Below are 72,089 nucleotides of genomic sequence, written 5' to 3'. Positions count from 1 at the left end.
AAAAGAAAAGTTAAAATATAAAAGGCAATATATCGACTTTATATGGAGTTTTATTGAAAATTTATACAAAACACGTACGCATGCATACATACAAGTACGTAAAATATTCACCTCAAACACCTACGGTGAAGCAGCTAACAGACGCGTTGAAGAGGTAGCCACAATTTTATTAGCGCGAAAATCAAAAATAAAAAATATAGAGGTTATTAAAATTACTTTATTTATTCTATTTATTTACTTTATTTTTGCGCTGAATCTAATTGTGCACAAGAAGTTACTGGCCTCCAGGACGCGCGCACTCGTTTATGTGAAAATGTCAAAGCGCAGTCGCAGTTGGAAACAAATGAACTCGAAAGCAGTTAAAATAATTTAATTTATTGAATAGCACATTCGCAGTTTATGGGTGTGTATGTGTTTATGTACATGCACCACATAACATCGAATACAAGAACCCTGCAGGGAAAATCAGAACTACTGAATGAAAACTTGACTAAAGGGGCGAGTAGTGGGCATAGCTCTACGTAGTGTGAGAAATTCAAGTTTTATTAATTTTTATGTATTAACTCAAGTATTAGGAAGCGCTCTTAGCTGGTGTTTAAATCGAATATTAATTCTTGTGCGAATAGAGCTAAGGAGATTTTAGAGGTTCATCAAATGTTGGTCCATCTAAGGAAAGCAATGAAGCTTGCATTACCAAAACGCTCCCAATTTCTTTAGTTACACTAATTTTAGAAACGCACTATAATAAACTGAAAATACTGCATACTTCTACGAAAAGAAATATGTCTCCACAAAATAGCGCCTGAAGTTTTTAAATTTGTTTTCGCTTCAAAGCCAGAGAGAGATGTTTGGCGTTTCATTTGTGATTAAGTTATTGAATAGGAAGACTAATAGCCGATTTTTAATCTATGAAAATGATTTCTATACTATTTCGAAACGCTTGTGCCATTTTAAGCCTAATCCGGTGCAAGACCAACTACAAACAAGAGTGAGGCCTTCTAATATTTGTCTGGATTTTAATATTCTTCTTCTTTTTAATTGGCGCGATAATCGCTTACGCGATTTTGGCCGAGCTTAACAAAGCGCGCCAGTCATTTCTTTCTCGTGCTAACCGGCGCAAGTTGGAGACACCAAGTGAAGCCAAGTCCTTCTCCACCTGATCTTTCGAACGAAACAAACAATCAAAAGTTTATGCTCGTTGTCAAGGTGGCATTTCATACTAAAAAATACTTTTGTTTGTTCCATTCAGTTATGAGTTAAGGGTGTTAATGGAAGTCAACAGAGAGACAATTGGGTACATTTTACAATTTTTCTTTGATAAGGGCGAAAATGCAGCCAGGCCGCTGAAATTGCGAACGTGCAATTTTCGTTTCGTCGATTCTGGTTGTTAAAGAAAATCTCGATAATCTCGAAAATGTCGATAAAATGACAGAACTAATGGAAGTTGACCGGCATGTTAACATTCGAAGCATCGTCCAGGAACTAAAAAATTACCATAAAACAGTTTCAGTCCATTTTGGTAAAAAATGTCTGCGAAAATACTTCGATATCCTAGACTCGCCCTTTTAGTCGCAAAAGAACTTATATTAACTATTTCTTTTAATAGTAGCTAATAAAAACTTTACTTTTCACGGATATTTGGTAGGACAATAATAGCCGTTCACCAGTCACCAGCCATCAATCAGTGGAATCATACGCAGTTCTTCAGTCTCATCTCACAGTCAGTTCAGCGGGTGACTGGGTGGCTCTGAGCCTTGTGTTTCTTTAATGAATTTTTGATTGCGTAAAATAAGTAAATGGCCACTGACGTTAAGAAACATGGCGAGTGGCTATAGAGTGACCTGAGAGTGACAAAAATTTAAATTTGCGGTAAAGCGAAAGTACGAGTAAAAGTTTCCCACGAATGGAGAGGTTTGGAATACCCTTGACTATCTGCGCTCTACTCCTGAAACGATAGGATTCGCGTCAACTCAGCGAGCGCTGGGCAGGCACACAAACTAGTTAGGTCACGAAACCTTTCTGGAAACGTCTGGATGAGGGATTCGAGAATAGAGGGATTCGAGGTATCTTCTGAAGTTAACAAAATCTCAGCTCTCCGATTTCGTGGGTGTCCTCAGAGGAAACTATACGCGAAATGTGCATGCCATGCTACTTGAAATTACTTCGAGTTCTTTTTGCGTCAACTGTATGAAGAATGAGGTGGAATCATCTCAGCACCTTCTCCTTAGCTGTCCTGCTATCGCGAAATTAAGATTTAGGCATCTTGGTGACACAGCCGTAACTTAGTCATCGTTCATAATCCAAAAATACTTGAACCCCCTCCTTTCACCACCCTCTCATCTCTCTCCTTTCGTACTATCGGTTTCCTTCACCTTATTTCCCTTACAATGGTATCACAAAGGATGAATTTGATTTTTTCATTGAATATGGAGCACGGTACTCCGCCCCCGAAATGCTACACCCTGTGATTTCTTAAATCAGCTATAAATAATTTCGGGAAGCATCTGATGGTACCTAGATTTTATGGCTCGTACAGAAAAATTATGTATTTTTTCTATCGAGAGAAGGATGTGCAGCGTATTTAGATTAGATCACTCGAACTTTTTACTTCTTTAGAATTGATGAAAATTTTATGTAAGGAGAACAACAGATATTTTGTGCAACCTCATCGTGTAAAAATCACTATTTGCTTAAATGGAAAGAGTAAGAAACTAGTCGGGAACTAGTCGCGAACTAGTCGATGATAAACTAGTTCCAATTAAGTTCCCAATTCACCACAAACAGATCAGTTCATTACCATTCGATTTCCCCACAGGTCCACGTCCTGCTACACTAGTATGAGTTCAACGTCGACGCCATTTACGTGTTGTGGTGCAGGTGACAGCTCACTGCCGCGAAATTGTGTAAGCTTCCTGTTGGGGTGTGCGGGTATGTATTTTCACGAATATTTATTTGTATTCACTATATTCATATGTATGTGTCTACGAGCGCGCTTTTTGTTTGTGGCATTTGTACGTGCAACTACTCAATAATTTCCAGTCACGTTCACGTACTTATTGTTCCAACAATTTGTCTTCACTCACCTTATTCCGCCTTGTTGCACCCAGTCACAATCCCCACAAAATGAGTTGAACAAAAATGTCAGTGAAAGAAAGTAAATGAAAGGCGAACAAATTTTGGCTGGCAAATGTGAAAACAAAAGCATTTAAGTAATTCTTTGAAAGGAAAGAGAATCGCGCACACAAAGCAACAACTGCTTTTGAAGTGAAGAAGTTTAAGCCAGCCATGTGGGGGTGCAGGCTATGCCAGCACGAACAGCAATCAGGTAGAAATTATTCGAACGCGTCGTGAGGCGCCGCTGCAATTTAGACAAGAAGATATTCGCCTTCCACTCCTCCAAATGTCACCAAATCAGCAGTTTTCAACGATTTTGTCTTTGTCCTGTTTTGTCACCACTTTGATGGTAAGAAATCCATTTAAGGGAATATAGGGTGCGCTGAACACATAAATGTACCTATATTTTTGGAAATGAGATGAAACGAATAAATAAATCCGACATTGTTTTTTATTTATATATATATATATATTTTTTTTTTTTGGGTTTAAAAAATCATTTGACGCTATTAGAAAAGTAGATCGGAGAATGTTTGGCTTAAAAAAGGCTCTTTCTACATTTCACGCACTCTGTATTGAAACCTTAAACTCGCATATACTCGTATGAGTACATGTAAACCGTCTCAAGATTATCTTAAAACAGCTGATTTTTGACGACATGTGGCAAAGAAACTCTAGTGGGAACAAATAAGAACAAAGTCAGAACTGCAATGAATTTATAAACAACGATTTTTGTTTAATTTTCAAATTTATTATTGAGCGATTTCAAGCCGTTTTGTTCAAAAATGTTAGTCATTGCGACCAATTCTTCTAAAAATTGGTTTATTCGTAGGCTTGAATATAGTGACAATTAAAACGAAATAAAAACAAATTTTACTTAAATAATTTTTCAAATTTATTCAATGTGAAAAACTTTTGTATCAAGATTTTTAAATTCAAATATCTTTAATTGTTTTTAATATTTTTATACATTTTTGGTTTCTTATAATTTTTGTGGTAAAATATATTTTTACGAAATACATTTTTTTTTGCTCAAAATTGTTTCAGTTCTTTTTCACTTTTTCATTTTTTGTGTATTTAGGATAAAATATATTTTAAAAAATATCCGCCAAAAAATTAGAGTTTCTGTTGAAAATTTTTGCGGAAAATTTTTCCTTGCGTCCCTTTTGAAGATCTCGTTATCAAATTTGCATAGTTTAAGCTATTCATAAAAAAATTCATAAATGACAAAAAAATTTCGAAAAATATTTTAGTAAAAAAATTGTATTTTTTCCGCAAAAACTGTTAAGAGAACCGAATATGTTTCACTGTAAAAAATTACGAAAATTCTCAACATTGAATAAATTTTAAAATAATAAAAAAAAAATTCAAATTTTTTTTCAGTTTACTTCATATTATAGTCAAGCCTAAAAATAGACAGATTTTAGAAAAATTTACGACGCATTCCAATTTATTCCAATGTATTTTACTTAAAAAACAAAAAATAATAATTAAAATGCTAAAAAAATATTTTTTTTTAATTTTTTCAATTTACTTCTTATTATAGTCAAAACAACATATAGACAAAGTTTCAGAAATATGTGCCATTTTTTTAAAAAGTGGATTTTACTTACAAAATAAACGAAGAAATGTATAAAAATATCAAAATGAGCCGGAGGCATTTCCTTTTAAAAACCCCGTACCAAAATTTTTAGTATTAAATAAATCATCAAAATTATTAAATTTCACAAATTTTTTTTAGTTTTCTAATTAAAGACAAGGCCCGGAAAAAAATTATTTTCAGAATAAATTAAATTTTTTTAATTATTCAGTTTATTTCTAATTATAACCAAGCTTACAAATAGACGAATTTTGAATTTTATTAAAGTGGATTTGACTTAAAAAATAAAAAAATTATAAAAAACTCTGCACCAAAATTATAAAATTTTTTCAAACATTTTTTTTTAGTTTACTTTTTCTTAAAGTCAAGGTTGCAAAAAAATTAGTTTTGAAAATGATTTAAAACTTTCTTAATTCTTTCTGTTTACTTCTTACTTTATCGTAATTGTTTTTAAAAGTGTATTTTAGTTTACAAAAAAAAATTAGAAAAAAGGCATACAAATATTAAAAGGAACCGAAGACATTTCATTTTAAAAAGCTCCGTATCAAATTTTTTAGTATGAAATAAGTCTGAAAATTATTTAATTTTCAAATTTTTTTTTAGTTTACTTTTTATTAAAGTCAAGGCCCGGAAAAATTTAGGGTTAAGAATAATTTAAATTTTTTTTTTAAGTTTTTTCGGTTTACTTCTAATTGTAATAACCTACAAATAGACAAATTTTGAATTTTATCGTAAAGGGGATTTTATATAAAAAAGAAAAAGATTTATAAAAAAGAAAAAAATTATATAAAAAATATATATGACATAAATCTCCAAATTATTAAATTTTTAAAAAATTTTTTTAAGTTTACTTTTTCTTAAAGTTAAGGCCCGAAAGAAAAATAGTTTTCAGAATAATACAATTTTTTTTTTAATTTTTACGGTTTACTTCTTACCTCATCCTAATTTTTTTAAAAAGAGTATTTTTGTTAAAAAATTAGAAAAAAGGCATACATATATTAAAAGGAACCGAAGACATTTCATTTTAAAAAGCTCCGTATCAAATTTTTTAGTATGAAATAAATCTCAAAATTATTAAACTTTTTCAAAAATTTTTTTTAGTTTTCTTCTTATTAAAGTCAAGGCCCGGAAAAATTTAGTTTTAAGAAAAATTAAAAAAAATTTTTTTAATTTTTCAGTTCACTAAAATACCTAGCGCACAAATAAAAGAATTTTGAATTTTATCGTAACTTTTTTTAAAAGGGAGATTTTACTTAAAAAATAAATAAAAAATTATAAAAAACTCCGTACCAAAACTTTTAGTATGAAATAAATTTTAAAATTATTAATTTTTTTCAAAATTTTTTTTCGTTTTCTTCTCATTAAAGACAGGGCCCCAAAAAAAATTAGTTTCCAGAATAATTAAAATTTTTTTTAATTTTTTCGGTTTACTTCATAATTTATCGTTATTCTTTTAAAAAGTGTATTTTAGTTAAAAAATTAGAAAGAAGGCTTACAAATATTAAAAGGAAGATATTGCATTTGAAAAAGCTCCGTACCAAAACTTTTAGTATGGAATAAATCTCAAAATTACTACATGTATTTTTTTCAAATTTTGTTCAGTTTACTTCTTCTAACAATTAAATCTGTTTTCAGAAAAATTTACGACAATGTCCAACATTTTTTTAAAAAGTATATTTTACCTAATAAAAAAAAATATTCTAAAAATCTTAAAAAGTATCGATTATATTTCACTGTAGAAAACTCCATATCAAACTTTTCAATATTGCATAAATCTGAAAATAATAATAATAAAAAGGAAATAAATTCTCAGAAAACTTTGCAAGAATATAAAATATTCTTTTACAAACTATATTCTACTTAATAAATTTAGAAACAAATGTGTAAAAATGTTAAAAAGAATCGAAGATATTTCACTGTAAAAACTCCATGTACTGCTTATTCTACTCAAAACCTACAAGTAAACCAATCTTTAGAAAAAATTATGGCAATGTCAAGAATACTTGTATCACTTGATATGGAAGCGCTCGATCAAGTACTTGAAATTAAATTGAAACAACTACTGAAATAATAATTCTTTCCAAAAGCTGAAAACTTTTTTTTATTTGAGTTCGTGCAATTTCAAATGCCCATTCAATGCCTGACTAGTAGGAGAAAACAGCGAAGCAATTTGAACACTGAAACATTGTAACATTGAAAAATTATTTTTTATGTGATTATTAACTTCACATAGCCCGTAATATCGATTTTCACAACTTCAGTTTCTTCGCTTTATCTCATTATTTTTTCATACATTTTTGTTTTTTGTTTTTTTCATTTTAAGCAAAATCCAATTTTTATCGACGATAAATTTTCTTTGCAATTTGGATTTTTGTTTTTTGTTTTTTTGCGCTAAACTTTTCGATCGTCCTTTATTTGCGCTACACCTTCACAAACTTCACGTGCCATGAAAGCCAACAACAGTTCAAAGTGAATTCTATTCCGCGTCGGAGTAATTTCCGTTTCCTGCTTGTAAGAAGATACGGCGCCGATGGCAAAGAAGGAGTGGAGTCGGGGCCAGCAAACTTTTGACTTTCGAAATGAAAAAGTTCGAAAAAGGCTAAAAGTATACCAAAGGGAAAATATGTATTTAAACAAAAGAGACAAAAGGGAAAAATTGATAAAAGGGACAAAAGAGACCAACTTAGGTATTTCTTTGATGCCAAAAAGGGCTTCGGTAGCTAAGCTAAAACGCGCTTGCCCTTACGCACGCCTGCCATTGATAAACTAAAGCACCAGGGCTAAGGCGGTGTGAAGAAATTCAGTATTTCTTGCAGTAGCGACTTTGCGAAAATCGAAGCAATAACTTGTTTTTTTTTTTTTTTGAAGAACTGTTTTTTTATAGAAACATAGTTCGTTATAATTTGGTTGGCCTCTGTAACCCTTTGCTGGTTCATTGAAGTCGTTTTGTAGCCACATTTCTCACATCGTTCGAAGCTGCATAAATAATTTGCGTACTTTAAAAAGTACCAATACAAAAGTGGTCTTCGCTAACAAATTTCTTTGCCTTTATATGTATGTATGTGTGCACTATCTATATATATGTAAATGTGTGTGTGTGTATCTGTTAATGTGTGTATTTTTATATCGCTAACTGAACTGTGTTGAACTTCTGCATGTATGCCACAACAGCAGCAATAGAAACCGGTCAATACAGCGCCAAAAAAAAAAGCAACAAAGAAGCAGGAAAAAACGAAGTTGTTATTGCCGCCAACAACTATTGGCTCTTGACTATTTTTTCTCGATTGGCTCTTCGTGCGCAGTTTGAAGTTGGTCATTACCTGCGGCGGCTGCTGCTGCTAGTTTCTCTCCCCTTTCTCGTACCCCTCCTGCCTAGCTGCATCACTTATGTATGCAAAAGAACAACAACAGCAACAACTCCAATTACACATTGAAGCTGAATTATGTAGCTGGAGGAGCTAAAGCGCCAAACCGCCAAAGCGCCAGAGCAGCAATGAAAAACGGAAGCAAACGCGGGAGTGCGCGCGATTGCGGGAACGAGCAGGGAAAAGCAACATTAAGCCACAATCAAATATGAATATAAACTAGCAATACCAACAAACTGTAATTGGCGGTGGCGTTGGCAGCAGCAGCCGGTGATAGCCACCGCTGCAACAACAACGGCAACAGCAAAAGCAGTGGCAACACAGATTAGTAAGTTGGCTAGCTGGCTGGCTGGTTGGTATTAACCATAACAATAACAATAACAAAGCCAAACAACGATAACCGGCAACTCGATAGCTAAACTCGCACGAAGACGTGGTACACTCACTCGCATAGATATCCACTAAACTTCACTTCACTTCACTTCACCGGTCCAAGCCGGCCGCCTCGTGGACGCGTCGTCGTCGATGTGAATGACCTCAAACTAACCGACGATGACAAAGACGACGAAGACGACGACACCATAATTTCCATATACATTTTACATCTTTTTCGCCTTTGCCGGACAACAGCAACAACAGCGCACTTCAACGTGCTGACTACTTTGCATTTGCTTAGCTTTGCTTTGTTGCCTGTTTTACATTTTTTCTTTCGTTGACTTTTGGCGGCTGCTAACTCGTCAGCAGTGGCTAAAACTAGGTGTTGTTTGTTGTTATTATTATTGTTCTTGTTGTTACTGTTATTTCTTCTATTATTGGCTACTACTTGGGGCTGTGTGCACTGAGGCGTGTAAATATAATAGTTGCTGCCATCGTAGAAAAGGAAGAAGAAGAAGCAAGTCATGTGGCATATTCCCCACCATTTTCCATCTTTGCCGGCCAAGAAGTATTGAATTTAGTTTGTGTGTTTTTCTACACAGCAATACATTTATTTTCGTCAGCAGTTGTTGCCATTATTTCTATTGAAATCGAGAGACATTTCATAGCGGCTATTATTGGAAATTTAAGTTGATGAAGAATTAAAAATTTTCATGTGCCTTTTTTTTGCGAGTTTTTTTTGTTATTTTTGTTTTTGCGATTTTACTCGGTTCATACAACTGTATTTAAACCTAATTCCAGTTTTTATGACTTTTGAAAAAAAAAATTAATGACCAATAAAACATAAGCTCTTCATTCGATTTAATTTTTATGACTACTTTTATGACTTTTCAGCCAAATACCAGCTGAAAAAAGTGAAAACTTAACCCTGCAGAAATTGGCAGATTGAATGACTCTTTAAAGTTTAGAAAGTTTAGTGTATTTTAAATACATAAACTTACAAATTTTTGAAGTGACCATAACCAGCTTAGGTTTGGTTAGATTTAAAAAATTTCTCTGAAAAAAAATCGCAGATCAGAAACGTTGTAAGGTAATTTTAAGCTGCTCGACTCTACAGGCAAGGCACTCAAGCGAGTTCAAAATACTTGTACAAGTAGGCTAAAAATAGAAGTAAAAATACGAGCAGCCATTGCAAAGCGAGATTTAAGTATTGATTAGCCAATTTGGGTTTAGAAAATCCGTGCTTGATACATTTTCTTGAATACCTCAGCTCGTATCGAATGCAGTCAGCGACAAAGTTCAAGTTAAAAGTTGTGCTAGGCACCAGAAATGTTTCAAGCAAGAAGATTTCGAACGTCCTCAACAAAATCGAAGTTTTCGTTTATCTGAGAACTTGTGTTTCTATTTGTTTTTTTTTTTTTGTTTCTGAAAGCAGACTTCTTTGGTGCAATACGATTTTAAGGCGTAGGAAACTAGTATTTACACTTGGCATTATTTAAAGTCTCGTACGGCACAGATTTTTTAGAATCTCAATCTGCAGACCCAAGGCGAACAAGTAAAAGTAAATAATTTTGCCGATGATTAGCACAAGCTTTGTAACAGGGAAACATTTTTTGTAACGCGTGGTTTTCTGCGTAGAAGCAAAACACATTTGGAAGAATATTTAATAATTTTGAGATCTATGGAATGTTGAAACTTTTGGTAAAGAGTTTGTTAAAGTGAATGAGTCAGTTTAGGTCAACATATCGCACCCTAAATACAAAAGGGTCACAACTCAAAATGTACCTTTTGCTCAAATATGAGCGAGACGTTATCAATAAAACGGTCCGCGGATGACATATGGCAAAAATAAATTTTTTGTTTTTTGGTAGGACTAAGCTTACATGGCAAATTTCAGCGTGATATGTCACATAGTTTGTTTTCTGTGCTACTGTAAACAAGTCAAGCTCGAGTGTGTTCTTCGAATTTATCGATGGAAATTCAAGTTGAACAAAGAATTTGTTTGAAATTTTGTTATTCCAACAAAATTTCGGCTTCAGACGCCTTAAAAATGTTGCAGACAACCTATGGGGACTCTGCTCTATCGCGTGCACGTGTTTTCCAGTGGTACAAATCGTTCAAAGAGGGCCGTACATCAACCCAAAAAACCACGCCAAAGTCGCTCAAAAATTAAGGTTATGCTGACTGTTTTTTTTTTTCGATTACGAAGGTGTGGTGCACTCGGAGTTCCTTCCGCAAGGCCGATCGGTTAACGCTGAATATTATTTAGATGTTTTAAAGCGTTTGCGCGAGAACATTCGTCTTAAAAGGAAGGAATTGTGGGACAACAAGTCATGGTTCTTGCATCACGATAATGCACCAGCTCACACATTACGTCTTGTTCGCGATTATTTGAACAAAAATAATGTTAATATCCTTCCGCAAGCACCGTATTCGCCTGATATGGCTCCATGTGACTTTTTCGTGTTTCCCAAGCTCAAGTTGCCGCTCCGTGGAAAACATTTTGAGACAATTGAAGTCATTAAAGAGAAAACGAAGAACACACTCGAGCTTGACTTGTTTACAGTAGCACAGAAAACAAACTATGTGACATATCACACTGAAATTTGCCATGTAAGCTTATAACAGTCCTACCAAAAAACAAAAAATTTATTTTTGCCATATGTCATCCGCGGACCGTTTTATTGATAACGTCTCGTTCATATTTGAGCAGAAGGTATAGTAGGTTCAAGGCATGCTAAACAGGTAACAGCAGTAGGGTAGCAATTTCAAATTTTATAATAATAATATTTAACAAAATCATCACTTACCTCTATCGATTTGCTTGCCAGATCAACAGCCAACTTTAATTTCATTGAAAATATTTTTCTGTTAAATTCTAAAAAATATAGAAAGAAAGAGTTTATGTAAATATTTCTTATGTTTTACTTTTCATGAAATGCCAAAATTAATATAAAGTCGTACGATAAAAAGTGTAATGTGAATTTGTACAAAAAAACTACCCTAAGTATTGTAAAAATAATTGCAAACTTGCGTTTTATGTTTACTAAAACAATCCTATACCCCAAAATTTGTTATAAAAGAAGTGATTGCAATAACAAAGCAACCTGTATATTGAGCACCAAATGAGAAAGCAATAAATTGAAAAGAATACATCTTTACTTTCATGGGTGTTGATAAAAAAATGTCTGTTCTTATATGCACATATATATGTATTTACATATATACATACATACATTCACTTGCTTACGTTTGCGTTGATTTATTGTGCTTTTGGTAGGTGGTATTTTCTTTTTTCTCTTTAACTTAAAAGGAGTTTTATATGCAAACCGATTGGCGTGAAAGGTGCAAACTGCTCTACGTGACTCTAAAAATAGCACTTCAATGCAGCAAAAGCAATGTGTGTGTGTTTGTGTATTTTAATCAAGAAATATGTTATGGTTATAATGAAAAGAAAGAACACACGAAAATTATAACTTCCTTGAATTTATTGCATATTTTTATTGCTTTTATTGAATTTTTTATTTCACTTGAATTATATATCTTTTGTTTATTTTTTGTTTGTTTTTAGTTAAATTTTGTGGTATTGCATTTATTATTATTTTTTTTTTGTTATTAAATTTTTTAATTCTCTTTTTTAATTTATTGTTGGTTTTTTTTTGTTATTAAATTTTTCTTTTTATTTTTCGTTAATTTTCTTTTTTTTTTCTTTTACTTTATTACGTCATATTTTGATTTTTTAATATTTTTCCCCTTTATTTTATTTTAGTTTTTTTATTTTTTTACATTAAATAATTTTTTTTAGTTTTCTTTTCTTTGTTTTACTTAATTTTTTTTTTAATTTTTTTATCTTTATTTTCTTTATTTCAATAATTTTTTTTTTTTTGTTTTACATTCATTTATTTATTTTTTTTTTTTTGCTTACGTTATTATTTTATTTTAATTTTATTAATTAATTTTTAAGGAGCACCAGGAAATTTCGTGGCTCCTTAAACACTCAGGCTAAAAGGCCCATTGTATTTAGAACTCTGGAAAGAGGGTAGTTAGTCAGGGGGAAGGAGAAAAGTATCAGAGAAAGAGATAGGAAAGAATAGATACAGAGATAGATATAGTTAGTCCAGTGGGAATTTTAGAGATTCTTTGGCAAATCTGTAGATATCCTGCAGTTTTAGAGAACGAATATTACTCAGTCTTACGACATCGGAACCCAAAACTCGTAGCCTCACTCTAGCAAAAGCAGGACACTCACAGAGAAAGGGCTCAGTGCTATCCGCCTCCTCCAAGCACGACAGGCACATTGTCTCTCCTCAAGGTCCACGAACACGCCCATTATGTGTTCGTCAGCTTCCAGCCCGACTTCATTCTTGCTAACAAGATCGTGTAAGGCTGATTCTCTTTATTTTATATTATTTGATTTCATTTTATTTTATTCCATTTTAATTTATTTTAATTATTTCACTTTATCTTAATTTGTTTCAATTCAACTTATTTAATTTTTTTTATAAAATGTAGCTTTATTTTATTTAATATATTTTAATTTCCTCATTTACTTTACTTTATTTTTTCTTATATTTTATTTTTTTATTTTTATTGGATTTTATTTGAACTTATTATATTTAACTTTATACTATGTATAGCTTATTTTAATTATATTTTTCAATTTGTTCACTTATTTTTGTTTCATTTTATCCATTTTTATTTAATTTTACCACAGCCTTTATTTTTTTATTAATAAAATTGAATTTATTTTACTTTAATTTTGAAAATTTTATTTCATTTAGTTTTTTTCCTTATTTTAATTTATTTTACTACAATAAATTTTTTTAATAGTTCGTCATTTTATTTTTAAAGTCAAATTTATTAATTTTTTTATTAATTTTATTCAACTAATTTTCTTTCTTTATTTTAATTTATTTTATTTTACTTTATTTTATTTTAATTTATCTTAATTTTATTTTATTAATTTTTGTTTACATATTTTATTTAATATTTTTCTTTATTTTAATTTATTACTTTATTTCATTTTGTTTCATTTTAACTTATTTCAATTTTTTTTACTAAAATGTCGCTTTTTTATTGTAGATTTTTTACCTTTTATTTTAACTTTACTTTATTTAATTTTCCCTTTTTGCATTTTAATTCATCTTATTTTATTTACCTTTATTTATTTATACCTTTTTTTTAAATTTATTCACTTATTTTAATTATATTTTCTTTTAATCTAATTTTTTTCGTTATCTTAATTTATTGTACTACCTTTTTTTAATACTTTATAATTTGGGTAAAATTTATTGAATTTTTTATTACATATTTTATTTAATTTTCTTTCCTTTTTATTTTTTTTTTATATTTTATTTTAGTTTGTACGGGTAAATTTTTTTTAATATTTCTTTATTTTAAATTATTTACCTTTTCATTATTTATTTATTACTTTTTCTTTATTTTAATTAATCAATTAATTTATTTACTTTTTCATTGTTTTAATTATTATTTTTTATTTAGTTTGTTGCACTACATTTTTTAATATGTTATATTTAAGTCAAATTTATTTAATACTACATTTATTTATTTTATTATATTTTTGTTTTAACTGTCGTTCTTTTTTTAATTTTTTTATTTAAAATTATTTTATTTTATTTTAGTTTATGCGGATACTTTGTTTTGATTTCTGTTTTTACATTATTTATTTTTTTAATTCATTTTATTTTATCTAATTTTTCCTTATTTTAATTAATTTTGCTTTATTTTATTCCATCTTAAAATGTTTTATTCTAACTTATTTCAATTTTTTTTTGTTATAAAATGTAGCCGTATTTTATTTTGTTTAATTTTTTTTTTTTAATTTCACTTTATTTAATTTTTATTTTTTTATTCCGTTTCAGCTTATTTTTTATTCCGTTTCAGCTTATTTTATTTTATTTTATTTTATTTTATTTTATTTTTTCACTTTATTTTATTTTCACTCTATTTTATTTTATTGGCTTGCATTAGTTTTATTTTACCATTTCATTTTTCTTCATTTTATTTCACTTAATTTTACTGTTTTTTTTTTGTTTTTGTAAAATTTTTAATTTAATTTAATTTCCTGATTTATTATTATTATTTTTGTACGTTAGTTTATTTCATTATATTTCATTAAAGGCACGCAATTCAGCCATTCAAATAACAACAATTTACAAAAATGCTTCTGACTATTTCTCCTCGTGCGCTTCTAGCATTTCATAATTGCATTAGTTACCCTATTATTAGTACCACTTTGCTTTTAGTAATTTTGCTTTTGGTTTTCGCTTTTGTGCTGCATATCAGGTTAGCTACCACTGCCAGCGAACGCCGAGTATATTCTTGCTACCCACTCATGTGGTGCAGCACTTACGTACCATATACTCGTCCGCCCACTTCACCGTTAGCTATTAGCTGATTTTGTTGCCACGCACATTACTGCCACCCAGGGCAACCCATAAGCATATAAGCCGGTAAAGAGGTAACACCTCAAATGCATACTCGTAAACAGATTTCTTAAGCTGATAAAGCCATACTTGGATTCAGAGGTTATTAGGTTTAAAAAAACTATTCCATTCGACATACCAATGCTAGACACCTAATGGCGGATATTTATTTTTTTAACCCATTTAATGGTTGAGAGCCTAAGAATATGTTCTTATATGAGAAGGCTTGTAATTTTTGGTAGTTTGTATAATATAATTTGGTTGCGCAGTTATCCATATAGAAGGTCTGACTAGGCCTTTTTGCAGCTTCTCAATAATTTCCCATCAGATCTTACTAAGAAAGCCTAACAACAAGAGCAACAAGCGAGGATGCAAACAGCGTTAACAATCAGCTGCAATTGCAACAAAAACGCTTAAAGGGAAAAGCACATAAGGGGGGCACATTTGTATGTCAGATTTCCGAAAAAATGGAGCGCTCAGGAAGCATCCCTTTGATGCTCTCATTTGGAGTACTTTCTTGCTGTTCAATTGCAGTTTCACTGCCTTATAACACAATTGACGTTGTTTTTTTTTTTCATAAAGATTATACGTGACACTCTGTGCCCATTTGTTGCACTAATTTCATTTGCTGCACAACTGTGTGGGACCAAACTGTTACGACACATACTCGTATACGTTTTTGTATTTTCTCTTTGTTATTGTTATTATTTTCCCTCAAAGTATTTCCCCCTTTTCTTGTTTATACTTTTTCCTATTATTTTTCCTGTTTATCGTGTTGCACTTTTTCGTCATTATGTTGCAGCAATTTTATGGCGCTCTGTGCAAATTCATATCGCCTTTTTAGTTAATACTTTTTGTGCATTTATTGTTGCTCCAGATTTGTTGGGTTCAAAATGGTTAGGGAATTTTTTTCCAATCCACAGTGTTGCACTCATACATAGTACGTTCAAATTGTAAGCCACGATCCCCCAGGCTATGGGTATGTCAAACGAGAGCAACAATGAGAGCCGACTGCGCTGACTTTGGAGTTAGTCATTTGCTCACTAGCAGCGCACTGTACTCTATATGTTCGTAGTCAAGGCAGAGCCAGCAACTAAGCAGCCATTTGGTTATTGGTTCCTACAAACCAAACTGTTAGTAACAACCAACAACAATGCTTCCAACATTTGGCCGAATTAAAAGCACACCACTTCTCCTCTCCCACAATTTCGCTACTATTCCACTATATGTGCGCTTCGACGACTGTGCTGTCGACTTAGCATCGATGTCAACTGCATAGTAAAATAGTGATGTCGTTGGCGAGCTTATGCGAGTATGTGCACATATGTATGAATGTGTGTGCTTACACCTTTGTTGTGTAAAAATGTATGTGTGTGTAGGAATTTTTTTATTTCATTGTTCAGCTGGTAGGGAAGTTTGTACATGCGCAAGTATAAAATGCAAAAATAACCCAGTAAGATATGCTGGAAAATCTCAATAAGCTTGCATATTTATATGTACCGGTGTGTATTTGCACTACGCCTGTAGGAAATTAAACTTTTGAACATGAAATTAATTACGAATATTTACTTTAAAACAAAGTAGTCCGACAATCTTTCTATTATATATTTGTGTAACATGAGTTATGTGTTTTTATTTCCAGAAACAAAATAGTTGAAACAAATACTTTTGGTCAGGTTAGGTTTGGTACACGGCGGATAGTATGCCAATTGTGGTGCCAACAAGTGCAAAAGGGTGGAAGAAAAAGAACTGGTCTTTTGAGAGATATTTGAATGATGATGATTCGGAGCTGCGGATGTGTAAATGCTAAATAGCTATGATATATGATATATCCTCAGGTGTGGGTTAAAAGTGAGCAACCAAATGCACGAATCTTAGTGTCCTCTTGAACTTACTTTGTTTGCTTTTCAAGACTCAACGGCCATGACGAACATATGGGTGTCATAGGCTTGCATTCGTATGAACTTATTGGAATGCATATCGGAACAATATTTGTAATTTCTTCAAATGATAAGCTTTCTTTAGTAGCAAATACACCGATAGCGATAATAGCAAAGCAGAAGAGCTTACAAGGGAAGAAACGACACGAAATTTTCCCCCAGATAATGCGCAGACACACCAAAATTTAGCGAAGTCCTCAACCATCTGTGTGATCCTTCTGACAGAAAAATGTGAAACACAGATGGCGCTCTAAACAGTTAGAAGGCCTTGTTCCTAAGCAACAACAGGTGGGCATTCCAATTATTTAGGACTGGTAGCGGCAGTCTAATCACCTACCCTGACAGAGAGCAAATAAAGATTAACGAAACCAACGCAACACTGAGTCTTGTCGAGACCCTACGCTACCGCATAGGCCACCACATTCTTTGTCAAATAACCAGGCAAATTTGGCCAAAACGGAATCACGGCCGCACAAAATAGCTACTGAATCTCAAGCAAGGGGATATGAGAAATACGATGGGGATACTAGCAGGGCATTGTCTAATTGGAAGGCATGCAAATAGACTGGTGGTACTACATAATGACTTTTGGGGAAAGTGTCAAGATATTAAACAAGAGAATGCATTGCATAGACAGAAAAAGACTTTCCACGGAATTGAAAAAGCATTGAAGAGATCTCTCAAATAAAGTTGCCGAAATTAACAAAATTAAATTAATTAAACCTACAGGTGGGTTGGTCCCGAGAAGACTCAGAGAAGTGTAAAGTACGAGCTGCAGTGGTATCACAATGGGACTATTCAGGCCAAAACCACTCAACACAACCTAACCTAATCTAGCCTTTTGACTGTACTAGAGAATCTTTATCGAAATACATATAAAGGGTGGTTAAGTTTAAAGAGCCGGTGTTGATTTTTAATAATATAAAATACAATTTTTTTAGAAAATGATTGTCATTTCTCTTTATTATGATAATATTGGTATGGCTCAATTACGTATGAAACAAAACATCGCCCAAATAGCCACCGCGGCCTCGCCACCTCCAAAGACCACCAAATACAAATAAATAGTTCCTTATCTAAAGTGTGGTTAAGTTTCAAGGGCCGGTGTTGATTTTGAACAAAATACAATTTTTTTAAGAAATTATTGTCATTTCTTTTTATTATAATAATATTGGTATGGCTCAATTACGTTTAGAACAAAATATCGCGGCCTTGGCGGCACACCTCGCTCCGATGGTCCAAATTTTCGATTACGCTGAGGCATAATAGAGGTTCTATGCCGTTAATGTGCCGAATTATCTCATCCTTTAGCTCTTAAATTGTTGCTGGCTTAGCGACGTACACCTTTTCTTTCAAATAACCCCAAAGAAAGAAGTCCAAGGGTGTCAAATCACATGATCTTGGCGGCCAATTGACATCGCCGCGACGTGAGATTATTCGGCCATCAAATTTTTCGCGCAAAAAAGCCATTGTTTCGTTAGCTGTGTGACAAGTGGCACCGTCCTGTTGAAACCACATATCGTCCACATTTATATATTCCAATCCGGGCCATAAAAAGTTCGATATCATCTCACGATAGCGAACACTATTCACAGTAACTGCCTGACCGGCCTTATTTTGGAAAAAATACGGCCCAACGATGCCGCCGGCCCATAAACTGTGCCAAACAGTCACTCTTTGTAGGTGCATTGGTTTTTCGGCAATCTCTTTTGGATTATCATTCACAAAATTGCGGCAATTCTGCTTATTGACGAATCCACTGAGGTGAAAATGTGCCTCATCACTGAAGATGATTTTCTTCGATATAATAAATAATAAGCCTGAATAACTTTAACGCGTTGCTCGATTGCGTATCTTTCCATGGTTCAAATTGAATTAGTCTGAAATTGAAAAAAGTCAAATGAAATGCATGAAAAAAATTGACATTTAGGTGTGGTTCACATTCAACATCGGCTCTTGAAATTGAACCACCTTTTATCTACGATACAAGATTGAAAATTGCAGATATATTTTTTTTCAACTCTCTTTGCTTCAGTTCAAGCTCAACTTCGCAAACTTATATAAAGAAAATAAAAATGAGTTGCGCATTTGCAAAGAATTCGGTAAATAGTTTTGTAAATTTCGAATTTCGAAATACAGTAGACGCTCACAAATTAGAACTCTTAGTAATTAGAATTTCCAGAAATTAGAATCAACTTTTTGAATACATTACACGCTCTGAAATTAGAATTTCAGAGCGTATTTTGTTTTTTTGTTGCAAAATAGATATAAAAAGGGGAATCCCCAATTTATTCATGTTACGCTCGGTAGTCGTTGGATTTTCGTCGCTATCTGTACAGTTTTTGGTAGTTTTTGTTTGAAATTCGATTCGCGTGCACGTGTTTCGGCATTGTTTGCTTAAAAGTAAAAGTCGTTCGTTGAAATGCCAAATAAACGTAAGAAAAATACTTTGTCTTTGGAAACCAAAGTGCAGATCTTGGAAAAGCTTGACCAAGGTATTCAAGGGAAGCGGTTAGCCCTAGAATTTCATGTGGAGCAATCTGCAATCACCTATATCAAATCTATGAAATCATCAATTTTAAGCGCTGTTTCTAATACCTATCATAAGGCTAACAAAAAATCATTGCATATCGCTGAATATCCAAAAATAAAAGCAAGTCTTTATGAGTGGTTTTTAAATCAACGCGAAAAAAAGTGTACATTAACTGGGCCAATACTAAAGGAGAAAGCCAAACAAATATTCAAAGTGGAATATCCCGATAAAGATGAAAGTACATTTAGCGCAAGTGATGGATGGTTTAGCAAATTTAAAAAACGACACGGAATACGTTTTTTAAAAATTGGTGGCGAGATTCTCTCTAGCGATGTTGCTTTAGTCACCCCGTTTATTCACAGATTTCGTGCAAAAGTCGATGAGATGGGGCTAATGGAGTCACAAATATATAATGTAGATGAAACCGGATTATTTTACCGTTGTTTACCTGACAAAACATACGTCTCTCTTTTCGAGAAAACCGCCCCCGGGTATAAAATCCAGAAGGAACGAATTTCAGTGTTACTTGGTGTAAATGCTGATGGATCACATAAATTAATGCCATTAGTAATTGGAAAAGCAAAAAAACCAAGAAGTTTCCAAGGATTCAATAATCCACTCCATTACAACTTTTCAAAAAATGCTTGGATGACATCTCGGATTTTTCATGATTGGTTTCACAAGATATTTATTCATGAGGTAAGAAAAAACTTTGTTTTTAGGTTCAGTAATTCCAAAATATTTTCAATTTACAGGTGATTCGTTTCTCTCAGGAAAATAATTTGCCTCCGAAGGCAATTTTGCTAATTGACAACTGCTCTGCTCATGTACCAATTGAGAAACTTCAAAGCGACGATGGAAATATAATTGCATTTTTCTTTACACCAAATGTAACAGCAACTTTACAACCAATGGATCAGAATCCTATTAAGTTAACCAAGCTAAACTACAGAAGTATGCTTCTTTCTCAATTAATTGCTGAAGGAGGTGACCTCAAGGTTCGCTTGAAATCCTTTTCAATTCGAAATGCAATCATGCTATTAAAGCAAGCTTGGTATGATGTTCCAGAAAGAGTAATAAAAAAGTCCTGGTCAAAGTTGAACAACTGGGACTCTGATCAGTATGAAAGTGATGACGATGATGTGCCACTAGCACAGCTACTGCAAAAAGATCAAGACTGCAATGGAGCTCTTCAGGCAGCTCAAGCACTTTTAACAGAAATAGAGCCAACTAATAACATTAGCATACCAGAAATTGAAATATGGAACAATGATGTGCTTGATGACGGCCCTGCACATGATCTCAATAGCGATGATGAGTCTTCAGGTAGCAGCGAATTTGATGACCGGGAGGTCTTACCAGTTGTCTCTACTTCTACAGCCATTGAAAGCGTCAATAATTTAATAAAATGGTGTACTTATAGTGAATCGTTTTCCGCAAAGCACACAAGCAATCTGCTAGCTCTTCGCAATGAGATTGTTATTGCAGAAACAAATAAAAGGAAGAAGCAAACAACAATAACAGACTACATGCCTGCAAATTAGTTACGAAGTTTTTGATTAATTTTTGGCTGTTTTAATGTATATGTATCGATCTCTTATGTATTTTTGATTAAAAAAAAATATATTTACTGTAATTGGAGTTTTTGTTTTTTGGACCTTTTTTTGACTTAGCGCATAAATACATATATGTATATTGGATTGTTACCTTATGTTTTCTCGTTTTTATGAATAAAATTTAGTAAGACAAAATTTCATTGTAGTTTTTCAATGCAAATTGACTTAAATTTTAAGGTTTTATTGAAATAAAAAAACGTCCAGGAATTAGAATTTTTCAGAAATTAGAATCACCCTAAAAACAAAGTGGTTCTAATTTGTGAGCGTCTACTGTACCATAATTTATATTTAACTGCTAGCAATATGGCAATGCTGCTAGCTTTATGAACAAAAATTATGAAACTGCGAAAATCCCCTACATCCTCTTTTGCATCACGCTTTACACCTTCTTTTGACGCCTAACACTTTCCTGCATGGCCATTCATGTGTACATATGTATGTATGTATGTATGCGCAGTTATGTGCTCTATTATTTATGTTGCCATTTAGTAATACTTTTGACTTTTCCGTTGTAAATCGTTAAAGTTCATAGTAAATCTTTTTGCTGTGTTGTCATTCTTACTTTACAGTCATTTGTTGTGTTTGTGTTACGTTGCGCTTTGTTGCTTTTCTTATTTTTATTTTTTTATTTTTTTTTTTCTTCCTACTTCTACTATTTGCTTTGCCTTTTTTACCTTTTTATTGCTTTTATATTGTATATTTCAGCTGTTGTTACTAATGTTGCTTTGCATACCCTTCGGTTGTTTTTTTAGTGATTTTTTTGTTATTTTTTCGTAGTTATTCTCTTCTTACTTTAGTTATTCTCTTTCTAGCTGCCAACGGCGGTGGTTTCTTTTGTTTTATGCTTGCTTTTGCCTTTTTTTTTCATTTTGGAGCCTTTTTACTTTTTTTCGCATTTACTTCATCTTTGCTCCAGTTTAGACACTTTTATGTAATATAGTTCAACCGGGCTTTACTTGTCTCAGCGTAGTTCAGCGCTTCAACTTACTTGGCTCCGTAGGTTTCAACTTGGCCTCAGCTCTTTATTTCGCGTTTTCTTGTCATCGTCCGCATCAACATCAGCGTTGCGCCCTTTTTTTAACTTTTCTATTTTTCCCCCAATTTTCTCCATTATCGTCCTGTCATTGCTGCTCGCGCTGCTGCTGCTGCTGCTGCGCTTCTACTACCAGCTCGTGGCTGTTGTTGTGTTTATTATTTATCAACAAACTATGTGTGTGGTGCTCTTTTTCTTGCTAAGTACTCGTATTTCCACCGCTCTCGTATTTTGCGCAATGAGCAGACAAAAGTTTCCTAAACAAGCGGAAGTACTTAAGAAACTATAACTAGGTTTACTTATTTGCTCGTTGTGTTCCTTTTACTTTTCATTTAATGCCTTATTTTTTTTTTCATTTTCATATTTCCATTGTGCTTTACAAAAGCGGAGAACTCACTACATTTGGCTCTTTTGTTGGCTCGTTGGGTTCACTAACGAGCTATTGAATCTTTGAATTTACTTTTTTCCCCTCCCCAACATGTGCATTTAGATATAGTCAAAGCGTTATGTAATACTCGTACTTACTTTTAGGATATTCGTGTCAAAATGCCATAAGTTTGAAAATACCTTTTTCAAACGCCCGCAAACTTAAGCCTCACATGTCGCTTTCTTTCCGCTCACCTTTGTAATTCTATCTGGAAACTATTGTTGTTTTCGTATTATCTGCGTTAATGACATATTCCTTTGTTCATAAAAAGACGTCATTTATTAAATTTATTTATTTGAGTTAAGCGAACAATGGGCTTACTTAGTGCTTCAGGGCATTTATAGGCTGATTGTGGTCATTAGTAAAATAAGTGATATGAATTTTACTGTAATTTTCTTGGCCTCCGCTGTCCGCTTTGTTTACAAAATGTAATTATCATTGCCCGTAAAATAATAGCTTAATATCTTCAATCAGAGCAACTGCCTTAGCCGAAAAAATGTATTAAACAGGGTGGTCTATCTAGCGCTTGGCGGTTGCGTTATTAATGTTTTTTTTTTGTTGTTTTTTTTGACGTGATAACGTCTTATAATTCGATGTAGTTATCTTGCTCAGGCGTCGTTACCTTGCTTGAACTGCAAGCGAGAGCGCGGAACGAACGACAAAGAGGCATAATCGGCCCCCGCGTTCGGTAACGTTCGACATAGGGCTCTCTCCTACTTGAGTGAGCATATATTCATTTACCTCCTTCTCTATATCCATACAAAATATCTATCAAACAAATAAAAATAAAATTTTCTTTTGAAAAATTCAACCATTCCATCAGTATTTCTTTATGACGTTGTCACGTTAAACTATCGTCAGTAAACCGACTTTACAGACAACCTCTTTTTTTTTAACAACTAAAATAAGACGCATGTTGAGTGAAAAATTTAGTTTATGATTCAAACTTACAAAATGGGTTACTTTGCTGGTAGAAAAATACAAAAATAGAGGATCTAAAATCGAAAACGAAAAATCCGCCGAAACGAAGTTTTCAATTGGCCGTCGAAAAGCTGCGTGAGATTAGGTTGGACTACAGTGGTCCACTACAAAATAGACACCCAAAACTAGTATGAACTGATGAAACCCTTCAGAAGACCACTGATTTCTACAGCACTGAGATCATCCATCGGCCGTCGCAGACGAATGGGTTGGTGCGTGACTATCATACGGCAGTGCGTAGATTCGAATCTACATGCATGAAACCGCAAAAGACCAGACATTTTTTTTCCTAAAGTGGTTGCACCTCGGCAGGCATTGGCAAACCTCCGAGTGTATTTCTGCTATAGAAAAGCTCTTCATAAAAAACCATTTGCCCTTCAGAGTCGGCTTGAAAATATAGGTCCATTACTGTAGATTCCATTTATGGAACAACATCAAGACGTACGCCACAAATAGGAGAAGGAGCTCGGCCAAACACTTAACAGAAGTGCTCGCGCCATTTATTTATTTATTTTTAAGATCATTCAACTCATTGAAGAATTGTCTACTTAGAATGACGAATCTTCGTCTGGATAGAGCAGGACAGCAGTGAGACAGCAGCTGCGAAATCATCACTTCCTCTTCTTCATCGTGATAACTTCTGTAAAATTTATGAGAGTGCACACCCAGCCTCCGGCCGTGTCAGTGCCTCGTTATAACCGAAATTACTTTGCTAAGAATATATTTTTCTTGAGGCGGCCGAGATTCTGTGCGCTAAGTATTAAAGCTAGAACTCCACATCAAGCATCCCAGGCGCTTTATTTAACCATAAGACTTGTCGGCTGAAGAAAGCGCTTCAAGTCCAAACGCCTCAAACGCTTGTTATGGAGTTCTAGGCATGCAGGTATGCTCGTCGCACCATCAGTCGACCATTACTCAAAATTATTACTCAAAAATAAGTAGCCTGCGTATCTTTAAAGGTAAAACTATATGTATATGGAATGGACTACGTAATCATTAAGTACTGTGGTGCCGAGTTTCGCTGGTTCATACTCACTACAATTCCCTTCGCTGTCGCAATGGCCTGGGACCCATATTACATTCGTGTGAAATGAAACAGCCATCTCCTTAAAAGATGTACAGTATTTCATAGCTACCATGAAAGTGGTCGACTTTTCCGATTTTTTGGCCGCCTGACTGTCAGGCGGAAAATGTGGATATCACCTCCGAGTACCAGCGTCACATCCTTAGTTATTGACATTGCATAGTTCAGCCTGAAAAAGACTCCCCTAGTCAGGGAGCCGAAAGCTAAAACAGATTCCCAGATGTGCAGAATAGACGCGGCCGCTAAGCTCGCCTTGAAGCTAAGAGCCACCTCTGCATACAAGGATTGGCGAGACACCTTTAAGAATAAATGTTACGTCAATCCTACTTGGACGAATCAGACGTTGAACATGAAATCAAAGCTGACATTTTTGATGTAATTGCCGACACTCTCTTAAATATGCAGAAGAATTGGCTTGACAAAATGGACTACTATAAAGCCAGTCAGGGAAGTTTTTTAAAATAAATTCTTTTCTATATTTAATGGCGGCCGCCGAAGCCGAATGGGTTGGTGCGTGACTACCATTCGGAATTCAGAGAGAACGTAGGTTTGAATCTCGGTGAAACACTAAACTTAAGAAAAAAAAATTCTAATAGCGGCCGCCCCTCGGAATCCCATATTCAATTCTTCACAATTTTTAAAACAAAAAAACGAAGTTTTTCGAGTGGGACAGGGGAAGATGACGGCCGAGTGATGACCTCATTGCGTTCCATTAATCGCTTCAAGCTCTCGATCAAATCCATCAGGTCTGTGATGTCTAATCTGCTATATCCACAGGTGTAGCAGTAAAATGAGAGCCAAAATGTCTAAAAGAGCGGCGGGAGCAGAGTAAAGTGCTGAGATGATTCCACTTCTTCTTCCAAATAGCTGCTGCAAAGGGCTCGAAACAATACCATGACTCAACGCGGGAATACCTAATGAACAACGTCCGGTAAGGACACACACAAAATTCGAAAGCTGCGGCTTTGTTAGCCTCAGAAGACTAAGGCGCTCTCGATCTATACCCTAACCAAAGGGATCTCGCGGCTTTGCACGTTTATATACAAACTCTCATTGGGAGCAGAAATCGCCTCGAGGGCCCTTTGTCTAGCTAGCTCATCCAATTTCAAGCGCACCAACAACAATGCGCTTGGCGGTCGGAGTAAATGTTTCGGTTTAATATTTCAAAGATGGTTGTGAGGACATAAATGGCAATAAAAATGAACATTTGTTTTCTCGATTCCAAGGGAATTGTCCATAAGGAGTTCGTGCCAACGGGAAAAACGTTAATGCAATTTTCTATCTTGGCATTTTGAAGCGTTTGTTGCGAAAGAGTAAGCTGGCGCTTATTGCACGATAATGCACCATCTCATCGATCCACTCTTGTGAGTGATGTTTTGACTATAAATCGCATTTTAACCATCAATCACTCACCGTGTTCGCCTAATATGGCTCCCTGTGACTTCTACCTGTTCGGAAAATTGCGTTTGGCTATGAAAGGAAAACGTTTTGCGTCCGTAGAGACCTTCCAAAAGGTTTGCACCGACATTCTGAAGAAGCATTCCGGTCAATGCCTTGAAACAGTCTTTCGAAAAGGTTTTAGGTCGCGCAAAACAAAAGTATATCGAGACCAGAGAGGACTATTTTGAATAAATAAACTAGAAGTTGACTTCCCCAGTTATCTAGAAGTTATCAGAACAAAGCTCCTCTCGTTTCTATTTTAACTCAGACTTATTTATTTGGACTTCAGCTTGTAATTGTATTATATAGCCAGATTAAAACTCTAGACGAATCTCTAATCCAATCCATACAAAGCGATAGTGGCCTTCCATCTTCATGTTAGCCCTTGGCCAAGTGAGCCCGCACGGAGCGTCCGCTATTGAGAGCAAACAATGATCGCCTGATCGAAAAAATATGAAGTGAGTAAATAAATTGATATTCTTGAACTTGTTTGCCAATTTCCGATATTTCCGTTCAGATGACGTAATTTTTCGAACAAAACCACTTAGGTAATCAGCCAGTCAGGTGCAAAAACGTAATTTTTCATAAATTCCACTTAGCAGAACTACAAATACCTGGCGTGGAATGGAAGTAAACAAGTATTAGGAATGGGAAATGAAAACAAGAATACGGGCAAGTGTATAGAAGCACACAACGAACGGTGCAATCAAAAAGCTAACTTAGCAAATTTAAATGGCCTCGATTAAATAATTGTGTTGGTCATAACTGTAGTATGCGCAATGAAATTATTGACATAAAGGTAGGCGAAGGGGGTTGAAAAATATGAGGAGAGATCAACAAGATTTAGTTAGAGATAGAGAGAGAAAGAGAGAGAGAGAAGGAGTGAAAAAATGGGAATGAAAGTGAATAATACACAAACAGGGAGCGCCAGAAAACTAAGTGGAAGAAATAGCAACGAAAGCAAAAAGAAAAAGAAGTATAAGCCGAGATTTGTTTTTAGTTCGTTTCCCTTTTTACCATACATTTATATTTATGAAATGAAGAGTGAAAAATAAAAAATAAAAATAAAATTTAAAAATAAAAAATAAAAAATAATATATAAAAATATAAAGGAAAATAAAAAAAAAATTATGCTTACATTTTTCAATATTTTTATTTACATTATACGCTAATTTTCCAAGAATTACATTCGCATGCGTACATATCCATGTACATAAGTATGTATGTGTAGGCATGGAACGGTAAACTTCAAAGGTGAAAAACTTGTTTTGAGAATTTTAAAACGTTTTAATTACAATTCGAAATAAGGCCCATTGTGAGCTATGCCATAAATTGTTGATATTAAAATTAAGGGTGTTGATTAATGGAAGGAGTTCTCAAATTCTCTAATAAATTATTTAAATTTGCTCTCATGGTTTCAAAGTAAAAAAATTACAATAAATATTTAAAAATATTCAGGGCAATATGGAATTAGTTAACACAAACTGGTAACCATTTTTATAAATTTTTATTAATTTGGTCTAGATCTACAAATTGCTATGCGTAACCCAGCTCACTGCCGATCATTGGTGCCTCTATGCGTACAGTACTATTTGTAGTTTTCTGAAAACCGAATGTGATTATTCCAACCAAATACCACCTTGATCAAAAAGTACTCAGAACAACCGGCAGTTGACGCCCAGAACAACTCTTCGTCAACTGATTTGAGTTCTTGTTTTTTTGTTTTTTGTTAAATGAGTTCTTGTTTGTTTTTTTTTTTTGAGCGTAAAAAATGGATTCAATGATGTGCAAACCTTAGAAATGTTGGGAGACTTCATGTTTCTTTTTGTGTTTTGTTCACTTTTTACGAATTTAATACAGTCGAAATTTCACTCAGATCCACACACAATTGGCACGTACACCTCTGTTGGGTGTTTGGCCGCGCTCTCCTACTCCTATTTGAGTTGTGCGCCTTGATGTTGTTCCACAAATGGAGGGACCTACAGTTTCAAGCCGACTCCGAATGGCAAATGGTTCTTTGTGAGGAGCTTTTTCATGGCAGAATACACATGGAGGTTTGGCATTGCCTGCCGAGGGATAATATATACTAAAGTGTTTTCCAATAACAGGTGCTATTTAAATATATAAAAGGCTATCGAGGGATGATTAACCATTTTTTATGGCCGGAATTGGATTGTATTGATCTGGACAACGTTTATTTTCAACAAGACGGCGCTACGTGCCACACAAGCAACGAAACCATTGATGTTTTACGGGAAAAGTTTCCGGACCGTGTTATCTCTCGAAGAGGTGATCTCAATTGGCCACCGAGATCTTGTGATTTAACACCTTGTGACTTTTTTCTTTGCGGCGCCACGTGAAAGAGAAGGTCTACGGCAACAGCTCAGCGTCGATTTAAGACCTCAAAGATGGAATTTGAGAGGCTATCGAGCACATAGGGCAGCCACTTTGCAATTCGGTTATGGAAAATTTCGGGGTCGTGGTGGTCATTTGCCTGAATTTTTTTCCATTATTAAGGGCATACCTTCCTCTTTATAATGAAATAAACATCCGATCAATTATATTAAAAAATAGCATTTTTCTTTGAATATCAAAATAACACCTATTATCTAACAATCTAACAATAACACCTAAATTATTGGAATATCCTTTATATTTATTTATTTTTTACATATCAAAATCGGACTTGTCTTATGCTTGACCGATTTTGATATATAATCGAATATCAAGTGTTTTCAAATAAGAGGTGTTAGAATAAGAAAAGTTGCACTTTGAGACACTGGTACGACCGCTGAAAAAACATATTTCTCATGATGTTACATAACCTCAAATACAGCGGAAAATACAAATTTTTGCATTTTATGCGTTAATATCTTCAGACTTAGTACCGCATGAGCCTGTGGAGAAGTACTCATATAGTTTGACATTTAGTTCAAAGTTTGTGTTCGCCTGTGTAATCAAAAACTTTAATTGCTTATCCCTACAGTAAACCCTTTTGCTATTAACTAAAAGAAGCAACTGTAAAACGTTTGTTATTCGTAGCTCAAATTTTTTAGGTGCGAGATGATGTCATTTTTAATACAGAAGATATGCATAAAAATATCGTAAATTTAATAGGCAAACTGCGCGCCTGATAGAAAACGAAATTCTCAGAAAAAAGCGAAACCGACTTTAGAAACAAAAACAAAAACAAACACAAAGGTATAAGTTGATGTACAAATAAGTTGAAACAAAATATGCTGAATATTCAAAAGAGTATAAAATGAAGTTAAGTAGTTTAAAACAGCCTGTAATAAATAATTGAATGGGCTTATGCACTTAAATATACATACAAACAGCCCGCGATAAGCGATAGTACATCAATATTTTGAACAGTTTTGACTACTTTTTTTGTGGTTTTTGAATTGAATTAAGGCATAGCTTACAGTCCCACAAAATTATATGGTTTTTCTCAAGCTTTATACAAAAATTAGAAAAATTCCACAAACTTTGCGCCACAATTCCACGTTTCTTATTTTTGAAACTCTAGAAATATTTTTGGCATGCAATTGTATAGCTTATTCTCCGTTATGCATCCGATAAGGACACATACAAAATTCTAAACCTGCGGCTTTATTAGCCTTAGAAGATTAAGGCACCCTGTTTGTTTTATGAAGAAAAGGCATAATACTGTCAATGAGAAATTGTAAAACAGCAAAGAGATTTTTTAGCGACTTCAATATTGCATTTTATTATTCTACTTGTGGAACTGAATGAGCTGTAAAATTGTGTATCAAAAACTTTTGTAGAGATCCCAAAATTATTTATATTTATTTTTGTCTTTGAATGGATACATTCTTACAGACTAAGTTAAGCTAATGTACAATAGTTTAGCAGTTACAAAGACAAAAACGATTTGAGATGGTTGACTAAGATGCTATACGGCCATGTAAATGCACCAGAAGAATTGAAGAACATATTTAAATCTGCACATGCCGTAGGAATCGGAGCATTCACCATGTAGTTGGTTCTCGAAAAGCCAATTTTAAAGGTTTCGTACTGTCGGAGCCTCATATTGGGTATATTACATTGAATTTTACTTACTTTAATACAAGTACAATCAATAAATCCAGAAATGACACGAATACGAAATGAGCACGATAGAATAGATCGTCTGCTATCAAGGGGTTTTAGGTCAATCAGTAAACATCGAGAGCGGTACGATGGTACAGGTTAGATGTATATGGTTTTTATTAGACAATGAGCTATACTTTGAGAAAAACAAAATATTAAAAAAAATTTAGCCAAAATTATAATTTATATACTTATAGGTATATAAAGGGCAAGAACTCTACAAAATATATTTACAAACAAAAATTACTACTACTTGAAGTAACAAAAGAAGCCGATTGATATGCCCTGCAGGAAAATCCTCTACTTTCAAACAAATGTTTTAATAAAGCAGAGGGAGTTCTTTCTAGATTATACAAAGTGCCGTTGAGAAATAAGATGATGGTTGCAACATTCAACAAAAATAAAATACCTATGAAATTGAGCACTTCGAAAAATAACAAAGAGACAAAAATAAAATTGAACATAATTTTTTTTTTAAATATATTAAAGAATTTTTTTTTCTAAAATAAATTTTATTGAAACATTTTTTTAATAATTTGAAATTAAAAATAAAAAATTAGAAAAAAGTTAATTATTAAAGAAAAAATTTTATAAACATATTAACATATTATTTAAAAAAAAAATAATTTCAAAATTTTCAAAATTATGTAATAAAAAAAATTGCAAAATAATAAAAAAAAATTAAATTATCAAAACAAAAATTTTGAATTATTAAAAACAAATTTTTGTACAAAAATATTTTAATTATTAAGAGACCGAACATACAGAGACAGACTAAGAGACAGAACAAAATTATATATGATCTTTTTTTTTTAAATATATTAAAGAATTTTTTTTTATAAATTCATTTTAATGAAACATTTTTTAATACTTGAAATAAAAAAAAAAATTTAGAAAACAATTTTAATTATTAAAGAAAAAAATTTATAAAATTATTTTAACTATTTAAAAATTTATTTAAAAAATATTAAAATTTAAAATTATTTAAAGAAACTATTTTTTTATACAAATGTTTAAATTATAAAAAAATCGTTTTTTTTTAATGGAATGTTATTTCTAAATTATACAGAGTGCCGTTGAGAAATAAGATGCTGGATGCAACATTCAACAAAAATAAAATATCTATGAAATTTAGCACATCGAGAAATAATAAAAAGGCAAAAACAAAATTACAATATATAATTTTTTTTTAATATATTAAAAATTTTTTTTTATGAATTCATTTTAATGAAACTTTTTTTTAATAATTTGAAAAAAAAGCAATTTTTTAGAAAAAAATTTTAATTTAAAGAAAAATTTTATAAAAATATTTTATTTATTTAAAAAAAAATTTTTACAAAATTTCAAAATTATGAAATTTAAAAAAGTTCAAAATTATTAAAGAAATTTAAATTATCAAAACAAAAATTTTGAATTATTAAAAAAATTGTTGTACAAAAATAATTTAATTATTAAGAGACAGAAATTTTATAAAAATCTTTTAATTATGAAAAAAATGAAACATTTTTTTAATAATTTGAAATAAAAAAAATTACAAAAAAATGTAATTATTAAAGAAAAAATGTTATAAAATTATTCTAATTATTTAAAGAAAAAATTAATTAAAAAAATTTCAAAAATATCTAATTTAAAAAAATTTCAAAATTATTAAAAAAAATTTAAATTATCAAAACAAAAATTATAATTATCAAAACAAAATGTTTCAATTATTAAAAAAAAGTTTTTTACAAAAGTATTTACATTATTAAGAGACAGAGATTTTATAAAAATCATTTAATTATAAAAAACTGAAACATTTTTTTAATAATTTGAAATAAAAAAAACATTTGAAAAAGAAAAAATTTTATAAAAATGTTTTAATTATTAAAAAAGAAAAAAATTTAATTATCAAAACAAAAATATTTAATTATAAAAAAAGTATTTCTAGAAAAATATTTTAATTATTAAAGGATAGAAATTTTATAAAAATCTTTTAATTATAAAAATATTTTTTTTTTACTTGTTTATCCTAAGAATAAGTTTTTGAGTTTTTTGAGTTAATCTACAATAGTTTAGCAGTTTGTTAGCCTGTTGGATGAGCGCGTGTTAGTATTCCTACCTCCAACCAAACCAAGGCGATCTTTTCGTTCTGTGTGCAAGAGCGGTCACGAGCGGATACGACGGGGTCTACAATTTTTTGCAAAATTTTTTTCCGCCAATTTTAATTTCGTCATCCACCATCAATACTTGAAGATCTTTATGAAAGTTCGTATCTTTTGTCGTATCGTGGAGCCGCTGATATTGTTTTTATATAAAAATATTTCAATAAAGCTTGCCTCATACCCCAACACCCTCAATATTTCAGACGATCACAATATATTACAGTCACACATTTTCAGTTAAGATAATCAAATTATAGAGTTGTAGCATTTTTGTTGTGGCCTTAGATATATCCCAATTAACGAATGTGAAAGTTTCCCTCAGCTTCTTCCCTAGCAGATTCAGCAAAGATTCACACTTGTTTCTATGCTATAAGTCAGAATAGGTATAATAGAGTTCTGGGCAGAGAGCAGACAACTGCAATTCAGATATATTAAACAGTGCTTGATGATTTGATTCCAAAAACTAATGACACTTTAGCACACACGCGACAGCCGTAGCAAAAAAAAAACCTGGATAGAGTAGAGTGGTAGAGTAACACCCGCATTTTGGCTGGCACTTGATGAAAGAAGAACAGGGAGCATACTGAGGCCTTTAGAGAGGACGTGAGCACAAATAATATGCACAAGCACTTTATATGTAGTTGGCAGGCTTAGCAATAAAAAATTCATTCAAAAAATTATAATAATTGCTCGATCTTTTTTTACGTGGAAGAAAGCACTCAACACCGTCAGCACAAAAAAATTGTCAAAAATCAGCGCAACTTTTGGACTACTTGAAACTTGCACTTTATTATATAGAAATTCAAAGGGCTATTAAAATCGCCCATACCCAAAATTTTTCTAAATATTGTAATTAAACTTTTTTTTAATCTTATGAATCTTTTCTCAATTTACGCAAAATTCTATAATAAATATTTTTCCTGAAAAAAATTATTAAAATGAAACGAGAAACAAAAAAATTGTCAAAACTTCCCAATAAGGCCCCGCGTTATAGTTACTTACCGCACTGTATATCTGCATATAAATGCGCACATACATTTCTAAAATAAAAAAAATAAAAAACGAAAACAAAAATCAATACTACTGCCAGAAGGGCAATAGAGCATTTCGGTGCATAGCAAATAATAAATAAAAGGAGAAAACCTAAAAAAAAAAAATAAAAGTTGAAAAATTCAAAATCCACACCAAGCACTTAAATGCCTGGGCAGCACTTGCCGCAGCCACAATCCTTCAAGTAAATATATAAAAATTTTTTTCTTTTTCCCCACCTTCAAATAATGCACTCGAATAGCACGCAGTAGCTAGCACTTCTGCCCTGCGCTCCACATTCCTGTTCACCTCAACCACATCACCCACTTCACTTCAAGCACTTCTCACTTCATATGAAACACCAGAGCCACCAATTCGCTCGGTTCAGCAGCTTAGCACTAACATTTACTTAGCCGGTTTTCACTGCATTTGCAAATCTCGCAAAATGTGGAATATAACGAAAAATCGCGTCATGCAAAACTATTAAAGCTGTTTCATGTGTGTACAGTTTTTTTTTTATTATAGGTGTAAAAATACCAATTAATTATTATTAGGTTTTTTTTTTAATTTTTGTTGCTGCTCACTCCACTTAATTATTTTGCTTTCCAAGTATTTTTGATGCATTAGTCGAAGGTGCTCGTGGAGTTTGGTATTCACAGGAAACGTGTCGTTGTAACGGAAAACCTGTTTGGCTATTCAACGTGCCACAGCGACAATTGGCAATTAGAAATAATAGCATTTTATTTTTATAGTCAATAACGCGAAATTTGTTTATATTTTTTTTTTTTTTTGTACATTTTCACTGATGTTGTTACTGTTCGAATATTTTAAAGGCGTCGCAATGAAATCAACCGTTGCCAGTCAATAGTTTTGCTATGTACTTCAGGTCTTGTATATTTGAATACCTGCATAACTTATAATTTTCAGTCAATTTTCTGCGAACTAGAACTAGGGTCCAAAATTCTACCTTTTTTTAAATCAATTCGTTAACTTGAGATGTTTTTCAAGCCAGATAGAAAGCTACTGAAGGCATTCGACCTTAGTGCGAGTTATTGAGAGGAAACTACTCTCAGCACCTCAAATTTGAGTCACTGGCATAGATGACTATTAAGTTGGGCTTCAGGTGCGGAATTAAGTAATATTTACAAATATTCTTCGGAGAGATTCATCTAAATCAAAATCAGCTAATGCTGGCATTTTTCTTTCATTCTTTTCCCTTTTATTATTTTTCGTATTTTTTACGAGCTCAAGGCCGACATTGCCTTTATTTATTTGTCAATATTTCGAGCTCGATTAAAAGTCATCTTCAAAAGCTGGTGGCTGCGCCTGATCGATCTAACCTAAAGCTCGCAAATTAAAAAGCACGACAACTAAATATTTGAAGAGCACTTAAGAAGTTTAAATAATGATTTTTTAATACTTTAATGGGTTATTTAAGATCGCGAAGTAGTACGCGTATTCTTTATTTGAGCCACAAGTTGGCTGCTGAACCAAAAAAAAAAGTTATACATTTTCTGAGTAAGTAAGCAACTCTGAGATTGCTATCTCAGAATATTACTTGAAACAAGAATCTCCTAGAACTTCCCTTAGGTTTTATGCAGGAATTTTGTAATTTCCAACCTCAAACTGTGCGCCATCTATGCGTCATCCGTTTATTGAAGATGGTGAAAATAAAATGCTGCTGTTTATGACATTGGGTCTGGCATTCAAGCCTCGCTTGAGCTCATCAAGGAAGGTTCCTGCCTCTGCCTAATTTATCGACCACCAAGTTGCAGTCGGGGCAATACAATCAGAAACACCCAGATTTCTATCCGACTAACAATTTTTGAAGAATGTTTTAAGCTGATCCAATAACAACAGCAACAATATTACCACGAACCGAAATAAAGTCCAGCCAAAGTTAGAAGAAATTTAATTTGGTACAAAATAATAGAGTTCTGATTTACTTAGCGAGTGATTGTAAAAGATGAGCAACTCAATGCCAAGTAATCCAAGTATTTTGGATTTATTAGTTTTATTTTGAAAAAAAGTTAATACATTTGAGATTTATTTAAGGCTGAATATTTTTGTATAGAGCTTCTAAAGTCAAATACCTTTGGATTTTAAACATTTCAACATATTTTGTTTAAAATATAACTTTTCGAAAAAAAAATTGGGAAAAAAATATTTTTGTTAAAAATTTTTGGAGATTTTATTTTTATTTGTGAGTATAAGAAGAAGTAAACAGAAAAACTTTTGCTTTTTTGAAAAAAATTTAATACATTTCAGATTTATTTAAGGCTGAAACTTTTTGTATAGAGCTTCTACAGTCATATACCTTTTCAACAAATTTTGTTTACGGATAAAATATAACCTTTCAAAAAAAATTTCGTTTTTTGTTAAAAATTTTTTGAAAAAAAAAAAAATTTGTTTGTAAAATACTTTTGGGGTTTTTTTTTGCTTTTATGGGTATTAAAAGAACTAAACTGGCAAATTTTTCCTTTTTTGAAAAAAAAATGTAATACGTGATGTCTTTAAAGCTGTAAATTTTATAGAGCTTCGGAAGTTATATACCTTTTGAAAATAGTTTGCTTAAGGATAAAAAAAAACCTTTCAAAAACAAATTCGTTTTTTTGTTAAAAATTTTTTGAAAACAAAATTAATTTTTTTGCTAAAGATTTTTGGAGGCTTTTTTTATTTGTGAGTATAAGAAGTAGTAAACTGACAATTTTTTGAAAAAAATTTAATGCACTTGAGATTGAGGCTGAAAATTTTGGTATAGAGCTTCTTAAGTCATATAACTTTTCAAAACATTTTGTTAAGGATAAAAAATAATTTTTCAAAAAAATTTTATAAAATATATTTTTTCAAAAAAAAAAAAATTTGTAAAAATTTTTGGTAAAAATGTTGTAAAAATTTTGGGGTAAAATTTTCTTTTCATTTGCTAAAAGCACCCCTCACCAAATTTGTTTCTTATCGTTTGAATAATAGCTTCAGTCTGTGCTCAGGAATCCTTGGAAGTTTCATATTGGGATTCCATTAACTTTTCGAGTTAAGCACAGCGATTCAGAGAAAAGAAAATTACGGTCTGTAGGGCTGCTTGGATCGATTTGCATTGCATATGATGGCGCTTGGCTAAATTAGTGTTATGCACTGATTTTTCACTGGTTCCCTGGACCTATTTGAATATAACTTGAAAAGTTAATCGAATCCTAAGATGAAATTTTCAGGGATTATCGAAAATAGTAATTTTTATGGCGGCATAAACATTCCCCATGCATATACCGGGAATGCTGCTGATGTGCAAATCCTTGGCCGGGTCGTCCTCTTAAAGTAGAACCGACTGTCGCGGGAGCGCTGAATATGGTCTCAGCGATTAATGAAAAAATAAAGAGAGATTTGAGGGAAGTTATACGTCACAAATGACAAAAAAATCTCCCCCCAAATTTTAACAAAAATAAATAAATTTTGAACAAACAAATTAAATTTTTTAATAAAGAATTTAGTTTTGAAATAAATTTTGAACAACAAAAATAAATGTTCAACAAAAAAAATTAAATTTTTTTCCAAAACCAATTGTATAAAAAGTATATTTCATCATAACTAACAAAAAAAAAACACAAAAATTCATAAAAACAGTTAAAAACAATCAAAGATATTTAAATAATTTAAAAAAGTCCTTACCCAAATTTCTACAATGAACAAATGTCAAAATTATTCCTTTTTTTTATCAAAATTGCTTCAGTTTATTTCTATCTAAAACAATATAAACTTTGAACAAAAAAATGAAATTTTTTAATACATAAATTGAATTTCAAAATAAATATTGAGCACCAAAAATTAATTGAATAAAATTATATTTTTTTATAAATATTACAAAAAAACACAATAATTTATAAAAAATGTTAAAAATAATCAAAGATATTTGAATTTAAAGAAGTCCTTATCTACACTGAATAAATGTCAAAATTATTCTCTGTTTTCAAAATTGCTTCAGTTTATTTTACCCAAAACAATATAAATTTGAACAAAAAAATTAAAATTTTTAATAAATAAATTGAATTTTAAAATAAATTTTAGTCACCAAAAATTAATTGAATAAAATTATATTTTTTGGTGAATATTGCAAACAAACACAAACATTTATAAAAAATGTTAAAAATAATCAAAGATATTTTAATTTAAAAAAGTCCTTACTAACATTTCTACACTGAATAAATGTCAAAATTTTTTCTTTTTTTTCAAAATTGGTTTGGTTTATTTCTATTACGTTCAAGTCAAAATAAACCAATTTAAGTAAAAGACCTTGGATCGCTTAACAGTGAATCGCTCGAGAGCCAAAATGGCAGTCAGAATATATAAAAAATTAGCAAAAAATTGCAGTAGATGACAGCCTTTGGCAACAGCAAACAAATTTGTGTGGAAAGCACGCGAATGAGCTTCTTACACTTAGAAAGTATGAATAGAGTGAAAAAAACTCTAACCGAACTCCTTTGAAAACGTTTATTAGCGAAATGAGTGAATGTATGTAGTAACTATTCATTCCAACGCAATTCTACAATGTTTTTGTAAAATACAGTGCAAGAGCAGACAATTTTAAGAAACGAAAATATATTTTATGCTGTTTTAGGCTGTGCCACTAACGAGTACTAATTTTATATTAAAATTTTGTTTTAAAGAGAATTCCTACAAAATACACGATAATAAAATTGAGTATTTCGATTAAACTATTGCAGATAAATAACAAAAACAGCTAATTAAATAATTAATTAGGTATTTCACATTCATATTTCTGCATCAAATCCAGCAGAGCATACACATTCGTGCAACGAAAAAGTTTTCTAACGTGTAACAAATTTCAAAATTTCCATATATGTATGTTAAGTAGGGGAAATACACACGCACAAACACATTCATATTCACAAAAAATGGACAAAAAGGTAAATTCCTTATGAATTGCGCAATCAACGCTTGTATTTCAATGCCAACTGCAACAAGAACAAGAACGAAATGATTGCAAAAGCAACAACTACTCGACCACATCAATCGTAGCACTTAAGTTAAAGCAACTCTGATGGATATGACGTTATTAGCAGCAGCAGCAGCAGCAACATGATTGTTATAGTAGGTTTGTTGTGCTGCTTTGTTGAGGGAAAACCACATTTTCTGGTCCGTAAAATGCCAGGGCATTTCAATTAAATGCATACCGAATATAATTAACAAATTCGTACGCGTCCATTTGTATGAGAGCATTCGTGCTGCTGCTGTCAGCGCTGCTGTGGTGCATGGTACCGCCAGGCGACAACAATACCGACAATTAAATCTATGTTAGTGTTAGGCAAGAAAAACAACAATTCACCAAACACTTTACAGCAAATGCAAATGAGTGCCGAAGAACAAGAGAGAGAGTTGCAGCAAGAGAGAGAGGGGGCAGCACAAGTAGCGACCAAAGTGGCTTTGCGCATACAATTATGCATCACTCACTGACACTAACAAAGCCACACAATACATACGATTACACATTAAAAGTTTATAGTTACACATGCAAATATGTATGCATTTACATTAAAGAGCAAATAAGTTGACAGAGCGTAGCTAGTAATGGCTATGCTGGCAAAGTTGTGCAAGTTTTGTTTGCTGCTGTTATTTCTTCTTCTTCGTTTTTATCAATCTCACTCATTGAAAGTGGAGAAAGGCTGCAATGAATGGCAACGTCATCGGCAAAAAGCAGCACAATTTGTTGTTGTTATGTCTGTGTATGCATTTACATTGGCGTATAACATATGTATGTATACATACATATTCTTATGTTGTTCGTTTGTTTGTTTGAGTTTGTCTGAATGCATACCTAATTCCCTACTGTTGCTGCTACTTCGGTTAGTACAACACACGCACGCATACATGTATATGCATACGGTACACCAGACAACTGCTGCCGAAATTGGCACTCCGACGCAAATCCAACCAAGGCAGACAACACAAAAAACAACCATTGCAACAAGAAGAAGAGCGTTAACAAGAATAACAGCTAGTACAACAGCTAGAATAGTGAAGGAGTGCTTCGAGCTCAATTCAATCTTTTATGTGATACCCTTCATGAGGACAAGTACTCTTGACCTTGTTTACCGAGAGGGGGTTGTTAGTTGAAAAAACAAACACACAATGCTTCTGTCACTTTGATAATTCGTGTCCAGTTTCAGTAGGTATTACTAGCCTATATTTCCCACTCAAGCCCACAAACTTTCACGATTACATAGCCCAACTTGAAAATTATTGATTGTAGAAGCCGTTGTGCTGCTTCTCTGAAAATATTACATTGAATGGGCCACATGTACCATCGTTTACGCCGAATAACGGGAGTTGGCGAGTTCTAATCTCTACAATTCTCATCTTAAACTTAAATAAAAGTAGTTGCGTTAAAAAAATCGTACGCGCATATCTCTGAGCTCTGCATGACGTAGTAAACTAGGCGACCTTGATGAAAAAATGTACCGAAAATTGAAATTGTGCTGGAAGTTTATTTAAATTTTTTGTTGTTGGTGTAGCAGCGGATTAAAATTCCCCAAACAATTACGTGGAATGCTGCTGGAGTGACAGTTCGTGGCCAGATATAAATACGAGTCGTTCTGGTGACGTAGAACCGGCTGCCGTGGATCTTTCAGTTTGTCATTTAATTTGCTTGGGCCAAACCTTGGTTGCGAAAACTAGAGTTTTCACAGCCATACCAACCAAGTCAAAGCTGTGCTGTCGCTTTGTTGCGAAGATTGTCGCATGATTATAGCGATTTAGAAAATGTCAGTGTTTTACTGTGGCTATTGCTGTCGTGAGTCGTTGGCGGCAGTCGTAGGTTCGAATTTCCGCGCATGAAACACCAAAACGATAGGAAGTGTTTTCTAATAGCGGTCGCCCCTCGGCAGGCAATAACAAACCTTGGAGTGTATTTCTGTCATGGAAAAGCTCCACATAAAAAATATCTGCCATTCGGAGTCGGAAACACATAAAGACGCACGCCATAAATTGGAGGAGGAGCTCGGCCAAAACAAAACAACAAAAAAGCTGAGTTACTTGAGGTAGCGCAAGCAGCACAGCCCAAAATTGCATTCAGAAAAATTGTTGCACAGCACAGCAAACAGTTCTTTAAACGCTGTGTATGCCAAACAATTTAACTGGCAACCTCAACAAAAGAACGAACACCTATTTTGGTCCCTGTGATGCGTGTCGAAACGTGATGCTTTCAATATGGACGAGTCAAACCTGAATGACAATTTATTTTGCACATTCCATAAATTTAAAACTCCATCTTAAGGTCTACCAAACCGATGCCAGAGGAGATGCCCCTGCACATCCGGAGGTGCTGGTAGAAGTAAGGCCCACAGTAGAGGAAGCTCCTGTGGACATGGAAGTGGAATCCGTCATGTCGGAGGTTGACACTACTGATGACGTCCGCTCTTTGCATAAGCATCGGGTCGTTCCTCGACAGGGCGGAGGAGGAGAGGCTTCTGACCTAGGAGAGCGAGGACACCGTCCTTGGGGTGTTGCAAAGGATCTTGGAGGATGATTATTCTTCAGATAAATCTTCAGCACTCTAAGGCGGCGTCCGCCAACCTACTTATTCACCATGAGCAAGGTGGAGCTGATATAGTCCTGATCCAGGAGCCGTGGCTGAGCAGCAACGGCATTTCTGGGCTCACAACGAAAAGCTACAAACTGGTGGCGTATAGCAGGACAGGTAAACCAAGATCTTGTATACTCATCAAGAAGGAACTTAACGCATTTATTTTGCCTAATTTCAGCAATGAGGACATTGTGATGGTGAGCCTGGAGGGCCCTGCTGGAAAGCTATGGCTGATGTCCGACTATATAGCACATGACGACGAGGTGAAACCACCTCCGGTGCTGCTAAGGGAAACCCTGGCTGAAGCAAAACGCAGGAAAATCGGCGTTATTATCAGCACTGACATAAACTCCCATTACACCTGCTGGGGAAGTTCAAACATCAATACACGAGGTGAGGCACTTTTTGATTATATTTTAAACGAGGACTTGCTTATCTGTAACAGGGGTAAGGACCCCACTTTTATTACCGCTGCCAGAGAAGAGGTGCTTGACCTCACTCTGGCTTCTTCTTCACTGATAAACCGAATCTCCGATTGGAGGGTGCCAAACGCTCACTCCTTCTCAGACCATAGGTATATTCAGTTCTCTCTCACTGAAGCTCGTCCAATAAGACCCACCTACAGGAACCTGAGGAGGACGGGCTCGGATGCATATAACAGAAATCTGCTGAACCTCCTCCCCAAAGCACCGTGAGAAAATCTAAATCTATCGGAAGAAGCGATCGACGAACTGGTGGAAACTTTCACCTCAGCTTGCAACAATGCCGTGGAAACCTATTGTCCAATAAAAGCTTTTTCCAGAAAGGAAACCCCGCCTAGGTGGACAACGGAGCTATTTGAGCTTAGGGCTTTTTGTAGACGCCTTTTTAACAGGGCTAAAAGAATTAGGTCTCCCTCGGGATGGGAGCTGTACAAAGCAAGGCTAGGAATATACAAGTCCGAAGTTAGGAAGGCTAAGAAAGACTCTTGGCGAAGCTTCTGTGAGAACGTAGAGGGCTGCCATGAATCCTCCAGGTTTAGATGAGTACTCACGAATTGCTCCACTCCCTTGGGATACTTAAGAGATGGATTGGGAGGTTGGGCGATGAGCAGCGGGAAGTCAGTGAAGTTGCACGATAAATTTACAGCTCAAGGCTTGGAACATTCAACAGAATTTTTGACTTATTCGACACATTTCGGAATACTATAATTTCTAAGAGATAGAAAGGATTTTTTGAACGCATACGCTTTCCAAAACCAGCTATAACAGGTATTCCGGAGGACGCCCAACCGGCGAACTGAAACACTCTTTAGTTCTACGACAGTCGATTCTACGTTACCGGAATGACCTGAATTTATATTCAACCAAGGGCGGTCAGTCCAGCAGTATGCCCTGTAATTGATTGAAGAATGTTTATGCTGCTGCAATAACAACAACAACAAATTATTGGATAAAATCGCGCAGATTATGCCGCAATTCGCTAAAATTGAAGTTGAAAATTGTCACAAGAACTTGACTTGAGAGGTGTAGAGTAAACAAATGGAGAAAATGGGCATCTATTAAAAGTTAGAGGAAAATAGTCCCTAGAAACTGTGTGCTCGAAGAAAAAGTTGTCTGACTAGTCATAACAGCAGAAAATAATCAGTTAAAATTAATAAAAAAAAAAACATATGCAACTTTAAAAGCAAGAGATTTTGAATTATTTTTCCAAAATATATCCAATTCTTTCAATTATCGGCGAATTCCCATAAAAATAAATAAATAAATAATTGGCGCGTACACTTCTGTTAGGTGTTTGGCCGAGCTCCTCCTCCTATTTGTGGTGTGCGTCTTGATGTTGTTCCACAAATGGAGGGACCTACAGTTTCAAGCCGACTCCGAACGGCAGATATTTTTATGAGGAGCTTTTTCATGGCAGAAATACACTCGGAGGTTTGCCATTGCCTGCCGAGGGGCGACCGCTATTAGAAAAATGTTTTTATTAATTTTGCCTTCACCGAGATTCGAACTAACGACCTCTCGGTGAATTCCGAATGGTAATCACGCACCAACCCATTCGGCTACGGCGGCCGCCATACGAATTCTTATTTGTACTCGCATTTGTGCTCGTATTCGTGTCTGCAATTGAATTTGTCGTATTCGTATTCGCATTTGCATCTGTATGCGTATTCGTATTCGTATTCGCATTTGCATTCGTATTCGTATTCGTATTCGTTTTCGTATTCGTATTCGTATTCGTATTCGTATTCGCATTCGTAATTGCATTCGTGCGGCAGTTAATTTTTTTTTTTTATTTTACCCATATTTTAATTTCTTGCCAATTTTCCAATATGAAATATTTGCGATTAATCCATGTCATGAAATGTATAAAGCCTGCTATTAATACAACAACAAAAGTCTAACAAAACATATTTTAATTGTCAATGGCAATGCATAACAACAGCGTAAGCCACAGCATCAGCAACATTAGCAGCCGAGCATAATTCCAGCCAGCTTCCATTAATCAAATGTTGGCATTTCCCTGCTGGTTTGTAGCAGGAACGTAAGACCCTGGTTGCAAAACGCCAAAGTTACAAACAAATACATACATACACAAGTATTGTGTGAATATATTTACCAAATAACTGGATACATTAAGAATTTCATGCCAGCAAATGTAACTTCGAAGTAGCCACACACACAAAAAGGTACAGTCAAGCGCAAAAGCCTAAGACCACTGTTAAATAAGCTGCGCTAAAAACATAATTGACCAGCTTCTTGACCGTCTAAAACTCGATTTCGTTAAATCTCATTTTATAATACGACGCCATTTACAACGCCGCTTAATTTTTCCGATATGTTCCCGAAAATAGTCAGTTTTGGGACTCATCCATATTTTTACGATTTCAATTTAAGCCGCCACTAAAGTGCTGAATTGGCAGCTTATGACGTTTTCTTTTTTGAAAACTATAAATTTTCCATTTGGAAGCAATCCACTTTCAAAATGAAAGCAGTGAATGGGCGAGCAACATTTATGAAAACGAACCAAAGCATCCACGATTACGTTAGTTCTTGACTTGGTCAGTGACAGGCAAACACTCGTACCAGCGCATCTAACGAAGACGCCAATGATGATTTTAGAGCTTCAGCATAGAAAAAATCGTACAGCAATCATTAGTTGATTCGCCGCTGAAAGCGAGAAAGGAAGAAATTGAAATTTCGTAAAAATTGTGTATAATCACATGTTTGGCCATTTCGAAAGGAGCCATTTTTATTTAACACTTTTTCGAGAGCCAGAACTTTCCAAATACTCGATTGTCCTTGAAACCGAACTCAACAGAACCGATTCTTTAAATACACAGAACTGCGCATCGCTAGTGGAAAATGATACCTTCCGCAGACACCAATTTTAATAAAAATTGTTAATACATTTTTGTGTTATGTATGATATTTATATCCAGGCCGCATACCGAGAACTCAATAATAGTCAAAAAAAGATATGATAACTCTCGACATAAATCGCAAATTTTTGAAACTAAAAAATCGAACACTAAAAGGAGGCGTCAATTCTCCTCTGGGCAGCTTCCGAACATCCGTTTGAGAGTAAGCTAATGAAGCAACACAGAATATCTGGTTGTACGCGGGTTTTCGCACCCGCCACGTAAAAACCCTCCACCAAAGAAAAACAAAACAATGTCTCGCATGTGAGAACTCATTACCCCTGCAAACGAACTAAAAATTATGATGATGCATCTGGATGACCGGTCCCTTACTGGGGAAGGTGCCTTTGCACGGCTGGTTGATGTCCTCGTAAGAGCAAAGACTGACATCACTGCCATTCAAGAGATACGATGGGCGGGCAAGGCAAAATGAGCATTGGACTTCGCGACGTCTACTACAGCTGGCATGTAATAGAACACAAATTCGTTGTCGGATTTATAGTGGGCGAGAAACTTCGTCGCCAAGTACTTTCGATCACTCCGGTGGACCAACGTCTACCATTAATCCGCATCAAAGCCGGATTTTTCAACATCTCACTCATTTGCGTCCACGCTCCGATGAAAGAGAAGGATGATGCGACCAAAGAGCGAGGGATATATTAACACCTTTTTCGATAGTCAAACCGGGATCAGGACACTGACGATGCACTAAGGTGACAAATCGAAACTGGTCAACTCCTTTAAGAAGAAGATCAAATTTCTTGAGCGTGCAGGTAACATTTCTCTGATCCGTGTTCCAGAACATAAGAACGTAGAGGGAATGAAATTGGTAATAAGCGTGCCAGGAAAGCGTAGACTAAATTGGTGTAAGATGTCACCTTCCGTGTTAAGGGGGAATTGCACAACTAATTTCTCAGAAGAGCGCAGAACAGAGAGCTCTATTTTTTCATGTGCTGTTTCGAAAGCCCTTTGGCCCCAGTACAATAGGTGCAGGGCTCAGAAAACTTAATCCCCATTGCAGAAGCTGTGGAGGTCTTTCAGAGTAGGAGACTGTTAAGCACAGCTAGGCGATTAAGGTCATTGAAATCTTCTTTCTTCGACAGCCTGGCGCAGTGCTCCAACCTAAATCCCATCAACCTTCTGTACATTAACAACTCTAGTTGGCGATAGGTATCTGCCCGTTAGAGGCCTTAGAATAGAATCAAAACGGCGCTTTAGTGCTACTTGGCGAGTGCCAGAGTGATACTTCAACCATTTCACCTACCTAACCACCTACAGGGTTGCCCATATTCGACGGACCCATGTGTTTTTTGGGCCCATTCCAATCGACGAGCCTTGTCCGCAGGTAACAATCTTTGCGTCAATTGAATCTTATACGGGAATAAATGCAAATCATTGCGGATAATTCGTTGTAAAGTGGTCCGAGCAATGTCCAGCTGCTGAGAACGGCGATTTTGGGATGTCCTTGGCGACGTCTCAACACTGGCCCGTACAAGAGCAAAATTATCATCCGATCGCCTTGGTCATACAAACCTCGGTCGTACTTTTCGTGCAAACGTTTAATCGTGTTCTTAGAAGGCGCACTTTTCACATTATTTAATTTTTTATACGCACATTGAGTTTTCATAATTGACTTCTTTTGTTGAATGTAAGTTTCAACAATTTGGGAGCGCTCGCGTGGCGTGTACTGTTCCATGGTAAAAATCTCCTTGGACTGACGCTTCCAACGCGGTATGTCATTAAGCGATCTGACGTCTCTGTCAAAAGATACAGGGTTGCCAGATGGGTCCGTCGAATATTGGCTACCCCGTATGAGGGGATTTAGCACTACAACCTGAAACAGCTCTTGTACCCCCCGAATAGTCTTAAACCTTTGCGCACGACTGTAGCTCCGGCCGAAATCTGAGCAAGCATAACGATGCCAAAAGTCAAGGGCCTAAGGTACATACACGCATACGCTTACATACATAAACAAGGCTGAGTTGTCTCACAGTGTTCACTCCTATTACCCTACGCTATATTTGTGCGTATTCAATCTTCTCTGTATAAGTTTTCCGCATTCTAAACTTCTGCTTAAGCTGCTGCATGGCTTTCACTTTGGCTTTTGGATCCGTAACTCCATCCCCTCTTTGATTATTGCTCATCATCGCTATGCTTCGAAATAATTATGCGGGTTGTATAAATTGTAAATAAATTAAATTGCAGTCACGATGCTTTGACCGAATAGCAACAGCAGGCAAACTGTAAAATGTTCAACAAAAAAATTGTATTTAAATATTTATGGTTTACTTGTTAAATCTACTCATTTCATATCGTGATTTTTATTGCTGTTTGTTGCAATTTTTGTCGACTTATCTGACACTGAACTACCAGCTGATAAATTACGGGTATCCGGATGTTTAACTACAAAGATTTAATGAAGAATTTTTCAAGATACAAATATGCTTATATGATCACATGCATAGTTCGTTTACTGTTGTGTGTTGATGTGCTGTCGGAAGTCGTTAAACGTCAGATTATCTCTCGACAAACGCTGGCACATCATCAAGATTTTTACCAGTTTTGAGTATTTTTTTTTTTTTTTAGAATACTCATTATTTTCATTATTATATTTCATAAAAATCATTTGAATCAAAGTTTCAGACATTATACAAAAATTAGAAAAATTGCACAAACTTTGCATGCCACTTTCACAGTCTAAATGAGCCAACTGCCGTATTTTGTCGTAGGGGTCTATGTGAACTGGAAGCATCGGATATTGAAATCAGGTGATTATTGTAAGACATACCTACTTTAAATTACTTATTTTATTTTTGAGATAGCGCGAAACATTTTGATGACTACTCATTTCGAGAAGCCAGAGTTAGCCGGAAGCAAGGAATCCATTGGAAAATGCGTTATCCACCATCTCAATCTTCTTCTCATTGAAGCATTCGTCTTTCACATAGTGCCGCGATATTATTTTCCAAAAGTTCTCTAGGGGTAGTAGGTAGGTAGATAGGTCTGGTGGCTGCCAATATGGCACACTTAGACCTGCCATAGGTGCGTTGTGAACCCACTGGGATCCCACTACTTACACTATGGGATCCATTTTAAACCATCCTGCGCTCACAACGGAGGTGTGTAATAGTTTCCTCTTTAGCGGTGAGCTAAGTGTAATGTGATGACTTTTACCTCTGTCCGAGTGAATTTGTGTGTAACTACGGGTTCGGTCATGGAGCATCAAATGATAGCAAAAGAAAGAACTCGCCCTTCAGCAGACCATAGCAAATCTTCAGCGAGTGTATTTCTACCATGAAGAAACCACTCATAAAAACGATCTTCTTGTTGGAGACCCATAAAAAAAAGTATCCCCATATATAGGACAACCTAATCATGCCCACCATAAATGTAAGTGAGGTACCGTCATCATCATGACTTCAGTGCGTAGTAAATTCGTGGAAAACTTTGAGCGTACATTCTTTGAAACATTAAACCACCATCTAGACAGAGATGGGTATGAAATCAAGAAAGCACCGCACAGAAATGACATGGCCGGAGAGTCAACCAAGATTATTTCCCAGCATTTTGGGCCTACATCAGTATAAGATTGTGCTGATTTGAAATCGTATGGCCACATCCAATGCCGTGAGTTCGATAATTGGGCGTCGAAGTTGTAGGTCGGAGACATAAATTTTGACCAAGTGAAGGAAGTCTATCATGCCCATCCTAACGTATGGCGCAGAAGCTTGGACGATGGCAATATCCGATGAGAATGCAGTAGCCTACAGTAACCTGTAAAGTAACCAGTTAAAAGTCTTAAGTCTACTCCGCTAAGCTAAAGTAGCTTAACAGAAATTCCTTTGTCCGACATTTTGCCGTTGTTTCGCTTGTCGCTGGCCGATAGAGTTTCGAAATAAAATAGGAATAGAGACGTATTATTCAAAGAAAAACGGGACAGACCCTAAACGGATGAGTGCGAGGAGCTTGGCAGACCGAAAATACGTCCAAAACCCTTCTATCAAAAATTTCGGGTGTTTACAAAAGATTTCAAGATCGTAAAAATCATTGTACGAATATGGACGTCGAACTGCTTACTGTTGTTTAGAGCACTTTTCTAATCTACTACATACTGACAGCAGTCAAAGTCAGAGAGAAGATGAAGATCTCTAACACAAAATCGGTACTGAGGAACTACAAAACTGCGGAAGCCGGCTAAGCACTACCAGCACAACACACCGGCACAGAAATTCGTAGTGCCAAAGCAAAACGAAGTTACAAAATTCTCTCTTATAGGTAGGTAAGTAGGTGAAATCGTTGAAGTACCACTCTGACGCTCCCCAAGTAGGACTAAAACTCCTTTTTGATACCATTATAAGACCTCCAACACGCAGATATCTAGAGACAGCACGAGCTGTTGATGTAATGGGATTTAGGATGGCGCACTGCCCCATCTAATAGCGGTCGCCCCTCGGCAGGCAATGGCGAACCTCCGAGTGTAGATATTTCTGCCATGAAAAAGCTCCTCATAATTGCCGTTCGGAGTCGGCTTGAAACTGTAGGAGGATGAGCTCTGCCAAACACCCAAAAAGGGTGTACGCGCCAATTATCAATCTAGCTGCCAAACCTGGACATTTACAGAGAAAATGTCAAAAGCCTCCTTCTCTAAAAGCTACTCTTCGCCCCAAGTGGCTAAAACCATAAACGTAGCTTTTCTCCGTGCTTGCCGCTCGTCCAATGACCAGTTATTACAGCTACGAGTTTGGAAATTGCATTGCGCGGAATCCTTAAGACTTTCTGAACTCTCCGTCTATTGTACTGAGCCCACTGGGTTTCCGAAATAGCACGCGAAAAAATGGAGTTCCATCTTTTCTGCGCTTTACCGAGAAATAAGTTGTGCAATTCGCCTTTAATAACAGTCAGGGCGATGCAGATGGCCTGGTAGCAGGTCTCTGAGACCTCTCTCTCTCTGTATAACATAAAGAAATTACTCGGCGGTAAGAGATTCTGACCGAATAGACGGGTCAACGAGAACACATCGATTAGTTGGACGCTATCAACAAATAGTAGAGATGTTGTATGGAGTGCATCGTGTTAAGAGGCGACTTTGTTGCAAAATAAAATCTTTCTTGCCGCCTAGTCTCTATATTTACATTTTTTGGAACGTATTGAGACACTATTAAGTTTATGTTGCCTGGCAGAGCAAACGATGGAGATACGAGCAATGTCTGTAGAATTACGGACAATAAACAGTCGGCTAACCATCTGCGAGACGTACATACTATAAGTTCAGTAAAACTAGAGTTTTAGTGAACTTTCGTATGCTTCAATGATTGAAAAACAATTAAAGTAGCATAAAATTGGAAATTTAAACCACGAAAATGATTAAAAAAATATTTGTAACGCAGTTTTTGCTTTTATGTCGCAAAATTTATCACTTAGTATAAAATAGTTCTGTCGTCAATAAATTCTTAAGATAAATCTACACTTAACATTAGCCCCGAGCTTGCACACATACGCATACTCGCATACAAGCATAAAACTAAGAACTTCGTTACACGATTGCCAAGCACCGATTGCCGATTCTACTCTTTGCGTTACTCTCATAAAAACTGGTTTCTGATGGCGTACAAATGCATGGCAAGCATTTTGCCAGCATAGAAATCACTACTCAACTACGTGACTTGAAGTAAATAAAAACTTTTCCACAACAGACACGCATTCTCTAATTGATATGCAGACATAATATCGCAAAAGTTTATTTGATTCTACATTCCGTGAGTTTAGTGGCAGCTACTGATTTTCAATGTGAAAAAGATGAAGCAAGCAATTTGTAGAAATACTGAAAAAAAAGTATTTACATAAATGCCCAGCAGGAAATCTCATCTTCAGAAGTAGTGTAATAATGATGAAAATGCAGGTGTGAACTTACTGTGTGAAAGAAATTAAAGAAGGAAATGAGATGTGTGTGTGAATAGACGCTAAATATACCAACAAATAGACTGAAATTGTTTCCTTAAAGTTTTTTAAGCTACCCTTAAAGTTTAAGAGCTACTGGGTTAATTGTTGCCGTTTCAACTGTTTGCTGTTTGGCAAAGGCTAAGTATTCATTCGATAGAACTCTTTCTGCTCTACAAAACTATGTTAATTGTATTTTTGAGTTATTTAATTTTTTATTAATTTTGAAATTAGGCTTAGAAATGGAATAGCCAGGAGGCAAAAATCAACATTTTCGATACCTGCTCTTGTTTGCTTTTCCTCGAAGTCAAAAGGCAGCTGAAGCAGCCCGGAACACATGCGACGTATATGGAGAAGGTGTCACAGGTGAGTCTACAGCACGGAAATGGTTCACAATGTTCAAAAAAGGCGACTTTGACATTGATGACGCGTGCAGCAGCGGAAGGTCTTCTGAATTCGTGGAAGTACGTCTCAAATCAGTTTTGGAGGAGAACAGCAAGCCAGTCGTGAACTGGTAGAAAGAATGAGCTCTGGTCATAAAACGATTCTCAATCACCATGATTCAATGAGATTTACAGAAAAATTGGGACCCTGTGAGCCTAACGAGCTCAACGAAAAAAAACAAAGAAAGTCGCTTTTAAATTGCTTCTCTGCATTACGGCCGCCATCGAGCAACACGCGGTCAGAAACATCGTCACGGAAGATGAGAAATGGTGCCGATGCATCAATGTGAAGTAAAGAAAGGAATGCAAGGCTCCAGGGGATACGCCAAAGCCGAGAGCCAAGCCGGATCTTCATTCAAAAAAGATCATAATTGTGTTTGGTGGGACTGGGCGGTCATGGTGGCATTGGGAAATGTTCGAAGAGAATGGCACGATCAACAAGGAGTTCTACATTGGCCAGCTACACCGCATAAATGAGGATATTCAACTGAAAAGACTTTATCGACATGGGCAAATCATACTCCTTCACGACAACGATGTTGCAGAAGACGTCAAAGCCGCACTCCAAGAGCTCTAATGAGAGGTCCTTTAGCATCCGCCGCATTCTCTGAAGCTTCCACCTTTTCCGATTGATTGCGAATGATTGCGTTGTTCTTGATGGAAATTACGTTGATGAATAAAGCTAATTTTGAAGAACAAAAAAACGTGTTTTCTTCTTCGGGGACTTTTCAGCCCCATAATGAAAAGTCCCCCCGCATTTACAGGCGGATCTCAAATTATGGCATATCGTTGATTTTGTCCTAATGAGAAAATTTTTTTATTTGAAAATTCCGTTGTCGTAATACGAACTTTTTTCTCGCTTTCTTTCTCGGCCTAATGTAAATATTATAACAAAAAAAAACTCCAATTGCGATGCTTTTGTATATGAAATAAAATTTGCATGCTCATATCGATAGCCACTTAGCTGCTTCATGCGAATATTTATAGCCACATTTATATGCACATAGAAATTATAATTTTACAATTGCAACATTCAAACAAACATATTGAAATGGTTTGCGCCATATACGAGGTGTGTTCAAAAAGTATCGCGAATTTTGTATTTTTTCAAAAATTATTTATTTATTCATTAAATCTATTTTGTGCCCTTCAAAGTAATCCCCACGAGATATTATGCACTTGTGCCAACGTTTCGAAAAATATTTTTTTTTTATCTTGTTCAGCTCCTTCTTCGATGCCGTCTTTATCTCGTCAATCGCAGCGTCGTCCTTTCACGAGCGTCTTTAGTTTCAGGAACAAGAAAAAGTCACAGGGCAATAGATCTGGAGAATACGGTCGCTGTGGCATCGTTGGTGTGTTGTTTTTGGCCAAAACGTCGCGCACAAGCAACGATGTGAGCGCAGGGGCGTTATCGTGATGCAAGAGCCAATTTTGTTCTTCCACAAATCTGCATAACTTGCAAGTAATATTCCTTATTGACTGTTTTACTCTGTGGCAAGAACTAATGATGCACAACGCCCCTGCAATCGAAGAAAACGGTAAGCAAAACTTTTACCGAACTTGGCGCGCCTTTTTCGGTCTTGGTTCGTGCGGCAGCTTCCATTTAAATGATTTCCACGACATAACCATAAACCCACGATCCGTCACCAGCTATGACCCTATGGAGCAAATTTGGGTCGTCGCGAACAGAGTCCAACATTTCACTAGCAATGTTCATGCGATGCTGCTTTTGGTTGAAATTGAGCAGTTTTGGTACGAATTTTGCGGCGATCCGTCTCATGCCCAGTCGATATGTCTAGGTTCTCAGCAACTTCTCTAACGGTGATTCGACGATTGGCCAATACCATTTTCTTCACTTCATCAATTTTTTCGTCTGTTGTTGAAGTGCTCGGGCATCCGGCATGACGCTTTTCGTCGTTCACACCTTCTCGGCCTTCTGAGAACATTTTGCACCACCGATAAACGTTGCTTTAGTCCAAAGCAGCTACGCCGTATGACACAGTAAACATTCGGAATGCATCCGCGCACTTAATTTCGTTTTTCACACAAAATTTGATACAAGTTCTTTGATCCATCTTTTTGAATAGGTAAACATCGAAGACGAACCGAAACACGTGCAAGCAAAGCAGCTGTCAACAATTAACTGAACATTCAAAATGGCCGAACTCGTCGGCATGAGTGAGAGACATGAGTACCAACATATCGCCACTAAAAAATGGAAATTCGAGAATACGTAACCTGCGAACACTCAAAATTCGCAATACTTTTTGCACACACCTCGTACTTACATAGTGACATATGTACATGCGTATGCACCTACAAACATACATATTTCGCAACTCATAGCTCGAACTGATAGCCACTCACTGCTAAGTTTGAGTTAAGCCTTCCATTTGCAATTTAAGTTAAGTTATATTTATTTCATCTCTCTGGCAGGCCAATCATTTAACTGCACATTTACTTATTTATATCGCAAGCTATAATTTGTAAAATTGTTCTTTTTCGCAATAAATGCTTGGAATAACAAAAAAGTAGCAATAAATATAATAATTTGTGTATGTGCAGCAGAAACATTTTGGCTACCAAACCCACTCATTGTCGAGATAATCATGTAATAATAGCGACGCAGCGGCAATAGCAGCGATGGCGGCAACAGCAACAGCAACAGCAACAGCAACAGCAACAAACCGACATTGCCAAAGCGCTGCACAAGCACTTTCGGTAACAATGGCAGCTGCAAAATTGGCAGTGACAGCAAGCAATGGCCAGCGAATTCGTTGGCCACAACATGGACTAATGCAAGCGGCATCCACATAACAACATAACCAAATAACGCAACAACGGTGGTAAGGGGCAAGCGCATGAAGCGGGGTGCGTATGTTGACCTCAAAATATGGCTAGTCCAAAGGCAAAATATGGCAATCGCAACAAAGAAAAACGAAATGAAGGAATATAAAATGAAAATAATAAAAATAATAATAAAAGAGGCATCGGCAATAGATTGCCGGCGTTGCAATTTTATTTCACGTATTCACAATTTTTCTTGTTTTTTTTTTTTTGTTTGTTTTTGTTTTGTTTGCCTTTTACCACCAGTATTCCATTTGCAATACTAATAAGCAGTATTGCAGCTACTTTCACTCCCACAAATTTGTTGGCCAACATACAAATGCTCAGTTGTGCAGCCAAAAATTTATTTCTACTCTTATTTATGTATTTGAAAATTTGCAAAAAACTACTTTTCAACTGCACTTACGCGTCCTTTTTTAGATGTACTTAGACTTGCATTCGCATGTAAAAAGTGCCATAGAAATGTAGCTACAGCTGTAATAGAGGAATAGCAACAAAGAAATATAAATTTGAGGTTGTTTTTGTTGTGAAATGTGTGTGTGTGTATGTAGCGCAAAAAGTTGTGCAAAAGTTGAAAAGTAAAATTTATTGCACAACTCTTTCTATGCTTTTTGTTATTGCTTTGTTCCTTTTTTTTCTAACAATTGTTACATTTTGTTGTTGGCCAAGAGCTTACATATATAATATTATGTTGTCGATCTGTCAATTGGCATAAAAACACATAAATGGCAAAACGTGCTTTAATTGGCACTGAATAAATGCCCAGCAAGCGCCATAAACTGATTTCTCTACGCTTTTGGAAATTTATAATTTTTATGTGGATGTCGATCATCATTTTCCAAATGCTCCCAACACTAGGAAGAATTACTCTCAAGTCCATCGCAGTGCGGAGTTCATTTAGAGTCCAGCTCAGAGCATTTCCTTGCACACTCAACCGCTCTTTCATTTCGCTCCACTCCAGAGTGGCCGGGGACCCAACAGAGTGTGGTGTTGTGTTTTTGAATAAGCGAGAACGAGCTCCTGCATTCTTAAGGGGTTAGGGGTAGCCAGAGGCCCGATAAAATGATAATTTTCAATATTTTTTTTTTTGCTAGTCAATTGATTTATTTTACAAAAATAAAAACATAGCTTTAATACATCATATTTCGACTGGACTTAAGCAAAATTTCAAAACAACAAAAAAAAAAAAAACCAATTAATAATTCTAAAAGTTATCGCTGTTTGTGTGGAGCCCGTTTCTCCAGAAGTCCCTTGCGGTGATCATTACAAGTCCTTGGAGGCGGCCTCAGGAAATATTTGTCAGATTTTCGAGAAAAAAACCGAGAATTAATTGTTTAAAAAAAGAAATTTTTGAAAAAAATCCTCGGATCAGGAACGAGTTTTTATGTGTTTCAAAATCAATACAAATTTCATTGAAATCTACCAAACGGGTTTTCAGTTACACTGATCACCAGTTCAAAAAACATAATTTTGAGAAAAAAATTTAAAGGTTTGCCGGAGGTAAATCCATTAATCTTGCCGTTTTTACTGCTTTTTCTATAGCGTAGATCTCAGCCTGGAAGACGCTGCACCGATCTGGGAGTCTAAAGGAGCAATTTAAGAATAATTGTTGTACACTCCCGATCCAGTGTCATCTTCAAGTCGTCAGTATAAATAGGAAGATCACTATCATTTTCTATGACTCTGATCTGCCAATCCTTTCTGTCGGGTATTCGTATTTCTTTGTTCCGATCTAACTTGGTTCCGATCCAGATAGTATGCTTCCGATGCGTCTTGCCAGTGTTTCACGGATAGTAGAACTGATGCATGACCATGCGCGTTTCTTCTTTAATCATGGAAGCAAATTAGGCTGCTAACTCTTTAATATAGTATATACCTGTATATTAATAGGTGGAATATATAGAATCAGTGCCAGCGCCGTTCACTCATAATTCTCAAGTTGAATTCTGTATAGATCTGAAATTGATATCTGAACCCTTTCTTCAATTGAGAATCTTATAAAAGTATAAACAGGAAGATCTATGCTGTCTCCATTGCTCTGGTGCATGGTGATCGATCCTCTGCTCACCATCTTACACGACTCGGGAGTATACGCACACGTATATGTGGACGACGTTGCCTGTTTGGTAACAGGCCCTTCGCTTATGAACATCTGTAGGAAAGTACAGAAAACTTTGGATATGATTGGCACTTGGTACTGTGCGATTGGAGTATCTGCAAATCCTGGCAAGACTGGCATTGCCTTCTTCACCAGTAGGAGGAAGCTTGATGGAATAAGCTAAAAGGAGTCACAATCCAACTATCCAAATAACACAAATATCTTGGAGTAATCCACGATAGTAAACTACTCTGGAAATCACACGTTGGAACAAAGACATCCAAAGCACTGACAGGCCTCTGGCAGTGCAAGCGTGTTTTTGAGAAAACGTGGGGTCTTTCTCTTAGCAAGGTCCTATGGATCTACACGGCTATGATAAGACCTATTATCACTTATGCTTCAGGGGTCTGGATGAGTAGACTCTCTCTCGTGAAAGTCAGGAGGACCTTATCGAGACTACATCGCACTGTGCTCTCTCTTGCACCGGAGCTTTTCCGATTACTTCAGGCCCGGCATTAGATGCTCTGATTAGTCTACCACCACTTGATGTTTATATCCAAGGAGAGGCCTTGAAGGCCATCTGCAGGCTGAAACACAGTGGGAATTGGTACGGTCCCTGTCCGGCATTGGCCAACAGAATAGGCATGGACTTCGATCCCACGATCCTCGCCATGCACTTTGACTCCATGCCATCCTGATTCGTGCTTGACAAGAGGTACAACGTGGTTGCCAGAGGTACAACGTGGTGCTGCCAGAGGCTCAACTGTGGTCAAACTCTGAAAACTCACGGATGGCCCCAGGACCGAGCACGATTCCGGCTCTGGTGTCTACGTGGAATCAAGCGTACAAAACTACACTTCGCTCCTGTGTTTCACGAGGAGCTGTATGCTGTTCAAAAGGCGATGTACCTTGTTGTGGAAATCAGATGGACAGGCAGATCTATATAGATCTAAGCAGTTCCTCCTGACACTAGGCAGCTGGTTGGGCTGATGACGGGCCACTTTCTATAGGCAAAGCACATGGAAAGGTAAGCATCTCAGATAGTGCACTAGAGAGGACGATGTGGCGGCGGACTACTTTCTGTGCGTCTGCCCAGCCTTCGCTTGAATCAGGCTTGAGGTCTTTGGCACTGCGAAGCGACCATCTTGGCTCCTTGGCACCACAAGATCAGATTTCTTCGGAGGTCGAGTAGATCTAAAGAAAATTAAAAAGGGAACCCGAGTGCAGTACAATGGACTTAATTGTGTCTGAGTGATTAAGTAGCTAGTCTGTCCCGAAAAAAAAAAAACAAAAAACAAAAAAAGCGTCCGAAAACACTTGAAAAGCTATGCTTTCCTATTTAGGATTCTATTTAGAATCGGTGCAGAAGATTTTAGCTGTGCGTTAGTTTTCAACTTTTCCTCAAGTTAAACTCAAACTTAACTGCTTATTGGGTAGAACTTTTCAAACAAAAAATATATAGTTGCAGCTGGTTTGTTGGCGAATGTCAAACAACTAAGTACTTGTTTTTGTATTTATAATTTATGCTACCAAAATACGAAACTATTCAGTTAATCGGATGTAAAAATTGTTGAATGCTTATGTATTTACGATTCTGGCATGCGAATATTGAGTTATGCAGAACTTCAACTGTGCGAGGAAAAATTAATTTATGTTATTACTTTGGCCACCACTACATAAACTTCTGTAAATCATGCTAAGCTAAAGGTTAGAAAATTTAAATAAATGACTGAAAATTGTTTCAATGAAATATTTTATTTTTATGCACAAGGCTTTTAAAAACGTTGTAATGGTTGTTGTGTTCAAAATTTTTTAATTTTAGCTCTCATCTTTACCGAAGGTACTAGAGTAGGTTAAGTTCTTTCACTTGATTTCTAAATTTGCGCTGTTCTTGCGGCGATATATGAAACTGCTCAGTTGGGTCGCATTTAAGCAAAGCAGACTTCTCCTGGAAAAGAGAGCACAGGTGCCGCTTATGAGCTGTTACTTGAGAAAATTCTTGTTACAAGCAGACGAAAAATGAGAACAAAATGATTGCGTGTCGGATCACCAAGCAAATGGGATCGAAAGCGGTCATGAAGTTCGTCTTCTATGAAATGAGAGGTTATATCTGTCATTGTCCGAGCTTTAACCAGGCTCTGGTTCTAAGAAGTTCTCAGGTACTAAGAGGACGGCAAGCAAAGAGGCTAAGCGTATTTTTCCAAGCATGCTACAGAAGCTGTAAAATTGGTTTCTCACTTTCGCTGTAACTACTCTGGACCGACTTCAGTATCTAGAGCACCAGTTCCTCCTTACCCAAATCAATTAGCGAAAACTAATATAAAGAATAATAGTTGGATGTGGTTCGTAAAACATAATTTATAACAAAAACAGAAACGCCAAAGCTAAATAATGTTTAATGCAAATATCGTACAGTCTCGACTTGAGCTGCTATTTCATCGCCCTACTCATTTCGCCATGCAGAAAGTCATTTATTTAATTAGTTTTTAAATCAGAGAGGAGTTAAGGGTAGCGAAACGTGCCGAGACTATAGCTTTTTGCCTTTAAATGTTTTCTATATGCACTCAATTTTGTTTAGGTGTTGTTTAGGTGGTTACAAAAACCACTGCGCAAGTGGTGTCCTGGCAATTTTCTTCCACGCAGTACTCTTTATCTCACCTATCTGAATGCTTCTATACAGTCGCAAACCTAAAATGTATTGATTGTGACTCCATATCTTAATTTCTCCGGACGGGCCAAATGACGTGGAAGTACTCTTGTGTTTAAATAAAATGTTGCTCCTATACTCTTCTTCTTCTTGATTGGCGTGGTATCCGCATAAGCGATTTTAGCTCACTTGATTTGCTCGAATACTCAGGGTGAAATAAAAAACGAGGTCGTCTGCAGGACGGTGAGACATCTCAAAACAATTCTTGAGAGTTTCCAGCCCTGATCGTCTTTAAGGTGATTTTCTTCGAACTATATCGCTGAGATATTGGGAATGTGCCAACCAAGAGCTCTGAAACCTTCATTCGAGAGTCTGAATATGAGCATACAAAAGATTTTTTAGGTCACTGCATCGCTCCGTTCTCATATCAATACTTATTGCATGAATAAGAGTATCAAATGACGGCTGTGTTAAGCCGTTTTAATTTAGAAAAAAATTGTATTTAGGGTTGCCATATACTTTGTTATAAAAAAATCTAAAAATACTTGTTTCCATTAAGAGTTTCAAATAAGGGATATAATTTAACGCTTTAATCTAGAAAGCAATTTTTTTAGGGTTGCCATATGCTTTAATATAAAATTCTACAAATACTTGTCATTGTCCAATCAATAAGAGTATCAAATAACAGCTAACTTAAACCGTTTCAATTAAAAAAAAATGTATTTAGGGTTGCCATATACTTTTTATACAGAAATCTAGAAATATTTCAAAATTTCTAAAGGGTTTTCCAATAAGCAAAATGGTATTTTTTAATATAAATGATCGGATGTTTATTTCATTATAAAGAGGAAGGTATGCCGTTAATAGTGGAAAATAATATCAAGCAATTGTCCACCACGACCACGCTTACTGTACAATATCCTTTTCATGAAATTTTCCTTAACCGAATTGCAAAGTGGCTGCCCTATGTCCTCGATAGCCTCACGAATTCCATCTTTAAGGCCTTGAATCGACCCTGGGATGTTGGCGTAGACCTTTTCTTTCACGTGGCCCTAAAAAAAACAGTCCCAAGGTGTTAAATCACAAGATCTCGGTGACCAATTGTGATCACCTCTTCGAGAGATAACACGGTCCTGAAACTTTTCCCCTAAAAGATCAATGGTTTCGTTACTTGTGTGGCACGTAGCGCCGTCTTGTTGAAAATAAACGTTGTCCAGATCAATACAATACAATGCTGATTTATTAGAGTTTTGGCCCAGTATTTTACTTTTTGTTTTATGCTGCTTTTGTTAAACTCAAATATGGGACTAGGTCCGATGAAATTTACATCTGTCCCTTTTTTGGCTTGAAAGTCTGCCTTTTCGTTGCCGTCATATCCCTCATGTCCTGGTACCCAAATTAATGAGGCATTGTTTTTGAATGCCAGGTCATTGAGTACCTTGTGACATTCTAAGAGAGTTTTTGAGTTGTAGGTATTGCTATCTAAAGCTTTTAGAACTGATTGGCTGTCCGAGAGTATTCTAATCTTTACTCTCTTGTGGTTTCTATGTTGCATGATGCTTGCTGCTTCCATTATTGCGTATAATTCCGCTTGGAAGATGGTGGTGTTCCTGGTGAGAGTGAATGATTTGTGGATTCTGGGCCCCACTACTCCTGCTCCTACACCATAAGGTGTTTTTGATTCATCAGTGTACCATTTTTGTGAATCATCATTCATCCATTTTGGGTTTGTTTTCAACTCGATCCTCTCAGGTAAGGTAACTGTGTATCCTTTTGTGTATACATACATAGTTGTTTGGATTTTGTTTTTGATTGCGTTCCTATGACTTACATTGCTCAGATGCAGGTAAATATCATACCACCTACTCAAATTCACTTCATATCAAATGAAAAGTTTCCTAAGTACTGCGTTTTAATCGAATTCTGTGTCTATGCACAGCCCTGCCTTGTTCATGCATTTTCTCTCAATTCGGATTACTCACAAGATACTTGAGGCAGAAGCAGTCGAAAGCCGCGAGAAGACACAACTAACACGAAATTATCGCTACATACCTACGAGTAGATATAAGCAGATATAACACAAAAATTAGATACTCTTTAAAAATGCCATAATCTAAATATTAAGACAATCATTTGATAAAGGCCAGTAAGCGGTAAGAAATATATGTAAATATTTTAAAACAAATACTGCTGATATCAGCATACACTAACTCGTTTAACTTCTGACTCAGGCAGGCAATCAACACACCTGCACTGTGATAGCTCAACTTTTCGCCTCACACACTTTACCCCATACCTGTGTATCATTTCAAATGTGTGTGTGTGCGTGTCCGCATTCCCCTGTCTCTTGACTTCGTGCTTAATTCTGTACAGTTTTTAAAGCAAATATGTACGTAAATATCTTGCTTTTGACATTTTATTCGTAACTAAATAAAACGCTTGCTGGGCACTTGCTAATAATAGCCGGTGATGTTCAGGTGTTGCGCACATTTCCCAGTTTGATCACGTTCGTTGTGCTGAGCTTTGTTTGCCGTGCGTGTTTCACAGAACACAGTGACTTTTAATCATTTTAGCACATATTAGAATAAAAAATTTTGTTTTTTGAAATTACTGTAGTTCCTACTTTGCACATGACTATTTGCATGGTTTAATGAAAATACAAAAATCTTTATATTTATAAAACGTGTGCGAACTGCATTGCATTTGGAGATTTTAAGCACGAACAATAGCGCGCATTTACCTGTTTAAAATTGTTTTCTTGTTAAATGATAAATATTGAAAATAGCTTTTTAAGCAAGTAGTGCATATATGGCCGCGTGTGTGTGTGAACGTTGCATAGCTTTTCACAACTATTATGAAAATATGCAATTAAAATAGGAATTTTTTGCTGAAGCAAGCAAATACTGTTTTCAGTTTTTTTGTTGTTTTTTTTTTTTTGGTTTTTGTATCATAATTTCATTGTTAGGGATTAAGTTACAGTATTTTTATACTTTTATATAAGTTAAAATTACAAAACAACTCAAAGTGAAAATTATTTACATGCATGGCAAATTGCAACTGTGCAACTGCAAAACTGCAAATACTTTTAATAACATAATTTTGCAAATTTATTTGTTATTAGTTTTTATTGCCTGTACGAGCGTTCAATATCGCCTGCATATGTGCGTATGTATGTAATTGTAATCTGTATGAAAAAATGATTTTTGTGAAATGTTGCGCATCCGGTGAATGTCAACAAGCGGTCAATTGTGTATGTGACAAAACACACACGCACACCCACATTTGCATGTAAAATAAGTAAAAAATGCATACTTAGTAGCATTGAAATATGCAGTTAATAGCGCCGCAATAAAGTTAAAATAAATATAATCTATATCAGTTGGCCACACAAAGGCAAAAATTTGCATGAGATTCTATAAAGGAGCGTCATAAAAATGTTCAATAAAACGAAAACAATTGAATTATCCATTGATATGTATTTTAGGCTTTTTCAAGTAATTTCTATGGTAACCAATGCTTTTACGAGGTGTGGTTATTAAATAACAAAACTGCAGGTGTTGAATTATTTTCTGTTTAATTGCATACAATTATCAATCTACACAATCTAAAAATGTTTTCGATGGCGCCATCTTTTTAATGAGTTAGTGCGTTGGAAGTTACATCCCTAGCTGACTTCCAGTGAAACCTTGGTGAAATTCGGTTCAGTGGAAGCGAAGTTATTCCGTTTAAAGTGTGAGTATGTTTGTATCATCGGTACACAAATGAGTTTCGAACAAAGAGCTAATATGAATTTTTTTTTGTTTTAAATCGGTAAAGCGTTTACCGAAACATTTGAATTGGTGAAAAAAGTTTATGGCGATGATTGTCTATCTCGTGCCAGAGTTTATGAGTGGCTTACACGTATCAGAGATGGTTGTGAGGACGTAAATGAAAATAACCATCAGTAATCACAGAAAACTCCATCGAAATTGTTCGTAAATGTATCAAATATGAACCGAAATCATCGTTTAAGTTCATGGAAACAGAGTTGAATATCTCCAAAACATCGATTTATCGCATTTTAACTGATAATTTTGGCTTACGAAAAGTCTTTGCAGTTTCATTCCGCTGTTAGTTAACTGAGGACCAAAATTGCTTAGAATTCAACATTCGAAAGACCTCATTAAAGAGGCGAGAAAATATGGCTACTTCCCTTACAACATTGTAAAACTGGATAAAACGTGGAGTTTCCAACGACTAGAATCGCATTTCAACTCCAGCACCAAATGATAGAAAACGTTTTTTTTCTTATAGCGGTCAGCCCTCGGCAGACAATGGCAAACCTCCGAGTATATTTTTGACATGAAAAAGTTACTCATAAAAAACCATCTCCCGTTGGAGTCGGCTTAAAACTGTAGGTCCCACCGTTTGTGGAAAAACCGTTTTTGTAGACCATCGAGACATGTTTGTAATTTTAGAGACACTTTGTTCGCGACTTTATCCATAGCTATGTTGGCGGCAAACGGGCACCGATTAGGGCACCCAATAAGACAGGCAGATCATGCGTGAATGACAACTAATAATATGGGACCTAGGAAGGGAGGCTAGAGGCACACCAGCATTTATTTGGTGGAGATTAGTTACTTTAACATCTTTTTTGACCAAAGAGTGTTTATCAGCAAGATACGAAACTCTGTAAAGTAGGCCACTGTGCCATACTCTGCCAAAGATTTGAGAGATGTCGACAAAGGCTGCTGTGCAAAATTCTTTACGTTCGAAAGCGTCATTTATATGTTCGACAAAACGGTGCATTTACTCAATGGAGCTGTACTGCTTAGGGAAGCCACATTTGAGGCTGTTTGTGATAGTCAACTGACTTTGCTCAATTGCAGGGCAAAGTCTTTTAAGAAATAAGACTTCCATTATTTTGGAGATATTTCGGAGTAAACTTATCGGGAGGTAAGATTTGAATTCACTTAAGTTCTTACCTGGTTTTAAAATCATGATTATTTGAGCAACTTTCCACTTTTCGTTTAAATGAGCATGAATTTCCGGTAGCTTTTTGCACAGAAGTTACTGCAAGTTTGTCGGAACGGAATGACATCGCACTTTTGTGTATAAAATTTAATAACCATTCAAAAATTCCATAGAGCAATTTTGAATTCAAATTAACTTATTATAGTATGGACAATTTTAAAGTACTTACATACAATTTGTGAGTGTATCGGTAGACATAAAATGAGTACACTTACCTGAAAAAAGAAAGTAGTGGAACATTAAAATATATATGAACAGATAAATTAGAAATAATTAAATTGTAATGCTTTATTGAAACTCAGTTGAGGAAACACGGAAATAATTGTACAGTGTGCCATAATTTCATACGAAAATTTTTGCTTATATTTTTAGGAATGATAATTATTAGGTGCGCAACTAAGTTCTCGCTGTTTTTTTGATGAAAATACAACTTTATTCTGGAAAAATGGTTACAAGTGAATCATTGAAGGTATTGCCCATAGCTGGCTACTACTTTTTCCATCTTTCTGGTAGATCTCGTACACCGTCGCGGTAAAACTGTTCATCTTTTGAGGCAATTGAAGGGTCAGAACCAATCTCGGCACTTTGTTTCATTTAAAGCAGCATCTCCATAAACTTTTTGTAGCTCTCGGTGCGCTTCAGCCGAATCAAAGAGGAAAATCAACACTTTAGGCAAATGACGATTATTCGGCACAAAATCAGACATTTTCCCAAAACCAAAAAAATAGGATACCAAAACAAAATCACTAATGTGTCGAGGCAGTTTGTTTACCATATGTCTAAGCTTGGTTTATGACGTTTAGGTTATGTTAGAATCGACTAGCACACACTGCTGGCGACAACTATTGACAGTGGGAACTTAGTTATGCACCTAATATAAAATAAAAATCAAATGAAATGAACAAAAAATAAAATTTAAAAAAATTTAAAATACTAAATAAAAAAAATTTAAATTTAATAAAAAAATTATATAAAAAAGTAGTTGTGTAATTTTTTGGTCATAGAAAAAATTTAAGAGGAAGCATAAAAAAAAAAAGGAATTTTTTGAGCTATTCTACGGCACACGGATTTTTCAAAAATAGGAATTAAAAAATCGTAGCGAAAATTCGTTGCGACTAAAAGCAATATTTGTTGCTGTAAGTTGATTCTCTGCTGAGATCAAATAAATGGTACTGAGGTTGCGCTCACAAATGGCCAATACCGAAGCAGCAGTCGCATTTAGTGATCTACTGGGTTGATTTCAGGTAAATCTACTAGTCGAATCTCCATAATTTCTTCTTTTTATCAAGTGGGTCAATAGAAATAACCTGCCCTACGGGAAAAAACCCATCGTAGAAAAACTAAGTTTGTGAGAAAATTGGCAACCAAAGGCTTATATTTATATATACAGTTGCGGTCAGAATCTTAGTAGTGCTTATGGCTCATTATATTTAAGTGGCCACGATTTTTTTATCACAACAATTTTTCGCCATCCACTGTAAAATCCGTTAGATTAAGAAGTCGGCTTCAAGTTATGCAATCACTTAATCTTAACCTGTTGATTTCGATAATTTTGCATGAAATTTTAGTTGCAACGGCTTTTTAGTCAGTCAAAATCTTAGTAGTGCGTGAAAAAGTATGTGAAAATTTAATATTATCGCGACCATCTTTGTGAAAATTAAACAAAAAAAAAAACGGTGAGATAAGTTTATTTAATTGATATTCTATAGCTAATAGCCGAATTTTTATTCTCATCCTCATTCAGTAATGTCCAGAAGGATAAAATTGCACACCCGAGAAACACGCCCTCATAAAAAATTGATTGCTGATGGAAAAACTTATGTGGGAGTGCAAAATATCATTAGTTGCTCACCAGCAATGGTACTTAATGCCATCAAGTACAAACCAAGTGGCAAAAAGCGTGGAAGAAAGTTAGCAATGTCAGCAAAGTTAAGTCTATCGTCAAATACTCACAGCAGTTTCCATTTGCGGCTGCTACTGTGATAAAAGATGCCTTAAAAGTGTCTTCGAGCATTGGGACAGTTCGTCGGTGTTTGCGTAAGCTTGACCTGGGTGCCCACAGTCCAAGAAAAGTACCGTTGTTGACAAAAACGCATGTAGAAAAGAGACTTCGAATTGCCAAAGAACATATAAATTGGCCTTCGACCAAATGGCGCAACATTTTATAGTCCGAAGAGTCGAAGATTGTCTTGTATGGTAGAAAGGGATCGCGCCAATATGTAAGACGACCGCCTAACACCGAATACCAACCAAAAACAAAAAAGCATGGTGGATCTAGCATTATGGTCTGGGCATGATTTTCTTGGCTAGGCGTGGGACGCATTCATTGGGTTAAGGAAATGATGACTGGCGCTTCATATGTTGATATACTCAAGGGCATCATGCTGCCATATGCCAGAGACGAAATGCCACTTGTTTGGACGTTCCAGCTAGACGACGACCCCAAACCCAAGTACAAAGTTGCTAAAAGATAGTTTGAGGATAGTCAGATCAACGTAATGGAATGGCCGCCACAGGCCCCATTCAAAATTTGTGGGTTGATGTCAAGGAGGCAGTAGCTCAACGCAAGCCAACATCTAATACGCAAGTATGCGAAGCTGTGAAGAGCGCATGGGAGTCGATTTCGATTGAAAGATGCCAAAAACTTGTTGACTCAATGCAACGCCGTTGTGCTGCAATTCTAAAGAATAAGGGTCATGCAACAAAATACTAATTTAAATACTAAACAAAACCCCATGTAAAAATACAAATAAAATCACCATCATATAAAAGTTTTGTCAAAATTGTTCTTACAAATTGTTACACTACTAAGTTTTTGACCGCTCAAAATTCGCTGGAGTTTTTGTAAATATAATTTTAGCTGACTGAAATAAGATAAACGTTGGATTTTTTTAGGGATTTGTTTTGTTTGACATTTGGGCTATATAAAATTTTGTATTAAAGCGATTACGTGCACTTTTTTAATCCATTCCATTTTACGTATGTGCACTACTAAGATTTTGACCGCAGCTGTATATACATATATGGACAACAGAGCGGTGAAAACAAAAATTCCATTTTCCAAAGACCTATTTGTGGCATAAATGGCTCAGCCAGCCAATATTCGCTCTAAACATCTGAATTAACAATCTAAAGGTTACCACAGAAAAGAAATTTGGAAATGTGCGGAGTATCGAATATCGATTGTTCGAAATCCTAGAATATTCAAGTGAATGTGCTCAATTTTAGCGCACAAAAGTCACACAAAGTCAATATTCGTGATTTCGTTAACCGAAACGGCATTTAAAAACAAAACTTATGCACCAATCGTGTCGCCCCTCCACAATCCACTACAAATTCTCACTCTCTGCCGCTTCATTGACCCGATTTACACGAGGAGACATCTGGAAGGGAGACACTGGAAATTCTCTTTTGATGTTTCATTCGCGTACACACGGGCAAAAATGTTTCCGCGACATTTTGACATTTAATACTTTAGCATCGTCTGGTTCGGATGTATTCTCGCACGCGCTTACATGTAAAGCAGAGAGCGTTCGACAGTTTCTTAAATATACATATGAATGAAAAATGCAAACTGGTTAAATAATAAATAATTTGTTGTTTTTTTTATTGAAATATATTTATAAATTCTTATACTTGAATAAAAAAAATTAAATTAAAAATACTTCATATGTAAATAATTAACTTAAAATTAACTTGAGTATCTAGAAATGCAGGGAAAAATTAGAAATCAACATAAACATGTCCCATAACTATTTTAAATTATACCTAATTTACTAGCAAAAATAATCGTGCATTTCCCAAGCAGCGTTCGGATGTTTGTCATCGTTGTTATCTTCCGTTTGTATGAAAACCAACACATAACTCAGAACTTCCCTCCACAAGAGAAGAAAACGAATGAAGCAACTGTCAAAAATTGCTTTAAGATAAGAAATACGAATAAGAAGAGCAAAGCGTGTCGCCGAGTACGGGAGACAAAATCCCTTCTCTCTTCCCCGACCGTCCTTCGCCCGCGAACAAAATGTTTCCCTTCCAGATGTCTCCTCGTGTAAATCGGGTAATTGGCTGCTAGACTAACACACTCTTGATTTCATGCGAAACTCCAACTCTCTTCTACTCTCTCTCTCTCTCGCACGCATCTTGCAAAATTCGAATCAAAACCCGGAAAATGTATACTTTTTCCGAATCAACATCATTTAGTCAAATCATCATTGTAATTGATAAACATCATAAATATCGCTTGGCTACTTAAAAAGGCTTCGCATAATTAATTGTAGTAGATAGATAAATCCGCTTAAAATTTTTCTAAACAAGCCAAATGAAGTCACAAGTGGAATTTGAATATTTCTGACGGAAAACATAAAAAGGGATGCAAAAATGCTGACGACTCTAATGAAAAGAATCCATTTAGTGTAAATACAGCGCAGGAATTTGAGATGATTAATTAATTTTAATTCTCTTCGTTGTGCTATTCTCCGTCTATACCTATGTCGAATTCATATGTCATAATTGCAGGGGAAGGCATGTTGGATTTCAGCAGACAAATCAGATTTGCCCTTTTCCTCATATTGACGCAAATGTAAAGAGGTGGGATGAATGTGTAACGGTATTCAAATTAACAAAAAAAAAAACAGAAGATAAATAAGCAGGAGCAAAGTGGGAAGAGGAATAATTAAAAAAAGTAGCGCTCAGACTAAGTAGATTAAAACTTTTTAAAAGTTAGTTAGTAAGTCGAAAAGAAAATATCCCTAAATAAAAAAAAACCCAGAAATTTAATTTTTGAAATGCCAGCTGCGCACCGTTGATTAAAGTAGCTGCTTTCAGCAATTAAACCCAAAGGCAGTGAAAAATCAGATATGTAATTTAATTTCATTAAGCAACTAACAATTCACAATTAACAGAGCCAGTGAGTGCCAGAGAGTGCAGCTTTTAGCAGCTTGCCATTGGTGGGTTATACAGCTCGCGAAAAAAATATAGCACCCAATATCTTGAATAGTTCTGATATTGATAATTTTTTTTTTTTAATCTTTAACAATTTTCTTAATTATATTAAAAAAAAATTAATATACAAAACTTTTTTTTTTAATCAAAGCATACTCTTTTCTGCGCATTTCGTGTAGAGATTTTAGAAGAGGGCATTTAGTGGGTAGAAAAAAAATTGTTCGGGCTATCCTGCTGTATAAGTCGTGCACACGCAATGTACTTTTTCCATTTCCTAAGTCATTTAGAGGTACAAAATTTTCTAGCCGAATTCAATTGTATACAAAAAGCGCAAATTGCTGCATACAGGGGAGAACAAACTTAAGCACAAATCGCCTAAAAACAGATTTTCTTCTTACTGCATGACTTTTTTTGTACTTTCGTCAACATAACCTCAAAATATCGCCAATTTTAGGCGTAGTTAAGTGAGCAGATGTTTCTATAAAAAGAAAAAACCTCTGCATCTCACAAGTCTTTCACTTTTAGTTAATAGTAGCTCAAGCGCTTAACCCTGGAGTGCTAACCATATTTTACGAGAGTGGGTTAGTTCTCGAATGGATGGGTGGCGCAAAATTAATCACACTATCGGAAGATTTATTATTTTTGCAAACGGCGTCGTACGTCAATCATATTTGACACTTGAAAAGACAAACAATGAAGCGCGTAAAGTTCAAAATACTTTTTTTTTATTAGGTAAAAAAGTTGTTCAAAAAAAATGTATGAAAAATATTGCGCCACCTTGTATATATGCACACTCGGCGACAACTAGCGGCTAAATTTTCAACGCATTGGCTAAACTGCAACTATAATTTAAATGAACAATGAATTTTTATCAGAGCTAGAGAGTCCTACTTTTTCTATGAATGGTCTAATTTTTTTATTTTTTTATTTGACATTTTCAATATCCACTTGAATGTTCGAAAAATAATGATTTTTGTGTCCTTTCGATTAAATAAATCAATATATAAGTTATCGGTAACCGGAAAATTACACCTCAAGTTCTTGCAGTATTCGCGTAATCCAAAGTGTTCATACAGGGTGACTTTTGTGGGAACAACTTTGCTAATAGTCTTTTTGTGTTGTTCGTGACGTACATATATATCAACTCCTACTACAGGGCAAGCCTACTTAACGGTATTGAGAAGAATAAGAGAATGTTGTTTTTGTAAGAAGAGAACGAAAACAAAAAGCCCAAGCATGAGCAAATTGCTGCCTCTCTCTGCTTTCCTAATCGACCCCTTTCTCACAAGTGAAGAGTTAAAGCAGCGAAATTCCCCTTCATTAGAGGTATGCAGAGAATGTTGTTTTTGCAAGAAGAAGTTACCTTCATTAGAGGTATGCGCACTCGCATAAAGAAGCCTTTGGAAAACCTTTGCGATATTATGCTCTAAAAGATTAAAATGCTTAGAAAATAGGGCAAATTGGGGTTAATTTGATTGTTTTGAGTTTTCCGATAAATGCACAATTAACCTGAGGCAAATCTACTCTGCACGGTTGTTTTTGTAACTGAATGAATAAATGAAGTATTATAATTGTATTCCTTAGTTAAATAAATAAAATTAAAAAAAATAAACAAAAAATTAAACCAAATAAAAAAGAATTGACGTAGTTGATTTGCAAGCTCTGCCAAATGGGCACAAGGATGTATGAAGGCAATTGACGATTATATCAACAAATAGAGGATTGCATGCTACCCGAAAAAACGCGAATTATTGCGAAACAACTTCTTTTTTTATAACTTCTAAGCATTATTTGCTGTTTCCTAATAACCATTCAAAATTTAACTTTTCAAAATGAGTTATCTAACGCAAGTCTGTGAAACTCGAAAACTACTTGAATACCCAATAGTTTTTCACTTTGGGGTGACTTGATTATTTTCATGCAAATTTATTCCAAGCAAATGTACTAACAAGGAAAAAAAACGTAATATCATGTGATGCGGCCCTCGTGATGTCGCCAAGTGTACATACATGTGTATGTATGTATGTTAGTCAACGCCAATCACGAGCAACAACAAAAAGAAGTTGGCACATCGAACTGAGCAGATTAGAATGCGCATTTTAATTGTAAGCGAGAGAAAAAACAACAAATCGTCCAGGTAATTGCTGGAAAAACCGGCAAATGTTGGCGTTAAGAAGAGGAAGCACATCACAAGTGATTGAGGTGTCAAAGTCAAACAGCGTAAAAACAAACAGCAGCAAGAAAAGCACGAAGAACCACCACAGAAAAGGAAGGAAGAAACACAAATCGAGACATGTCAATGTGGCAAAAAGCTATTATTGCAACTGGCGTGAAAGCTGGTTTCATGCAAGTGCTTCTAGTACAGGTGCACACACACGCAAAAACCCACACACACATACATGCATGCGCATGCAGAAAAACAAAGGTGACATCTACTTTAGCGCACACTTACGCGAATGTGTGTGAGTGGGTGTGGATGCTTGAATGGATGTTTTGCGCATTTTCGATGTGATTGAAATTGGTTAGCCGCTATGCTCATTGTCTTTATCGCGCTTTGGGCGCTTTCAGTGGTGAATGACAGACGAAAGCAGATATTCAACATCTCCACTTCAGGCACACACACCTGCAAACGTCCATGCAGATACAAACATACATAGTATATAGCAGAGGAAGAACAAGATAATCGGTGTTACCAAAACGTTACATTTCTCACAATCGCCGCCAAAGTCACCGTCTGTCGTTTGAAGTACTATGTATGCAGATGGAAATGTGACTGCAACGAGACGGCGGCGACCAGCAATTTGGAAGCAAGATATGCGCGCAGTGCGGTGCAATGCACACCAACTCAGCTTAGCTTCTCATTCGCATACGAAAACATTTGTTACAATCACTAATGATGCTGTCGATTGAATGCCGTGGTGCACATGTGACTGCGCGCGGGGAAATATAGGGGAATATGGAGAAATTTGAATGGCGAATGGTACCGATTGTTACGGCTGAGCGTACTTGAAGTAACGTGCATGCATAAATATTTACAACGACTGTGTGCGAACTTACATACATATGTACATACTCGTACATGCGCAAGTACATACATTGGTGGAAACAGTGGAAATACTTAAGGGGGGCTTTTTTCACAATATTTTATATAACGTGAGACAGGCCGTCGAACATATGGGCACTAAGCGCACAGTTATAATATTCGAATTTGTCGCTATTTAAATAACAACAACCGATCTGCTGCTGCCTTCGTAATGTATTCGTGTTACACGACTTTTAATTTGATGAGCTCGGCTTACACTGCCTACTGAGCGAAATTGGCGAATCGGGGCATGATGTCTCACATGCGAGATAGACGAAGTGGCCACTAAAATTCAAAGAGAATGAAATGGAAATGTAGCCTAGCAACCTTATCTCCCTACTGAGCGAAATTGGCGAATCGGGTCATGATGTCTCACATGCGAGATAGACGAAGTGGCCACTAAAATTCAAGGAGAATGAAATGGAAATGTAGCCTAGCAACCTTATCTCCCTACTGAGCGAAATTGGCGAATCGGGTCATGATGTCTCACATGCGAGATAGTCGAGGTGGCCTTATATTTCAAGGAGAATGAAATGGAAATGTAGCCTAGCAACCTTATCTACAATGCGAAAAAATCCGAAGCCTGCTGCAGTCAATTTCCAGTTGGCGCAATTTCTTACAACCGAAGCTGTTTAAAGGAATTTCTGCATCGATTAAAATAGGATTATGTGCCTTTATGCAAAACTCGTCATAAATATACTTTTTATTTTATTTTTTTTTTTATTAATACTTAACAGTGCCATCAACGCTTTAGAAAGCATCACTGAAAGCCGAAGAGAAAAATGCATTTTTCCGTAAATTTGTTATTAAATGTTTACATATCGATATTATTTGATATCAGATTTTA

This window comes from Anastrepha ludens, chromosome 3 (genome assembly GCF_028408465.1).
Source record: "Anastrepha ludens isolate Willacy chromosome 3, idAnaLude1.1, whole genome shotgun sequence".
Taxonomy (NCBI): Eukaryota; Metazoa; Arthropoda; class Insecta; order Diptera; family Tephritidae; genus Anastrepha; species Anastrepha ludens.
The sequence above is the reverse complement of the archived record's forward strand: the minus strand, read 5'-3'. Positions refer to the sequence as shown.